The sequence below is a fragment of the Triticum aestivum genome, chromosome 3A (assembly GCF_018294505.1).
Source record: "Triticum aestivum cultivar Chinese Spring chromosome 3A, IWGSC CS RefSeq v2.1, whole genome shotgun sequence".
In the NCBI taxonomy this organism is placed as follows: domain Eukaryota; kingdom Viridiplantae; phylum Streptophyta; class Magnoliopsida; order Poales; family Poaceae; genus Triticum; species Triticum aestivum.
The window spans coordinates 374,876,023-374,948,111 of record NC_057800.1 but is presented as its reverse complement, the minus strand read 5'-3'; positions in this window follow the sequence as shown (position 1 = coordinate 374,948,111).

Below are 72,089 nucleotides of genomic sequence, written 5' to 3'. Positions count from 1 at the left end.
TTTATTTTGGGAAATTTATTTTATTCCCTCTCTCATATTTTTGTAATAGAAATAATTGATGATAAAATAATAAAAATCAAATGATCCTATTCTCAAAATTTTGAGAAAACTCAAATATGAGAATAAAGAATTTCCAACTCTCTCTGTGGGTCCTTGAGTTGCGTAGAAATTTCTAGGATCAAACCAAGAGCAAAACAAAATATGATATGCAATGATGATCTAATGTATAACATTCCAAATTGAAAATTTGGGATGTTACAAACCTACCCCCTTAAGATGAATCTCGCCCTCGAGATTCGGGTTGGCTAGAAAATAGGTGAGGGTGGTCCTTGAGCAAATCTTCCTCTCGTTCCCAGGTGGCTTCATCCTCTGTGTGGTGGCTCCACTGAACTTTGCAAAACTTAATAACCTTGCTGCGAGTGACTCGGCTGGCAAACTCGAGAATCTTAATTGGTTTCTCCTCGTAGGTCAAATCGTTATCCAACTGAATTGTTTCCAATGGCACTGTGTCTCTCAAGGGTATGTCAGCCATCTCCGCGTGACACTTCTTCAACTGAGAAACGTGGAACACATCATGAACTCCTGACAATCCTTCGGGCAATTCCAACTTGTAGGCCACTTCTCCCATACGCTCCAAAACTCGATATGGTCCTACAAATCGTGGCGCTAACTTTCCTTTAACCCCAAAACGCTTTGTTCCTAGAAGTGGGGATACTCGAAGATAAGCTCTATCTCCAACTTCGTAAACAGTCTCCTTGCGTTTAGAATCTTCATAACTCTTTTGTCTGGACTGAGCTACCTTGAGCCTATCGTGAATTAATTTCACCTTCTGTTCAGACTCTTTAATCAAATCAGGTCCAAACAACTGGCGGTCTCCAACTTCGTCCCACGACAACGGTGTCCTGCACCTCCTTCCGTACAAAGCTTCGAAAGGGGCCATCTTCAAATTGGATTGATAGCTGTTGTTGTAAGAGAACTCTGCATATGGCAAATTGTCGTCCCAACTACATCTGTAATCTAGCGCACAAGCTCTCAGCATATCCTCCAAAATCTAATTGACTCTCTCAGTCTATCCATCTGTCTGTGGATGAAAAGCTGTACTGAATTCTAGCCTGGTACCCAAAGTTACATGCAATTGCTTCCAGAACTTTGAGGTAAACTGGGTTCCTCTATCCGATACGATACTCCTCGGAACTCCATGCAAACATACGGTCCTGGTCATGTAACTGCTTTGGGGGATTTTTCTTCGGTATGTGACTCCTCCAATGGTCCAATTAGTTTTTGTTCTAGTGCTTTGTTTGTTGCAAATTTATGTGGTCAAAAGTTGTTTTTAATGCATGATATAGCCTCCAGGCACTTGTAGGAGTAGTTGCTATCAATTTTGTTGAGTTTGGTTCACTTTTATTTTGAGTTACTAAAAATTTCAGAAATTTTTAGAAAAAAGATGAAGAGATTTTTTAGGGGCTCTTCGAGTCGAAGTTCGAAGGATAAGCAAAGTGAAGAGAATAAGAAGCCCAAATATAATCTCCCTCGTGCTGCGGAAGTTCGGCCGTGCGAATGGCCTTGTGATGAGTTCTTGAGAGAAGTCGGGATTTATGAAGATTTTTACTATTTGGCTGAGAATGCAGGCCTCACAAACTTCCTCCATGACCAGCTCGAACAGTATCTCCTACTCACTAATATTTTTGTGCAAAATTTTCATTTCCATGCTAGGAGATCACCACCTTCAGTGGAATTTTATTTATATGATGAGGTTAAGGAGATGTCACTATATGACTTTTGCTGGGTCTGTAAGATACCCTTTGAGGGCAGCATAGAGGAACCACATCATAATGATGTGGAAGGATTTATTGATATGATTGCTATAGGGGAAACGAGGAAAGTTTCCGATGCAAGAATTACTAGCATACATTTTCCTGTTCTACGTTACTTCGCAATATTTGCTAGTAGATGCTTAATTGGTCGCGGGAACTGTGGAAACCTTAGTGCCCCTAATATTGTTATTCTGTGCCATGCTTTGTTTTATGATACCACTTTTAGTTTAGGTGCTATTGTTGCTAAACGGTTAAATCTGAACCATACCTATTAGGAGGCATATCTGCCTCGCGCCTTGCTGCACACTTTAACATACCTATTAGGCATTATGAGAAAGAGGAGAAGTTGTTGCCTCCTATTTTTCTATTATTATAAGCGTATGGTAGCATATGATTTCATTGTTAAGAATAAGAAGAAGATGCTTAACTATAGACTAATATTTGATAAAAGTTACTTTGAGACTATTACCATGCCTGCTCCCTCTCTATTCAACATATTTTCAGGCACGTATCTTATTTCGCCGAGGGCCGTTCATGCATACCTGAGCCTGACATCAGCTCCAGAGCCTGAGCAGGAGCCATCACTTCATCCTCACCATCAGTCTGTTTATCAGTGGGATTTGGAGGAGATCGCTAACTAGTGGCACCCTGAGGATCCTCCTCAGTACACTAGAGAGGGCAGCTTTGATCCATGGGCAGAGACCAACTTAGGCCAAAATCCTAAGCTTGGGGGAGTACGTATTTCTCACCGACATTACATTCATGTTCACACACTCATGCCAGTTGTCGGTGCTCACACTTTTTCATTGTATCATCCATGCTAGTTTAATTTCTTTTTAAGCTTTCTTCTTGTGTGTTTCAAAAACCTTAAGAAAAAAAAGAAAAAAAATTAGTTGTAGCTTTTAGCTAGTTTACTCTCCATGCCTGTTGTAGTAATAATAATAAAACCCAAAAAGATTTCTCGTTCTTCTTTTGCTTGTTGGGAGCTTTCCCGTGTAAATAGTTTTGTTTCTTTTCTTTTCTTTGGGGTCGAGAGGAGAAGACCTTGATGAAATTGTTGAGTGGCTCTTATATGCATTATTGTTGATCTAATAAAGATCCCATATTACCTTGTCTTCTCCCTTGAATTGAATGATTGCAGATTCCAGCTTAGTCCAATGCACGTGCACTATTATTATTGTCCACACTATTCGGTTGTGCAAGTGAAAGGCAATAATGACGATATATGATGGACTGATTGAGATGAGAGAAGCTGGTATGAACTCGACCCCTCTTGTTTTTGTAAATATGATTAGTTCATCGTTCCTGATTCAGCCTATTATGAATGAAACATGTTTGCAATGACAATTAGAGATTATAGTTGCTCATGCCATGCTTAATTTTCTAGGAGTTTATAATGGTCTACCTTGCGTGCCATGCCATGCTTAATTTGCTAGGAGTTTATAGTGGTCGTGATGTGGTATGATAGGGTGGTATCCTCCTTTGAACGATTCGAGTGGCTTGACTTGGCACATGTTCATGCATGTAGTTGAAACAAAATCAACATATCCTCCACGATATTTATGTTCATGGTGATTTATATCCTACTCATGCTTGCATTCAGTGTTGATTAATTTTAATGCATGTTCATGACAGTTGTCGCTCTCTAGCTGGTCGCTTCCCAATCTCTTTCTAGCCTTCAATTGTACTAAGCAGGAATACTACTTGTGCATCCAACTCCATAAACCCGAGAAGTTATTCCATATGAGTCCACCATACCTTCCTATATGCGGTATCTACCTGCCATTCCTAGTAAATTTGTATGTGCCAAACTCTAAACCTTCAAATGAAATTATGTTTTGTATGGTCGAATAGCTCATGTATCAACTAGGGTTGTGTGTATCTTCCATGCTAGGCGGGTTATTCTCAAGAGGAGGGGACTCCGCTCCTCACTCACGATAAAATGGCTGGTCACCGGGATGCCTAGTCCCATGCTCAAATCAAATCAAAATAATTGCAAACAAAACTCCACCAGGATTTTTGTTAGTTGGAGGCACCCGTTGTTTTGGGCAAGCCATGGATTGATGCTTGTTGGTGATGTGGGAGTATAAACTTTACCATTATGCTTGGGAACCGCCTATAATGTGTGTAGCATGGAAGATATCGAGATCTCTCGGTTGTTATGATGACAATGAAATTATACCGCTCAAAATATTATTCATCTCTATTTCAAAATCGAGCTCTGGCACCTCTACAAATCCCTGCTTCCCTCTGCGAAGGGCCTATCTATTTACTTTTATGTTGAGTCATCATCCTCTCATTAAAAAGCACCAGTTGGAGAACACCATTGTCATTTTCATGTATTATTATTAGTTTACATTGAGTATGACTGTGACTGGATCTCTTTTACCATGAATTGCAATTTCCAGTCAGACCTTGATCTTCAGAGGTGCTTTGCATTTATGTTTAGCGGTCTCAGAAAGGGCTAGCGAGATACGATCTTATTAAATCATATTATGATTGTTTTGAGAAAGTGTTGTCATCCGAGATTTATTATTATTGCTCGCTAGTTGATTATGTCATTGATATGAGTAAACATGAGACCTAAATGTTATTGTGAATATGGTTAGTTCATAATCTTTGCTGAAAACTTGAATGCTGGCTTTACATATTTACAACAACAAGAGCAAACAGAGTTTGTAAAAGTTTTTCTTTATCAATTTCAGTTTGTCAACTGAATTGCTTGAGGACAAGCAAAGGTTTAAGCTTGGGGGAGTTGATACGTCTCCATCGTATCGTATCTACTTTTCCAAACACTTTTGCCCTTGTTTTGGACTCTAACTTGCATGATTTGAATGGAACTAACATGGACTGACGCTGTTTTCAGCAGAATTGCCATGGTGTTATTTTTGTGCAGAAATAAAAGTTCTCATAATGACCTGAAAATCAACGGAGAATATTTTTCGAATATATAAAAAATACTGGAGAAAGAATCAAGGCCAGGGGGCCCACACCATGTCCATGAGGGTGGGGGTGCGCGTACCCCCTGAGCGTGCCCCCCTGCCTCGTGGTCCCTCTGGTGCTCCACCGACCTCAACTCCAACTCTATATATTCACGTTCAGGGAGAAAAAAATCAGAGAGAAGGGTTCGTTGCGTTTTACGATACGGAGCCGCTGCCAAGCCCTAATCTCTCTCGGGAGGTCTGATCTGGAGTCTGTTCGGGGCTACAGAGAGCGGAATCTGTTGCCATCGTCATCATCAACCTTCCTCCATCACCAATTTCATGATGCTCACCGCCGTGCGTGAGTAATTCCATTGTGGCTTGCTGGATGGTTATGGGTTGGATGAGATTTATCATGTAATCGAGTTAGTTTTGTTAGGGTTTGATCCCTAGTATCCATTATGTTCTGAGATTGATGTTGTTATGACTTTGCTATGCTTAATGCTTGTCACTAGAGCCCGAGTGCCATGATTTCAGATATGAACCTATTATGTTTTCATGAATATATGTGAGTTCTTGATCTACTTGCAAGTCTATAGTCACCTATTATATGTTATGATCCGTTAACCCTGAAGTGACAATAATCAGGATACTTACCGATGATGACCATAGTTTGAGGAGTTCATGTATTCGCTAAGTGTTAATGCTTTGGTCCTGTACTCTATTAAAAGGAAGCCTTAATATCCCTTAGTTTTCAATAGTACCCCACTTCCACGGGAGGGTAGGACAAAAGTTGTCATGCAAGTTATTTTCCATAAGCACGTAACTATATTCGGAATACATGCCTACATTACATTGATGAACTGGAGCTAGTTCTGTGTCACCCTATGTTATAACTATTGCATGAGGAATCGCATCCGACATAATTATCCATCACTGATCCATTGCCTACTAGCTTTTCACATATTGATCTTTGCTTAGTTACTTTTTCGTTGCCACTTTTACAATCACTAGAAAACCAATACTATTAATTTTGCCACCGTTACCGTTACTTCCATATTACTTTGCTACTAAATACTTTACTGCAGATATTAAGTCTTTCAGGTGTGGTTGAATTGACAACTCAACTGTTAATACTTGAGAATATTCTTTGGCTCCCCTTGTGTCGAATCAATAATTGGGTTGAATACTCTACCCTCGAAAACTGTTGCGATCCCCTATGCTTGTGGGTTATCATAGTGGTGCTCTCTAACTGGTGCTTTTTATAAGAGGATGAGGACTCAACAATAAAAGTAAATAGATAGGCCCTTCGCAGAGGGAAGCAGGGATTTGTAGAGGTGCCAGAGCTCGAGTTTTTGAAATAGAGAGGAATAATATTCTAAGTAGCATGCTTTCATTGTCAACATAACAACCAAGAGATCTTGGTATCTTCCATGCTACATACATTATAGGCGGTTTCTGAACAGAATGGTAAGGTTTATACTCCCCCACCACCAACAAGCACATTCCACGGCTGGTCTAAAGCAATGGGTGCCGTCCAACCAACAACAGTCCCGGGGGAGTTTTGTTTGCAATTATTTTGATTTGATTTGAGCATGGGACTGGGCATCCCGGTTACCATCCATTTTCTCATGAATGATGAGAGAGTCCACTCATCATGAGAATAACCCACCTAGCATGGAAGATATTGACAGCCCTAGTTGGTACATGAGTAATTCGAGCATACAAAATAGATTATTATTTGAAGGTTTAGAGTTTGGCACATGCAAATTAACTTGGAACAGCGGGTAAATACCGCATATAGGTAGGTATGGTGGACTCATATGGAACAACTTTGGGTTTATGGAAGTGGGTGCACAAGCAGTATTCCTGCTTAGTACAAGTGAAGGCTAGAAAAAGACTAGGAAGCGACCAACTAGAGAGTGACAACAGTCATAAACATGCATTGAGATTAACCAACATTGAATGCAACCATGAGTAGGATATAAATTACCATGAACTTAAATATCATAGAGGCTATGTTGATTTTGTTTCACCTACATGTGTGAACATGTGCCAAGTCAAGCCACTCGAATCATTCAAAGGAGGAAACCATCCTATCATACTACATCACAATCATTTTAATTCTCATGTTGGCACGCAAGGTAAACCATTTTAAACTCCTAGCTAATTAAGCACGATATGAGTAACTATAATCTCTAAATGTCATTGCAAACATGTTTCATTCATAATAGGCTGGATTAGGAACGATGAACTAATCATATTAACAAAAACAAGATAGGTCGAGTTCATACCAGCTTTTCCTCATCTCAATCATTTCATCATATATCGTCATTATTGCCTTTCACTTGCATGACCAAATGGTGTGGATAATAATAATAGTGCACGTGCATTGGACTAAGCTGGAATCTGCAAACATCTATTCAAAGGAGAAGACAAGGTAATATGGGCTCTTTGTTAGATCAACAATAATGCATATGAGAGCCACTCAACATTTTCATCGTCGTCTTCTCCTCTCGACCCCCAAAGAAAAGAAAATAATTTCAAAGAAACACACTGAAATATTTATTTTGGAGTTTTTGTTTTTCTGAAGGAAGTCAAACAAGAATGAGAAAAACTATTTACATGGGAAAGCTCCCAACAAGAAAAAGAAGAACGAGAAATCTTTTTGGGTTTTCTTTCAATACTACAACTAAGCATGCATAGAAAGTAAACTAACTACAACTATTTTTTTGTTTTTGTTAAAGTTTAACAAACACACAAGAAGAAAACAGGGGGAAAAGAAATAAACTAACATGGGTAATACAATGAAAAAGTATGAACACCAACAACTGAAATGAGCGTGTGAACATGAATGTAATGTCGGTGAGGAATACGTACTCACCCAAGCTTAGGCTTTTGGCCTAAGTTGGTCTATGGCCATGGGTCAAGGTAGCCCTCTCCGGTGTACTAAGGAGGATCCTGGAGTTTCCACTGGTTAGCGAGTTCCTGTGGATCCCACTGATAAATAGAATCCTGCCACTACAAAAAAAGACACATCCGTGACATTCTGGGACGAACGAATTTTTTTTCTGTCATACTTATGACACTTCTATGACAATAATTGAAACAAAACACGATATCATCATAGATGTGGTGGGGTCCTACTTCTATGACAAAAAATCATGACAAAAAATGGGCTTTTCGTCCTGGGCGGGCCGGAGACGCAGCTGCATGACATTCTTTGGGCCGTCCATGACGGAAAAAACCATGGTAGAACCGAGGGCGAGGAAAATATCGGGGTGTTCCCAGTTACGGTGGGTGGTCGAGGCTGAGCGATGAGCGTTTCTCTCGTAAACGCACGCGCGTGGGTGCGAGGCGTTGGGCTCTAACTGAATTCGAGCGATTGCACTGCAGGCTATGCGTTACTGAACCCGAGCGATCGATCGATGGCTGTTAAGTGAACCCGATCGAGCGATTCCTTCGCTACTGCTGCTAACTGAAGCCGATCGATGCTGCCTCTGGATGAACAGTGAGTGTTGCTGGGGGGTTTGGATGAACAGTTCCCGGTGGGGTGGATGAACAGGACCCCGTGGTGTTGCCTCTGGATGAATAGGACCCCGATCGATCGAGCTGGTTGGGGCTGGATGAACAGGACCCCGTGGAGGGCTGGATGAACAGGATTACCCCGTGGAGGGCAGGATGAACAGTAGACGGTGGAGGGCTGGATGAACAGTAGCCCATGGAGGGGTGGTTGAGCAGGAGCCCATGGAGAGGGCTGGTTGAACAGTAGCCGGTGAAGTAGAGCGCGGTGGAGGTTGGATGAACAGGAGCTCATGGATGAACAGTCGCAGGTGAAGGCTGGAGGAGGTCGACGGTGGATGAACAGTAGCCCGTGGAGGCTCGAGGGGGTCGACGGTGGAGATGAACAGTATCCCGTGGAGTCCCGTTTTGCAGTACGCCACACCCCTCCCGATGAACAGGACCCCGTTTCGACCGTAGCGCTCCAGCACAAGTCCGTTTCCTCCATTTTGCGGTATGCCACACCCTTCCTAATCAACAGGACCCCAGTTTCGATCGTAGGAGGTCTGTTTCCTCTGTTTTGCGGTACGCCAGACCCCTCCCAATGAACAGGATTTGTTTCGACCATGGTCGGTCGGACACAAGGTCGTTTCCTCCATTCTACGGTACGCCAGGCCTCGTTTCCATCGGCTGTTCCATCCAAGCCCTCCCGATGAACACGATGACGCATTCGCTCCGACCCAGCCGGTTGGCTCCCCATGAACACGAAGACGATGTTGTTTCTCTGTTCTGACCCAGCCATGTACACGAGCCCTGGCCGTATGTACACGCGAGTAGGCATTCGAGACCCCGCCTATATGTACATACATGGTCGTATTTACTTTCTTGCACCCTGGCTGCTGTATGTACGTGTACATGCTACGTGCGCACCTCTGCTACGACACGTGCGTGCCTCTACATCGACCAGTATGTACGTACATGTTGACGACCAGAATGACAACGCTACGTACGCTTCGACCAGGTAGGTCCTGACTGTTAGGCACTTCCTTGCGTGCAAAGATGTAGCTGGTGGGTCCCAGCAGTCTGGGGGCGAATCGTTTTTTTGCCCGGACGCACTTCCTTGCGCGCGAAGATGTAGCTGGTGGATCCCAGCAGTCAGGGGAAACATTTTTTTTGCGAAATATGGTGGCCCATCCTGTGGGTCCCCGCTGTCAGGTGGAGGAATAATTATTTTGCGCGTAATAAGGAGGCACTTCCTTGATGCAGCCGTGGACCTAGCTATCAGCCTCTCCACGTACAGTCCAGGTCCGATGGAAGCTGTTCCTTGACCACATTGACCACGCCGCATCGAGAGCACCAGGGCGGTGGACGGCGGTGAGGCCTAGGAAGGGGACGACACGCCGGGGAAGACGCGGTAGTGGAAGCCCGCGCGGAGAGGAGTACGAAGGTTCGCTGGTTTGGCTGCGGTGTGAGGCTATCGTCGCTCCAGGGCCTGGCCAGCGGTGGGAATTGTAGGGGGTGGTGAGGCCTCCGCGGCAGCAGAGCCGGCCACGGGAGGCAGGAGCATGCGGCACGACTGGCGCTGCTTCGGGTGGCTAGAGCAAGAAGACTAGAGGTTGAAGAAGCACTACGGCCGTTGGATGGACATCGTACGATCACTGGAGCTAGAATCGTTCATATTGACTAAGTTGACAAAGCACTCCGTCCCCGTCAACTTAGTAGGCCCACAAGTCAGCCACCCACCAAGGTGGGTCCCAACTAGCAGGGGGAGTATTCATTTGTTTGTGCGTAGTAAGGAGGCACTTCTGGTGGGTCCGAGCTGACAACGGGGGAATGTTTTTTTCGCAAAATATGGTGGCCTGTCCGGTGGGTCCCAGCAGTCAGGGGGGAAACGTTTTTTTCACCAAATACGGTGGCCCGTCCGGTGGATCCCTGGTGTCAGGTGGAGGAATAATTATTTTCCGCGTAATAAGGAGGCACTTCCTTGCGGCTGCCGTGGACCCAGCTGTCAGCCTCTCCACGTACAGTACTCTTTCGATGGAAGTCGTTCCTTGACCACGTTGACCACACCGCGCCGAGAGCACCAGGGCGATGGACGACAGCGAGGCCTAGGAAGGGGATGACGTGGAGCCGGGGAAGACGCGGCAGTGAATGCCCATGCATAGAGGAGTATGAGGGTTCGCTGGTTCACTGTGGTGTGAGGCTGCCATCACCGCAGAATAACAGGGGGTGTGGGTGAGTAGAGGGATGGCCTGGCCAGCGGTGGGAGTAGTAGGGGCGGTGAGGCCTCTGCGGCATCGCAACCGGCCACGGGAGGCAGGAGCACGAGGCACGACCGGTGCTGCTTTGGGCAGCTAGAGCAAGAAGACCAGAGGTTGAAGAAGCACTACGGCCATTGGACAGACATCATACGGTTACTAGAGCTAGAATCGTCATATTGACTAAGTTGACAAAGCCCTCTGTCCCCGTCAACTTAGTTGGCCCACAAGTCAGCCTCCCACTACTGTGGGTCCCAGCTAGCAAGGGGGTATTCATTTTTGTGCGTAATAAGGAGGCACTTCCTTGCGTGCGAAGATATATATGGTGGGTCCGACCTGTAAGCAGTGGGAACGTTTTTCGCGAAATACAAAGGCCCTTCCGGTGGGTCCCAGCTATCAGGTGGAGGAATCATTATTTTGCACGTAATAAGGAGGCATTTCCTTGCGTGCAGTCATGGACCTAGCTGTCAGCCTCTCCACGCACAGTCTACTTCCGATGGTGTCGTTCATTGACCACGTTGACCACTCGGCGTCGAGCGCATCCAAGGTGGTGGACGATGGCGAGGCCCCGGACAGCAGCAAGCCGGACATGGGAAGACGCGGGAGTAGAGTCGCGGACGGAGAGGTGTACGAGGGTTAACTGGTTCTGGTGCGGTGTGGTTTGGCAGTAGGTGGAGAAGAACAGGAGGTGTGGAGGGGTGGAGGCGGGAGCAGGTGGTCCCGGCGACGCTAGAGGAAGAAGACGAGAGATTGAAGATGGATGCTGGTCGTTGGATGTAAATCCAACGGCTAACGTTGATGGAATCATTTATTGACTAAGTTGACAACGACTTGCATTGGCTTTGATCTATTGGCCCACATTTCACCCTCCAAAAATGTGGCACGTATTCAACCTATTTTTCAGAATTTATAGTCTTTTTTGTGGGGTAGAATTTACAGTCCATTTGATCTTTTTTTTTTGAATTACAGTCCGTTAGCTGGGCTGGGTGAACAAATAATGTAGCGTCCATGTGGCCCATTTATGTTTTCCTAAAAAATTACAGGCCATTTGCACTTTCTCGAAATACACGATTTTACTGGGCTTATTATAATTATAATGTTGGGGTGGGCGCAGCAATGTTATCAAAAAATAAACAGGGGCTGAGCATTTTGTTATATATATACATATATATATTTATATATATTTAAATAATAAGTGATTTGTTATTACATTGGTCATTAAATCTTACCAAGCTTTTGTACACAATCATCAGGATCTTTGTTGCCAAAAAAAATCCAGGATTTTATTGTTAAGAAATTATTTTTATAAGTTAATAAGATGTGGGATATTGTTTTCTTACATATGTAAGTATCTGTTAAATATATGATGACAATAACAATAAAGTATAATAACATATAAAATAATTTAAATATATATAATATAGTTAGAAGGGAAACATAAGTTGGACCAGGCGTTCCTATTCTTATATAGAAAAATAGAATAGACCTCTGCGTTTTTTTCAAAAAAATACATAAATTGGGTTGCCGATGTTTCAGGAAAAATAAAACCTCAGATGGGAGGTCCATAGGCCGGTTGATATATGACGACCCTCAAGAAAATACAAACAGGCCAATGGACCTCCCATCCATGGTCGTGGGCTGCGCATGTTAAAAAAGAAAGCCTAGACGGGGCAGCCCAAAACCCAGCTGATACTTGCTGCCCTGGTGATAATAAATGATACCTGGCAGCTCCCCGGCTTCGTTGTGAATTTACCTCCTATAGTAACTACGTTGAAGCACCTAAAAATATAACTATGTTGACAAACCCGTGGGCCCAAATGTTAGTATAGCATTAGGAGGAAGTATTTTTTCGATGAGGCACTTGCTTGCGTACGGCCATAGACCTAGTGGGTCCCGACTATCCGCCTCTCCACGTACAGTCCTCTCCAGATTCCTCTCGTTTATTCAGCATGTTCACAACGGCAGACATCGGCATCATGGGAAGTGCACAAAGGCGCAGGAAAAGATCCGACCACCTGAGGAAGTGCCTTATTAGTAGCAAAACAACTAAACTAGCCTAGTGGCCGAGTGACACTACCCGACATTTGTTCCGCCCGGGTTCGATTCCACCTGTGCAGAGAAAATATCTTCAAAATTGTTGCCTCTGCCTTTATTGACATGTGGGTCCCAATTGTCATCTACGCACACCACGTCCAACACTTGCCAAAACTTCGTCCCTCGTTTTCTCTGTTTTTCGCACACTCGACATTGTGTGGGCATCTTGAAAATAGCATATCTTTTTGACTATGCATCATATGAAGATGTGCTATGCATGAATGTTGATCAGCATGATGTTAACTGGCTGGTAGTTCCAGTTTCGACCATGAATAAAACTTCCAGCATGATGTTAACACTGTTTGAAAAGGTTGTGTTAATATAAATGCTCCGCCTCTGAAAGTTGCAGTTTCTTATCTGAAACTGAACTTGGAGTTTCTTATCTGAAACTAAAACTTGCAGTTTCTTCTCTGAGAATCACCTATCAGTGACCGAAAGGCAGGGGAACCTCTCCTCTCCATCATCTCCATTCCAAAACCACCGTCTCGCCTCTCCCTCTTCTCCATTTCAAAACCATCCCCTCTCCTCTCCATCATATCCATTCCAAAACCACTATCTCGCCTCTCCCTCTTCTCTATTGCAAAACCACCGTCTCTCCTCCCATCTTCCAAAGCTAGCACCGGACCACTCAGAACGACATCTATGGAGGGGATGCAGCAGCGAATCAGGCAGATCGCGAGCGGTGACTAGGTAAAGTTAGCTAGGTTGAAGGAGATCCTTACTTGGTTTGACAATGAGTGGTAGATTTAGAGGACAGTGAGGGCCATGTGGCAATGTATGCGAAAGAGCGAGACAACATCGATGAGGGCGGCGATGTACTCCTCGGCGGCAATCACGCCGTAGTCCTTCGAGTTCATCGAGTATCTCCTCTGGGCGATGGAGCAGATAGATTTGCCCGAGGCGAAATTCAGGCGGAGGTGGTGGGCGTACAGGTCGAAGGCCGAGCACCCATAGGATAACGAATCGATCGAGTACGGTGTGTCGTTCGTGAGTGTGCAGAGCCAGCCGGAGCCATAGGAGTATTTGTTCTTCCACCACAAGAGGAGGCTGGATGGCGCGACGTCGCTTCCCCGCCGTTCTCCACGGTTCCCTCGACGCTCGCCTCATTTCAACGGCGTCGGTAGGGTTTAAGGTAAGCTTCACACTAACCTAATCTTCCATCTTCTCATGCTTATAATCAGTGTGGCAACTAATAAAAATCATGCTTACAATCAGTCTCCGGGTACTACGCCAATCACACTAAAATAGCTCTGGGCCTTTGGGTCAAAGTTGTGACACTGTGTACAAATAAAGAAAAATAGATTGGTGCTTCTTTCAGAAAAGAGTACACCCCTAGAAAACTGCCAATATAAGCTACTAGTTTTTTTTAAGTCTAAGCTACTAGTATTTGGTTAGAGGATTTGCTGCCGAGAAAGATCCGTCCACAGTGAGCGCCACACATCCCACTAATGGTGGTGGATGCCAATGCTTAGATGGAGCAAGGTTGGCGAGGGAGTCCTGGATTAGGGGGTGTCCGGATAGCCGGACTATACCTTCGGCCTGACTGCTCGACTATGAAGATACAAGATTGAAGACTTTGTCCCGTGTCCGGAAGGGACTTTCCTTGGCGTGGAAGGCAAGCTTGGCGATACGGATATGTAGATCTCCTAGCATTGTAACCGGCTCTGTGTAACCCTAGCCCTCTCCGGTGTCTATATAAACCGGAGGGTTTTAGTCCGTAGGACAAACAACAATCATACCATAGGCTAGCTTCTAGGGTTTAGCCTCCTCGATCTCGTGGTAGATCTATTCTTGTACTACCCATATCATCAATATTAATCAAGCAGGACGTAGGGTTTTACCTCCATCGAGAGGGCCCGAACCTGGGTAAAAACATCGTGTCCCTTGTCTCCTGTTACCATCCGCCTAGACGCACAGTTCGGGACCCCCTACCCGAGATCCGCCGGTTTTGACACCGACATTGGTGCTTTCATTGAGAGTTCCTCTGTGTCGTCACTTTTAGGCCCGATGGCTTCTCCGATCATCAACAGCGATGCGATCCAGGGTGAGACCTTTCTCCCCGGACAGATCTTCGTATTCGGCGGCTTTGCACTGCGGGCCAATTCGCTTGGCCATCTGGAGCAGATCGAAAGCTACGCCCCTGGCCATCAGGTCAGATTTGGAAGTTTGAGCTACACGGCCGACCTCCGCGGAGACTTGATCTTCGACGGATTCGAGCCGCAGCCGAGCGCGCCGCACTGTCACGATGGGCATGATCTAGCTCTGCCGCCGAACAGTGCCCTGGAGGCCGCACCCGCATCAGCTCCGACCCTTAATTCGGAGCCAACTGCGCCAATCGAGGATGGGTGGTTGGACACCGCCTCGGGGGCTGCAATCTCTACGGCGATCGAGCCGAACACCAGCCCTATTCTCTGCGAAGCCCGTGACTCCAAGGAGCCGGACTCCTCTCCAGACTCCGAGCCCTCCGCGCCCCTACCGATCGAACCCGATTGGGCGCCGATCATGGAGTTCACCGCCGCGGACATCTTTCAGCACTCGCCCTTCGGCGATATTCTGAATTCACTAAAGTCTCTCTCTTTATCAGGAGAGCCCTGGCCGGACTATGGTCAGCAAGGTTGGGATGCGGATGATGAAGAAATTCAAAGCCCACCCACCACCCACTTCGTAGCCACTGTCGATGATTTAACCGACATGCTCGACTTCGACTCCGAAGACATCGACGGTATGGACGCCGATGCAGGAGACGATCAAGAACCAGCGCCTATAGGGCACTGGAAAGCCACCTCGTCGTATGATATATACATGGTGGACACCCCAAAAGAAGGCAATGGCGATGGAACAGCGGAGGATGACCCCTCCAAGAAGCAGCCTAAGCGCCGGCGTCAGCGGCGCCGCTCTAAATCCCGCCAAAGCAAAAACGGTGATTCCGGCACAGGAGATAATAACACCCCGGACAGTGCCGAAGACAACCACCTCCAGCAAGATTCAGCACAGGAGGATGGAGAAGCCAGCCCTCATGAGAGAGCGGCAGACAGAGAGGTCGAGGACGATAATTATATGCCTCCCTCCGAAGACGAGGCAAGCCTCGACGACGACGAATTTGTCGTGCCGGAGGATCCCGTCGAACAAGAGCGTTTCAAACGCAGGCTTATGGCCACGGCGAGCAGCCTCAAGAAAAACAGCAACAACTTAGAGCTGATCAAGATTTGCTAGCCGACAGATGGACTGAAGTCCTTGCGGCCGAAGAGTATGAACTCGAACGCCCCTCCAAGAGCTACCCAAAGCGCAGGTTGCTACCCCGATTAGAGGAGGAAGCACCTAAACCTACATCACCAGCGCATGATGCGGCCGACCGGCCACCCCGTGGCCGCGACAGAGAGGCCTCTCGGCCCTCCACTCCAGCCGCACCCCGGCGCCGCTCAAAAAATACCAAGGCACGGGAAAACGCGCCAGACCTGCGAGATATATTGGAGGACAAGGCAAGGCAAACAAGATCGATCTACGGATCGCGTGGGCGCCCCACGGCACGAGACGGTAATCGTCACTCCGGATACAGTAAATCCGGCCGGGCCGAACACAGTAGACAAAGCTCGTTTGAGCTGCGTCGTGATATAGCCCAATACAGAGGCGCCGCACACCCACTATGCTTCACAGATGAAGTAATGGATCATCAAATCCCCGAGGGTTTCAAACCCGTGAACATCGAATCATACGATGGCACAACAGATCCTGCGGTATGGATCGAGGACTATCTCCTTCATATCCACATGGCCCGCGGTGATGACCTACACGCCATCAAATACCTCCCACTCAAGCTTAAAGGACCAGCTCGGCATTGGCTTAACAGCTTGCCAGCAGAATCAATTGGTTGTTGGGAGGACCTGGAAACCGCATTCCTCGACAATTTCCAGGGCACTTATGTGCGACCACCAGACGCCGATGACCTTAGCCACATAATTCAGCAGCCAGAGGAATCGGCCAGACAATTCTGGACACGGTTCCTAACCAAGAAAAATCAAATCGTCGACTGTCCGGACGCAGAGGCCCTAGCAGCCTTCAAGCATAACATCCGCGACGAGTGGCTTGCACGGCACCTAGGACAGGAAAAGCCGAAATCTATGGCAGCCCTCACGACACTTATGACCCGCTTTTGCGCGGGAGAAGACAGCTGGCTAGCTCGCAGCAATAACATGACCAAGAGCCCTGGTAATTCGGATACCAAGGACAGCAGTGGCAGGTCGCGTCGCAACAAGCAAAAGCGCCGCATTAACGGCGACAATGCTGAGGATACGGCAGTTAATGCCGGATTCAGAGGCTCTAAACCCGGTCAGCGGAAAAAGCCATTCAAAAGAAATACTCCGGGCCCGTCCAGTTTGGACCGAATACTCGACCGCTCATGCCAGATACATGGCACCCCCGAAAAACCAGCCAATCACACCAACAGGGATTGTTGGGTGTTCAAGCAGGCAGGCAAGTTAAATGCCGAAAGCAGAGACAAGGGGCTGCATAGCGATGACGAGGAGGAGCCCCGGCCGCCGAACAACAGTGGACAGAAAGGTTTTCCCCCACAAGTGCGGACGGTGAACATGATATACGCAACCCACGTCCCCAAGAGGGAGCGGAAGCGTGCGCTAAGGGACGTATACGCGATGGAGCCAGTCGCCCCAAAGTTCAACCCATGGTCTTCCTGCCCGATCACTTTTGATCGAAGGGACCACCCCACTAGCATCCGTCATGGCGGATTCGCCGCATTGGTTCTAGACCCAATTATTGACGGATTTCACCTCACTAGAGTCCTTATGGACGGCGGCAGCAGCCTGAACCTGCTTTACCAGGATACAGTGCGGAAAATGGGCATCGATCCCTCGAGGATTAAACCCACTAAAACGACCTTTAAAGGCGTCATACCAGGTGTAGAGGCCAACTGTACAGGCTCAGTTACACTTGAAGTGGTCTTCGGATCTCCGGATAATTTCCGAAGCGAGGAGTTAATCTTCGACATAGTCCCGTTCCGCAGTGGCTATCACGCACTGCTCGGGCGAACCGCATTTGCCAAGTTCAATGCGGTGCCGCACTACGCATACCTCAAGCTCAAGATGCCAGGCCCTCGAGGAGTCATCACGGTCAATGGAAACACCGAACGCTCTCTCCGAACGGAGGAGCATACGGCGGCTATCGCAGCGGAAGTACAAAGCAGCCTCTCAAGGCAATTCTCCAGTCCGGCCATTAAACGTCTGGACACCGTCAAGCGCGCCCGGAGTAACCTACAACAAGACCGCCTGGCACGTTCCGAGCAAGCGTAGCAATGCGGCCCCAACCCCAGCCCTCGCGAACTTGCGAAACCAGTGTTGCGCGTACATAACTACGCTCTGGAAATACCATGGGCACAGGGGGAGGGGCACCATCACGGCACGCCCGAAACGCGGCTTAAACCGCACTAGGGGCTGCCGATTTCTTAATTTTCTCTTATTTTCAGGACTCCATTCTTCGGAAGGCTTGTCCGGCAGTACAATTGCCGCACAAACGATACAACCAGGGAAGCAGAAAGCTACGCCGCACTATGGAACTCTAAGGTGGTCTCTATAACGAGCAGTATACCTGTTTCACATACCATTCCGCAGCTCGCCCCTGGAAAGGACATGTTAAATAGTCCCATCTTTTGCTTATTGCACTATTTGTATCGTTCTGCTTTGATCGCAGCTTTTTTAAATAAACAATGCATAGCTTCCGTCTATTATTGCATTACTCTTTTTTACGAATATATGTTCATTAATGACATGTTGCACCCGTACACTTTGGTACGGCCAATACGCCAGGGGCTTAAGTACCCCACAATACGGTGTGAGAAGTCCGAACACTTTCACAAGTGCGGCACCCCGAACTTATAGCATTATATGCATCGGCTCCGAATCATGTCTTGGGTCAATAGTTGGGTTTGCCCGGCTCCTATGTTTTGGTACCTTACGTTCCGTTATATCGGCTAAGGTAGCACTAGGAGAACTACTGCGATTGTGCCCCAGTTGAGCTGGGCTAAGCACCTCAGTAGAGAAAGCTAAAACTGACCGTCATGATGAGGCGAGAGCTGGTCGCTGTTCGAGAGGTTTTCGAGTCCCTAAAGACTTATGCCGCTTAGAGCGAGGAGTCGGCTTTGTCCGGCCTAGGCGTGGATAGCGCCCCGAACTCGGTCTTCCGAACACTAGGGGCTTCGCCGAAATTTAAAATTATAGAATTCTATGGCTAAGTGAGAGTGTTCAAGCATTATAGTCCGATTGCCTTGTTCGTTGTGTTGAGCGCCTCCCTCGAAGGACCCAAGAATGGGAAAAAGAGCGCTCATGTTTATCCCGAACACCCCAGCACTCGTGGCATGGGGGCAGAAGCCGACGACTCGCCATCTCTCAAATTTGATAAACGGCCGCACAGAAGGTAATATTTTAAATTCAAAAGCGTTGCTTAGCGCATATGAACAAGTTTTCAGCGTACAGGATCACAAATGCGAGTTTACTCAAAAATTACATCTTTGGAGCATTCATCCGCTATAAGGCGGGCACCCTTCAGGACGCCCTCATAATACGCTTCCGGGACGCGATGCTCCTTGCCCGGCGGCGGCCCGTCCTTCACCAGCTTCTCCGCATCCATCTTGCCCCAGTGCACTTTAGCACGGGCAAGCGCCCTACGGGCACCTTCGATGCAGACGGAGCGCTTGATTACTTCAAGCCGTGGACAGGCATCCACCAGCCGCCTCACCAGCCCGAAGTAGCTCCCAGGCAGAGCCTCTCCAGGCCAAAGCCGAACTATGAGGCCCTTTATGGCCTGTTCGGCCACCTTGTGGAGCTCGACCATTTGCTTCAGCTGGTCGCTCAAAGGCACCAGGTGTCCGGCCTCAGCATACTGAGACCAGAACACCTTCTCCGTCGAGCTCCCCTCCTCGGCTCGGTAGTAGGCGGCGGCATCAGACGCACTGCGGGGCAAATCTGCGAATGCTCCTGGAGAGCTCCGGACTCGGGTAAGTAACAAGTAATTCACTTTCACGTGCTTGCTTTGCATAATGAATGCCTTACCCGCCGCTATCTTCTTCATCGCTTCAATTTCTTGGAGGGCTTTCTGGGCTTCGGCCTTGGCAGACTTCGCGCTTTCGAGGGCTGCCGCAAGCTCGGACGCTTGCGTCTTTGAGTCAAGCTCCAAACTCTCGTGTTTTTTCACGAGAGCCTGGAGCTCTTTCTGCACCTCCTCCACCCGCGTGTTTTCGGCCTCGGACAACGCTTTCTTAAGGGTTGCCACCTCGATCGTGGCCCCTACAATAGCACGTTGATCCTGTAATTTTTTGCAACCACATCTTCTCTATATACTTGCGCAAGGTATTACTTACCTTCCTTCTCCTCGAATTGCCTCTTGGCATGGCCGAGCTCGTTCTCGGACCGCGCGAGGTTTTGCTTCAGCGTATCCACCTCTGTAGTCAGTGCGGCGGAGGCCAGCAGCGAAGCCTGCATATGCATATTGACTTGATTATGTTGGACTCCTGCGAATGTTATTAGATCCTCTATTCGGCTTTTCTTTCTGAACGCCGAACAGAGCATCAGGGGCTACTGTCTATGCGGTAATATTTTTACATATTCTTTACTTACCTCAAAGCCTGTTAGAAGGCTAGCACAGGCTTCAGTCAGTCCGCTCTTGGCGGACTGAACCTTCTGGATCACCGCACTCATAATAGTGCGGTGCTCCTCGTTGATGGAGGCGCCGTTAAGCACCTCCAGCAAAATGTCCGGTGCCTCCGGTTGGACGGAGGTCACCGGCTCGGTAGGCTTGCTCCTCTTGGAAGGAGGCTGCCTACCGGAGTCCGGAACCGTTGAAGGTTCAGGCGCGGTGTCCGGCTCAAGGCCGGACTTGGAGCCCTTGGGGGTTCTATCCCCTTTACGCCTGGAGTCCGGGAGGTCGCCTTGCGGCGCCTCCAGGACCACCTCCTGCTGGCTTGGAACCTGTTGGGACGCCACCTCGGCGTCGTCCGTAGGGTGGGGGGAGGTAGCCGTCGGAAGCGAATTCACATCCGACAAATCCAGTGAGCCGCTCGACGACTCGTCGAGCCCGGCCTTGGGCGGACTGCATAGTCATATTCGGCGTAAGGAGGAGCTGTGCAAGAAAGGAACACTATGAATTGCTCTGGTGTCCGAATACTTACGATCTCGCCAGGGGCTTGGCCCTGTGCGGCCACTCCTGGTCGCCATCGTCGATGTTGGTGGAGTAGTCCGGAGGAAGGGTCTTCCCCTTCTTGGACCCTTCGGCCTCCCCAGTTGGGGCGGCCTTCCTTTTCTTCCCTTCCCCCGCTGGAGGGGGAGAGGTCTCTTCTTCCTCCTCCTTGTCTTCACGGGAGGAGTGCGTCTTGGAGTCGTCGGATGATGAATCCGACACCTCCAGGCGTCGGGCACTCTTTCGAGTCCCCGTGGCCTTCTTCTTGGCCTTCTTCTCCGGCACCACATAGGGTGTCGGAACCAACAGCTTCGCCAAGCAAGCATCCGCTGGGCCTTCGGGCAAAGGAGCCGGATAGTTGATCTGTCCAGACATCTCCTGGCAATCCTATCAAAGTTAAGGGAGCTTAGACCCCGCATGGAGTCAAACTATGAAAAACTAATACCCTGTAAAAGGTAAAAATGGCTTACCGCACTAGCTTGACGCTGCGCGCTGAATCCACAATCCTCGGTAGCGGATGCGGGGGCCTCGGCGCCCTTGAAAAGCACCTTCCAGGCATCTTCGTACATCGTGTCGAAGAGCTTGCTCAGAGTTCGGTGCTACGCCAGGTCGAACTCCCATAGGTTGAAAGCCCGTTGTTGACACGGGAGGATCCGGCGGATGAGCATAACCTGGACTACATTGACAAGTTTGAGATTCTTGTCCACCAGGGTTTGGACGCATGTTTGGAGTCCGGTCAGCTCTCCTTTTTTACCCCACGACAGGCCCGTCTTTTTCCAGGAGGTGAGCCGCGTAGGGGATCCGGATCGGAACTCGGGGGCTGCGACCCATTCAGGGTCGCGCGGCTCGGTGATGTAAAACCACCCTGATTGCCATCCCTTTAGGGTCTCCACGAAGAAGCCCTCGAGCCATAGGACATTGGGCATCTTGCCCACCATGGCACCTCCGCACTCCGCCTGGGTGCCGCGCACCACCTTTGGCTTGACATTGAAAGTCTTGAGCCATAGGCCAAAATGGGGGCGGATGCAGAGGAAGGCCTCGCACACGACGATAAACGCCGAGATGTTGAGGACAAAGTTCGGGGCCAGATCGTGGAAATCCAGGCCATAGTAGAACATGAGCCCCCAGACAAATGGGTGGAGAGGGAAGCCCAGTCCTGGAGGAAATGGGGAGGAACACCACCCTCTCATGGGGCCTAGGGGTGGGGATGAGCTGCCCCTCTTCGGGAAGCCGGTGCGCAATGTTGTTAGACAAGTATCCGGCCTTCCTCAGTTTTTTGATGTGTCCCTCCATGACGGAGGAGACCATCCACTTGCCTCCCGCTCCGGACATGGCTGGAGAAGGTTGAGGTGGGGTGTGCGGACTTGGGCGCTGGAGCTCGAGTGCGCGGAAATGGATAGGCAAAGGAGGAAGAAGGCGTGGATGAAAAGGTGGATCCTTATCCCCTTATATGGGCGGACGCGACTATGCGTCCCCACCAGCCTGGTAAAACTCGCTTATCTCCCAAGCACCATAATCAATGGCGCAGTTGGGTTACCCACGCCTGTATTGATGAGAATCCCGGAATAAGGGGACACAATCTCTGCTTTGACAAGACGTGCCAAGGAAACCGCCTCGCTAAACGCGCTGAGGTGGGACAGTAAAACGATTCGAATAAAGACTAGGCCATGGTCTGATGTCACGCTACGGAATACGTCAGCAGATTAGATTTGTGTAAATATTATTCTCTCTATGGCAATATGTGGAAACTTATTTTGCAGAGCCGGACACTACCTTTGTGTTCAAAATCTTCTATGAAGTACTTGGAGGAGGAACCCGCCTTGCAATGTCGAAGACAATCTGCGTGCCGTACTCGTCGTCATTGAAGCCTGGTTCAGGGGCTACTGAGGGAGTCCTGGATTAGGGGGTGTCCGGAAAGCCGGACTATACCTTCGGCCGGACACCTGGACTATGAAGATACAAGATTGAAGACTTCATCCCGTGTCCGGAAGGGACTTTCCTTGGCGTGGAAGGCAAGCTTGGCGATACGGATATGTAGATCTCCTAGCATTGTAACCGACTCTGTGTAACCCTAGCCCTCTCCGGTGTCTATATAAACCGGAGGGTTTTAGTCCGTACGACAAACAACAATCATACCATAGGCTAGCTTCTAGGGTTTAGCCTCCTCGATCTCGTGGTAGATCTACTCTTGTACTACCCATATCATCAATATTAATCAAGTAGGAGTAGGGTTTTACCTCCATCGAGAGGGCCCGAACCTGGGTAAAAACATCGTGTCCCTTGTCTCCTATTACCATCCGCCTAGACGCACAGTTTGGGACCCCCTACCCGAGATCCGCCGGTTTTGACACCGACGGTTGGTGTTGGTAATTTTTACTTGGCACCTCGCACTCTGCATATATGCCGGTTCCATCCGTACATTTGTGCAGTTCCACCAAAATGCAGCTGAATAACCCTGTTTGCACAGATAATGAAAAGGTGTGATTACATTATAATGGCACTAGTTGATGAAACATACACTAATAAACAGAAGAAAATTTTACATCATTCTGGAAATCAACCCAAGTCTCCCCGATACACCTTCTGCCAGTGATGAACATCAATGTACAGCGGTAGTACAAGGAGGGGCCTTGAGACATTCAAATCTCTATTTTTTTGCAGATCAACTAAAATTAAGCACCCCAGTTTGCAGAAACGCTTAAACACTAACAATGGGACTAGTTGATGAAACATACATTAACAAAGAGAAGCACTTTCTTTATCTACATTGGAAATGAAATGATAGAGAGGACACTCGCTCTATTTTAACTGTATTATTACTTCATTTTATCAGTGACACTAGGGTCGAGCAAGTGGCAAACGAGGTGTACCGTGTGTCGCAAGGATGAAGGCTGGGGGTGCTTAGACTGGGATGTTGAAGCTGGCTCTTTCAGTCCCTATCTTCCCACTAATGTTTTTGTGGTAGCATTTGGGTTGTAATCCAAACTTGGTCGAGCTGGTGTTGCGTGCCCCTACCTGCCTAGCTTATGTGGCGAACTTGTCTCCTGCTAGTACTTAGTCCGTTCTAGTAGTAGTTGCATAACTGCCCGTTTACACTAAGATGTTATCGGATAATGGTTCTCTGTGGTTGGGTTTCTTTAATGAAATCGGAGGGAACCCCCTCTTTCGATATATAAAAAAGAGTGGCACTAGCAGTGCCAAAACTACATCAAATTAACAGTGCCACTAGATTAAGGTGCAAAATAATAACATTACTGCTGTATCATGGCAGTGCCAAACAGTAGCACAAGAGTAGGATCAACATGCAGGATCTTTGGCAAACGGTCAGACCAAAAAGGAACATACCTCATGATGGGAACCATATCTGTAGTCAACGCCATCGTAGAACGGATGACACTAGTCACCAACATGTATGATTCAATTCATGGGACCTTTTAGTGCAGTTCACCTAAAATGAAGCAATGTCCCATGAGCTAGCTTCTTCTTCTTCTTCTTCTTTAAAGAAAAGGGCTCCTGCCCGGTTCCATTTCCATCAGAAAACGAAGCCCACAGAGCTTCTTCTTAATTAGTTGCAATAAAATTGAGCAACATCAAGGTTGGTCGTGAAGCTCCTAGAGAGTAGGCGGACCAGGACAGTTGCATCTCTAACGAAAAGAAGCAACTTATCTTAATAGGAAATTTAGCAGGACATGAAAAAAAGTGCCATTGATTCATATTACTGGAGGCATTACATTGAAAACAACATTGGTTTAACGTGTCCTTACTTTTAACAGTGCGACTGCTACATTTTACTAGTGGCATTACATGAGAGCCGCTCGGGGCAACAAACATCAGAAGAGGATATCTGGGTTGGTCCCATTTTTGTTTGGTATATAGCCACCTTATACTGTGTGAGGCTAGCAAATCTAGTGCTGGACTTACTCTATTGACTTGTCCCCCAGTATAACGCCCTCGATGCGGCTATATCTCCCACGTGTCGAAGCACGACTTAGAGGCATAACCGCATCGAAAGCAATGTCGCAAGTGAGGTAATCTTCACACAACCCATGTAATACATAAGGGAAAGAGATACATAGTTGGATTACAATCGCCACTTCACAACAATTACATGAATAAAGCATTACATCATCCAGATACAATCAAGGTCCGACTACGGAACCAAAATAAAAGAAGACTACCCCAAAAGCTACACAGATCCCTGATCGACCCCAACTGGGCTCCACTACTGATCGACTAGAACGAAACAACACAAAGGACACGATCTTCATTGAGCTCCTCCTTGAGCTTGGTTGTGTCACCTGCTCGGTAACATCGGCACCTGCAAACTGGTTTTGGAAGTATCTGTGAGTCACGGTGACTCAGCAATCTCACACCCTCGCGATCAAGACTATTTAAGCTTATAGGAAGGGTAAAAGTATGAGGTGGAGCTGTAGCAAGCGACTAGCTATTTGGTGGCTAACATACGCAAATGAGAGCGAGAAGAGAAGGCAAAGCACGGACGAGAAACTATGATCGAGAAGTGATCCTAGAACAACCTACATCAAGCATTACTCCAACACTGTGTTCACTTCCCGGACTCCACCGAGAAGAGACCATCACGGTTACACACGCGGTTGGTGCATTTTAATTAAGATAAACTTCAGGTTTTCTACAACCGGACATTAACAAATTCCCATCTGCCCATAACCGCGGGCATGGCTTTCGAAAGTTCAAATCCCTGCAGGGGTGTCCCAACTTAGCCCATCACAAGCTCTCACGGTCAACGAAGGATATTCCATCTCCCAAGACAATCCGATCAGACTCAGCATCCTGGTTACAAGACATCCTCGACAATGGTAAAACAAGTCCAGCAAGACCACCCGTTGTGCCGACAAATCCCGATAGGAGCTGCACATATCTCGTTCTCAGGGCACACCAGATAAGCTAAGCGTACGGGAGCCAACGTAACCCAAGTTGCCAAGGGACGGCCCCGCACGGTGCTTTGGGTTTGACCAACACTTAGAGAAGCACTGGCCCGGGGGGGGGGGGTAAAATAAAGATGACCCTTGGGCTGGCCGACCCAAGGGAAAGAAAAGGCTAGGTGGCGAATGGTAAAACCAAGGTTGGGCCTTGCTGGAGGAGTTGTATTCAAGGCGAACTGTCAAGGGGTTCCCATTATAACCCAACCGCATAAGGAACGCAAAATCCGGGAACATAACACCGATATGACGGAAACTAGGGCGGCAAGAGTGGACAAAACACCAGGCATAAGGCCGAGCCTTCCATCCTTTACCAAGTATATAGATGCGTTAATTAAATAAGAGATATTGTGATATCCCCACATATAAACATGTTCCAACAAGGAACAACATCTCCATGTTCCAACAAGGAACAAACTTTATCTTCACCTGCAACTAACAACGCTATAAGAGGGGCTGAGCAAAGCGGTAACATAGCCAAACAACGGTTTGCTAGGACAAGGTGGGTTAGAGGCTTGGTTTAACAATATGGGAGGCATGATAAGCAAGTGGTAGGTATCGCAACATAGGCATAGTAAAAGAGCGAGCAACTAGCAAGCAAAGATAGAAGTGATTTCGAGGGTATGATCATCTTGCCTGAAATCCCGCAAGGAAGAAGAACGAGTCCATGAAGAAGACAAACGGACGTAGTCAAACGGGTCCTCACAAATGCGACGTTATCGGAACTAGCCCGAAGAAGCAACATCGAAAAGAAGCAAACAACATACTAAACAACCAAGCATAACATGGCATGATGCACAACCAAGTATGATGCATGCCCGGTTTAATGAAGCATGGCATGTCAAATTGCACAAGCAATCCTACAAATTAAGTGGAGCTCATTATGCAATGAGTTGCATATTGAGGAACACCACATCAATTATTTAGTTCTCTCTCGGTTATGAACCCAGCAATATTAAATGTTGATTAACATGGCAAGAGGTGAGGCATAACCAAAACTACACCATCTAAACAATTTAAATGGGGCCGGATATAACAAACAACAAATGCGGTAATCCCCATATGCGTTTATCAATTTAATGCAACAACAATTTACACATTTTTAATTGTTGTTATCATGATGCGGATGACATGAACAAGTTTATGCAATTTTAATGAAAATGTTGATAAGAGCATTATGAAGCATTTTGTCATCGTGGCGGAAACGAAAAGGGGTGCCACGGCAACGATAACGAAAACGATGCCACTGCAATGTTCCGGTCCCGGTAACTCGATTGAGATACCGATGCAAAGGAGAAGTGTGCAGATGTGTGCAAAAGATGGTGGGGCACTCCCGGATACCGGGTGTCCCAAGAGTCGACGATGGTGTCAAGGCAAAAGAGGGGCAACGTGCACAAACAATTCGAGCACGGAGCAAGCACGAGCAACTCATACATCTCACATGAATTCGTTCAGGGACGTCGTTCCGGCGGTTATACCTTTGAAGTGTGCAAACGAGACGGTTCGGGCTGGATGGGACGTAGTGGAAGTAGGTGTTCTCGCGACGGTAGAGGAAGTAGTGGTACACGTCTCGGAGAAGGACTTGACGCATTCGATGTTTCTGAGGGGAAGGTAGGGGAACTTGGCGTTAGTGCTGCACGGGTCTTCGGTGACGGTCGATGTACATGGCAAACGTAGAGGTACTATGCTTCGGTCGTCATGGTACTTGGTGATAGTAGTGGTACAAGGGTTGTAGCCGGCCTTGGCGGTTCATCGTGTAATCGTAAACGTTCCGCAGATGTTCATGTCGTCGTAGCCATTCGGATCTTGGAGCGATGGTAGTGGTACATGTCATCGGTAGTCGAACTTAGCGATCCGAAGGGGTACTTGGCGAACAACGGTCGTCAAAGTACTTGTCGGTCCACGAAGTCGATCTCAGAGGTCTTGCCGGATTCACAGCGACGGTTGTTGTTCACTCGACGGCCCTCAGCGACGGTAGTCGTACACGGTTCGTAGAGGTACTTGACGTCCACGGGGTCGAGGGTAGGCGTTCTGGGCATCGGGCGTCCAGGTACTTGCCGGGCTTGAAGAACCGAAGGGGTACTTGTCGACAGGAAGCCATAGAGGCGGTCTTGTGTCCCTGTGTTCACTGGTCTTGGTAGCGACAGGAAAGGCGGCGACAGGAAAGGCAGTGGCTCATCCACGGCGGTCCTAACCTCCAGAACACAACGGAGCGGCGAGGAGGGCAGGTCAGCACAGGTGCAAGGAGGGAGGCGGCCATGACTCATAGGGGCATCGTGGGGATGGCGCTGGTCCTCGTCATCATGCTCGATCCCGCTGGATCGAGACGACGGCTGCAGCAAGGCGATGGCGCCCGACGAAGTAGGGAAGGCAGAGAAGCGGGACTCCGGCGACGAGGTGCAGCGGCGGAGCTTGCCGGCGTTGGGGACGACAGGGGCGTGATGGTGACCTGCAGGTGGTGGAGAGGCGGGGACGAGGTGGCACGCCATGGGGGACGGGCACGCGATGGAGGAGGTCGGGCGGCAGCTCCTACCACACCGCGAAGGCGGAGAGGTGCGGGGCGACGGCAGGGTACGGCGGCTTGACGCGGCTCCGACGATTCTCCCATGAATCGGGATGAGGAGGCCACGGCCTCGGGCGCAGATGCAGGGGTGCACTGACGCAGGACTGAGCGGGGAAGGCCGGAGATGGAGGAAGGAGAGGCCCGCGACGCTTGGCGGCGGGGTTGGCACGGTCGGAGGGGTCTCCGGCGCTGGGAGCAGAGATAGGGCGCGAGGGACGAGGGGGGATCGATGGAGAGATTGACTCGGGCACGGGCGCTCCTCTCCTGGCGGCGCGGGAGGGAGTAGCGAAGGAGGAGGAGGAGGGGTTCGAGGGAGATGTCCGGCTGGCCTAGGGTTAAGGATGGGCCGGAACGACTGGGCCTTAGGAGGGCATATGGGCCTGGGAGGCCGGCGCTTCTAGGAGGCCCAAGTGGCCAGAGGCGGCTGGGCTCCCTTCTCCCTCCCTCTTCTCTTGAAAAAAAACTTATTTTCTTTAACAGAAACGAAGTTAGAGTGAGGAAAAGAAAGAGAGGGTTAGGGACGGATTTTGCGCATGGGGATAATATTTCTGGACTCACAAAAATGTGAGGAATTTAAATAAAATGGCAAGAGGATTTTTGAGAACAAATAGATTCGCACATGTTGAATTTAATTCAACATGTTTGAATTTTGAAACCCATTCGAAAGGACTCTAAATGGGCTGAGACTTTTAGAGGAGCCTCGATAAATGGGAAAAGAGTTGTTGGCAAAGTTTGGAGGTGCAACTTGAAGCATAAGAGGCATGGAATTAAATTGCAAGTGTGTTAAAAGTAATTCCAAAAAATGGAATAATTTTATTATAGCTCCCTAATAGTATTGAGAGGCTTTGATATGTTATAAAGAGAAAACACAAGTGAATTCCCTCGATTTAAATGGATCGAAGACCCATACGGTTTATTTAGTTGATTTAAGAAAACAAATGACATGATGGCATGATGACATGATGCAATGCACACGATGTAAAGATGAATGCAACAGACGAAACAAAAACACACAACGAAACCTGGAAACCCTGGAAGGCATCCGAAGCTCCGGTCTTGGGGCGTCACACCCAGTCCCCACTTTCTTTCATTTTTCAACCAATAGATCGGGTTTATATTGAGTTTGTACTGCGTTCCCTTTATTTCCCTATTAGACCTAGAGACCAGTTGGATAGCCAGTCTCTGCTACTTTTCGCCCCCATTATTTCCTCTTTCGACCAAGTCCTAGATTCTGCTAACAAATCTTCCCCCACCCCACCCCCTTTCATCCTTGTTTGGACCACGTACTACTAGATTCGAGTGCATGAACTAGTTTTACCTCTTAACAGTAAAAAATTAGGTGGTTTTTGAACAGCCGATCGATCCTATCTACACGAGGGGGGCTGAGAAATAGTAAAAGAGACAAATGCAGCGACGTCAGGAGCACGGGAAGTAGAGCAAGGCCGGTTTTGAAGGAAGTTATACCTGAGGGCCGCCGGGATGTCGCTAGGTGGGCGGCTGGAGGCCGGATCTGCCCACACTACAGCAGCGAGGAAGAAGGGGTGGGAGGCCCTCCCTCACCAGCGATGCTTGGGAGAGAACGGCAAGGCATGCTGATCAGGACGCGCTGGCAGTGGGTAAGAGTCATCGCTGAGGACGACCGCGTGAACGTTGCACCTTCTCACCTTCCCCGACGGAGAGGATTCGGCTGGATCTGTGACCAACGGTGAGTAGAGAGAGAGTGTGTGGCCACCGCTGTCGTGTTTAGATCTGGAGAGGACGAGACATTGTGAATAGAACAACACTAGCAAGCAAGCCTCCGCCTATATAGTGGAGTACTAGTTTTCTTTTGTCTACCGGCTGGAGCCGGCTTGACCTCGGCAATGATTGTCGAGAAGTCTTCATGCACGTGCCCCGGAGGCGCAGTTGTTGTCATTTTGATCTGAAGCACCGGATTATAACATATAACATGAAAAAATGCCACATGACAAGAAATCATAACCTCACTGCCCAAAGGAGACAAGATGAATCCCGACGGACAAACTAGACGAGGATCAAAGCTCAAATTAAAGATAAACTCGTAGAAAAGGGGTCCGTCGATAGATGCCCTAATTAACATAGCCGGCTTGACCTAGATGGCAGCCGAGTAGTCTTCGTGCATGTGCCCCCAATGACTAGCCCAACTCAGTTGTCGCTGTTTAACCCTCGTAGTGATCCGAAGCACATGACACCTAATTTTGCGAGATGACAAGAAACCTTTTTTGGATTTCTCACCAGAACTACAGCCATGTACAACACAGCCTGCACGATATGTAGACGATAGCCAATCCAGGCGTGTCTGGTGGAGTCTGGTCACATGCATGGACGAACTGATCTTCCTTGTCTTGCAGGGATCGTCCAGGTACCAACGTATGGTATGTACTACTTCTATTAACTCATCCGACTTGCGGGGCCGGGGAGTGTGCCTATGGTCGGTTCTCAATTGCGGTCCCACATGTGTGTGCAAATGCAATATGACGCGTGTTCCATTCGGAGAGCGGCGTGCCAAACCGACCGACCGTCTGGGGTGTGACGCGAACGCGACGGGCGTGCTGTATACTCCGTACATGTGTACCGCCGTTTTCTTGAGGCTTTGATCCATGGCACAATCCATGGATACAAAATTAGTATATTATACTATTTAAAAGTCGAGGGCGGGGCTTTTCCCGCGCGGTAGGTGGGGCAGTTCCGCCTAGTCGGTTCGACAGAGAGGCGAGAAGATGAAGGAGTAGGCTGTTGCAAACGTAGGGCTGTGTGATTTGACAGTGAGTTACTGCTGGACAGGTGGGGCCTAGTGATTTGACTTGCCATTATCATTTTAACTGCGATGCTAATACCGGCTTGAGTCTCCCTATTCCTGACCACCTCCATACAGGTGCCTCTCCCGATGCTCCACCATGTAGAGGCTGGCTCTTGCTTGAGAGCCCACTCCTCCACTTTTTCCTTGCCTCTTTCCCCCAGATATGCAAAAATGCCATGTAAAGCGGGCTTATAGCCCACTATTGTACTTGATCCTACATGTGCTAAGCCTGCCACATAGGCATAAAGTCTGATGTGGCAAGTTAATTAAGAAGAGACAGACTAGTTTGGTGACCCCGGGAAGAAACGGTGATAAGCGCGTGTACCTAGATGAAGCAAACTTAGCAACAAAAAAATAAGCACCTATGCATTGGGGACTTGAGGTTCTAAGACATTTAATGCCCATAGCACCTCATCTAAGCACCATTTCATTGGAAGAGCTCACTCCTTGGCAAATGCAATAAATACTACGAAGAAAGAGATAGAGAGAAGTAAACAAAATATACTCTTATACCCAACCTTATAGCTAACCTTGTTGTATGAGTGACTAAGTGATGACTATGTATGACATGCCAACATCAAATAGCCTAACACACCGTGTTAAATCTCCAAGGGCGTGGCCGCGCGAGCGAGGCGAAGGTCGTGGTAGGCGCGACCATGATACAGGTTGCTGGCAGCCCTTGGATCTGAGATCGAACGGTCGCATGCTTAGTTGCTGAAAATTTGCAGAATAACCCTCCAGGATAGGATATTCACCCATAGGTCTAGAATCACACCATGCTACCGTTCGATCTCAGATCCAAGGGCTCTCGGAATCCCGTATCATGGGAGAATGGAAAGCTTCGTATCACCTGTAATTTTCCCGACGCTTGACATGACATCGAAAGCCATTTAATTGGGCGTTGAGTAGACATGACATCTAATTGGGCCCCCATAGTACTGTGCATGAATCCATTTATCCACCAGGCAAGCCACTACCCTACCATTCGCACGCGCCCCCCACTCGACATTTTTACAATCGATAAACCGCTCCTAGTCGTCCCGTCCTTTCACATTACGATAGTTCCACTAATCCTAACCCTCCTCCCAAATCCATGGAGTCCCAAATCTCCATGATCAGCAGTGAGTACAAGGTTAGAACCATCACCGGCGATGAGTTCGACATCATCTACACCCGTTCTTCCGCAACAGTGAAAGAATGCCTTGCTCGCTTCAAACGGATGTTCGAAAACTCAAATGATGAGTGGGTCGCTAGGCTAGATGTTGAGTACACCATAGTCCTGGGAAGCGACAAGAATCTAAAGGAGGTAGAGAAGAAGCCCGCCGTGATCCAGGTTTGCGTGCATGACTTATGCTTGGTCTACCACATATGCCATGCCGACATTGAGTGCCAGGATTTTAAGAATTTCCTCAAGGATGGCCGAGTCAAATTCGTTACTGTAGACTTTAGGAACGACAAGGAAATCCTTGGTCAGATAGGCCTCATTGTAGGTGACCCCTTCGACCTCCAAAAGAAAGGGCTGGTGTCCTCCCATGATTAGCCTTCAATGCTGACCTTTCGGCATTCTGGGAACGGGGGTCCCCAGACTTGCCTGCCTGCAGCCCATGGCGTGGCTGTGCTGGCAGGTCTGTATGGCCCATCATCATCAACAAGGCATTCAAGACCCTCGCGAGGGGCCAAGCCTCACGAGGCGGATGATGCAAGACCTCCTCAGGAGCGTCCTCACCAGGCTTCCTCGCGAGGAGCGGAGATATCAAGGTGAGGCGAACCTCGCGAGGCTCTCGTGACGTGAGCCATGACGATCGTCACCAGGCGGGCGCCAGGCGGGAGCCAGTGCGCGCAACATCCTTGTTTCCTCTTTGGTGCCAAGGGGGCAAGCACAGTCGCGGAGTACCGAGGCATTAGGCAAAGTTTCCATATCAGTGCAACGAGACCAAGACCAGAAGGACGGCAGGACGGAGGTCACCATGGAGCCCAGGACGGCTTCACCACCAGAATCTTTGGCAGGCGAAGACCACCTTTTGCCAGGATAGCTTGTACTAGCTGTCCCCTTTCAATTGGCCGCCGTTGTTGGCTCCCTTCCCGCTCAATATTTGGGGAGAGGACCAGGGCCTATATAAGTAGGACTAGCCACCACCAAAGGGGGGGGGATCTGATCTCATCTGATCAGTGGCCAACCCTTAGCCACACCAAGCACAAGAACACCTCAACCTCAGGAGGCTGTTCTTCCCCTTGTACTGTTCTTCATCAGCCCAAGAGGCAATCCACCACCACCACACTGGAGTAGGGTATTACACCACAACGGTGGCCCGAACCAGTATAAACCTTCTGTCTTTGTGTTGCGAGTGCGTCGAGTTCGTCCGCGAGACCTTTGCGAGCTAGGGCATAGATCGGTAGGAGGGAAAGAACTTCGCGCGCACCCCAGAGTTTGAACCTTAAGGGTTTGCCGGAACCCGTGATCCGACATTTGGCGCGTTAGGTAGGGGTGCACCGTAGCTCCTGTCCACCGGCCTGTGCTCCGCGCCACCACACTTCGCCCTCATGATAGGTTCCCCACCACTGGCTCCAATGGCCGATGCTGACGATGGGGCCAGGGGGCTCCGAGCCCTGGCCCCCGCCCTGCGGCAGGTGCGATGGCCACCCAAGTTCAGGCCGGAGATGACGCCGCGCTATGACAGCACGGCAGACCCGTCTGCCTTCCTGTTGGCATACATGAGGCCATCCTCGAGGCCAGGGGCGACGACAAGGTCATGGCCAACTGGCTCCCGATGGCCCTCGCCGGCGAGCCGCGCGCCTGGCTGCTCAACCTCCCCGGATCCACGGTGGCATCCTAGGGGGAACTCCGCGACATCTTCACTGCTCGCTACACGGTGCCGGCGCACCACGCAATCGCGGCCCTGCTAGGCGGCTCTCAAGCACCGCCTTCAGATCGCCACGTCAAGCCGTTCTTCCACCAGATTGGTGCCGCTTCCAAGCGCCCGGGGGCTCCACCAGGCTGGGCTGCGCTAGAGGCCAGCCTCACCTTTGGCACAGAGGACCACCCCGACTCCACCGCCGGCTTGGGCATGCTCCCAATGCTCTGCACACACACCATCTGCAACGTGGCTGTTACCAAGAACCTCATCGACGGTGGTGCCGGCCTCAACTTGCTCTCCGTGGAAGCCTTCAGCCTTCTTCACGTGCCACTCAAGCGGCTTAGCCTCAGCAAGCCTTTCTCAGGAGTTGGTGGTGGCACTGCCTGCTCTCTGGGACAGATCCACCTTCCCGTCACCATCGGCACGCACGACAACTACTGCACCGAGCTGGTTGACTTCGATATCGCCCGCATCGGCCTCCCGTACAACGCCATTCTTGGGTACCCGACTCTAGCCCAGTTCATGGCAGCGACTCATCCGGCCTACAACCTCATGAAGATGCCTGGGAGCAAGGGCGTCCTCACTGTCAAAGGGGACACCAAGGAGGCTCTTGCAGCACTCAGGCTTGCCCTCAAGACCGCTGCGGCAGCGCAGCCTGCCGGCGCGGGCACCTCCGAGCCCAAGGGAGCCATACCGACCAAGAAGAAGCAGTTGTTCACACAAGACAGGGCGAAAACCAAGCAGGTGCCAGTCAATGAGGATGGGCCCTCAGGAGCCACCTTTACCATAGGTGATAGCCTCAATCGAGGTCAAGAGGAAGCATTGGTGAAGTTCTTGCGTGCAAACAAGGATATATTTGCATGGGAGCCCAATCAGCTGGTAGGAGTCCCGAGGGAAGTGATTCAGCATCACTTAAGGGTATGCCCCAATGTACGCCCCGTGAAGCATCAGGTGAGACGGCAGTCCACTCAGAAGCAGGCCTTCATCATCCAAGAGACCTGCAAGCTGGAGGCGGCGGGCGCCATTCGCGAGGTTTGGTATCTCGAATGGCTGGCGAACCCCGTCGTAGTACCGAAGAAAGGCGGGAAGGAACGAATGTGTGTTGACTTCACCAACCTTAACAAGGCCTGCCCCCAAGATCCGTTCCCGCTCCCGTGCATCGATCAGATCGTCGACTCCACCGCCGAGTGCGACCTGTTGTGCTTCCTAGATGTGTTCTCAGGATATCACCGGATCAAGATGGCGGTAGAAGATGTGGAGAAGACAGCCTTCCTGACCCGTGTGGGGTGTACTGCTACACCTCCATGCCTTCTGGATTGCACAACGCGAGCGCAACCTTTCAGCGACTGATGCACATCGCCTTAGGGCGGTAGCTCGGGAGAAACACAGAGGCCTACGTCGACGACATTGTGGTGAAGTCTCGGGAGGTGAGGACCTTGGTTCAAGACCTGGAAGAGACCTTCGCGAGCCTGCGCCAAGTGAACTTGCGGCTTAACCCATAGAAGTGCGTGTTCGGCGTCCCTTCTGGCAAGCTGCTGGGATTCCTCGTGTCCCACAGAGGGATCGAGGCGAATCCAGAGAAGATCAGGGCCATCGAGGACATGAGCCCGCCGCAGAACCTTAGGGAGATGCAGAAGCTGGCCGGCCAGGTAACTACACTAGGACGCTTCATCCCCAAGCTAGGGGAATGCTCCCTACCTTTCTTCAAGCTGATGACGAAGAAGGGCCCATTCGACTGGACCCAAGAGGCCGACCGAGCTTTTCAAGACCTCAAGAGATACTTGACCAGCCCTCCGGTGATGGTGCGCCACGGCCCCTCGAGCCCCTAGTACTCTACCTCGCTGCTACCCCGTACTCCGCCAGCGCAGCACTGGTGGCGGTTCGGGAGGAGCACCAAACCAAGGGCGCGCCGCGTCGGGCTACAACTGAGGCAATGCAAGATCAGGATGGCACCGCAAGAGCCGTGGCAGCATCGACAAAAGACCGAGCTCAACGGGACGCCGCCTCCAAATTCCCGCAAACAATCAGGCGTCAGGAGCCCCGTCACCTCATGAGGCATCTCAACTTCCGCAAGACGCGAGCCCAGAGACCACACCAGCCCTCGTCGAACACCCGGTGTATTTTGTCAGCACCGTGTTGCAAGATGCGAGGGCCCGATATCCCATGCCTCAGAAGCTTCTGCTCGCACTCTTGGTGGCGGCACTACTTCCAGGGGCACCCCATCATGGTTGTCTCAGCCTACCCATTAGAGAGGGTGCTCCGGAGCCCCAATTCTGCTGGAAGGGTCGCCGAGTGGAACATCGAGCTACAAGCATTCCAGTTATAGTTCAGCACTACCAGGGTCATCAAGGGAGCCGCGCTCGCTGATTTTATGGCGGAATGGACGGACGTCCCGACACTTGAAGTGGACGAAGACCGGTCCACCTCACCAGGAAGTGAGGCACCAGATGGTTGGGTCCTGTACTTCGATGGCGCCTTCCCGCACCAATGCGCGGGGGCTGGAGAAGTACTCATCTCGCCCACTTAGGATAAGCTCTGCTACGCCGTGCAGCTCTGCTTTCAGCAGGGCGAGAAGGTCTCCAACAACATCACGGAATACAAAGGCCTCATAGCTGGCCTGAAGGCCGCGACAGCTCTGGGGGTGAAGCGCCTTACCGTTAGAGGCGACTCGCAGCTCCTTGTCAACTTCTCCAAAAAATTATACGAGCCGAAGGACGAGCATATGGAGGCATACCTCACGGAGGTGCGCAAGATGGAGAAGCAGTTCTTGGGCCTGGAGCTGCAGCACGTGCCCCAGAGCACCAACAAGGAAGCCGACGACATCACCAAGAGAGCATCCAAGCGGCAGCCACAAGAGCCCGGTGTCTTTGAGGAACTGCTCTTCAAGCCATTGGCGACACCACCACCTTCAAGCACAGCCCAGCCTCGGGAGGAGCTCCCACAGCCTCCTGCCACAGGAACCCCGGCCTGTGGCCCCACCTCGGGAGATCGCTTGCTCTTGGCACTCGAACCTCAGGAGGGATGCTGGACCAAGGAATTCAAGGAATATCTGATGCAAGGGGCGCTGCTAGAGAAGTAGGAAGATGCAGAGCGTGTGGTTCGGCAAGCCACAGCGTACTGCATCCAGGATGGTGAGTAGTACAGGAAGCGGCCAAACGACGTTTCCTTGCGCTGCATTTCCAGGGACCAGGGGAAAGAGCTGCTAACTGACATACACGATGGGGACTGCGGGCACCACTCGTCGTCACAGACCCTCGTTGGCAAGGTATTCTGCAGTGGGTTCTACTGGCCCACTGCGCTCAATGACGTAGCTGAGCTGGTGAAGTCTTGCGAAGCCTGCCAGTTCCATGCCAAGCAAATTCATCAGCCGGCTCAGGGCATCCAGACCATTCCGCTCACGTGGTCGTTCGCGGTCTAGGGGCTGGACATCTTGGGCATGTTCCCTCGACCGCCTGGGGGCTACCGTTACCTCTACGTCGCCATCGACAAGTTCACCAAGTGGGCGGAAGTGGAAGATGTCCATACCATCCCAGCTGGCTCCGCTGTCAAGTTCATCAAGGGTCTCATGAGCCACTTCGGGGTCCACAGCCGCATCATCACAGATAACGGCTCACAGTTCACTAGTAACCTTTTCAAAACCTACTGTGTTAACCTTGGAACGCAGATCTGCTGCGCTTCGGTGGCGCACCCCAGGAGCAATGGTCAGGCCGAACGCGCCAACACGGAGGTCCTGAGAGGCCTCAAGACCAGGACCTTCAAGATGAAGCTCGAGGCCTATGGCAGGGGCTGGCACGACGAGCTCCAGTCCGTGCTATGGTCTATCTGCACCACCGCCACCAAACCAACGGGCGAGATCCCGTTCTTCCTTGTCTATGGAGCAGAAGCAGTCCTTCCTCATGAGGTTAGGCATCACTCCGCACGGGTCCTGGCGTTCTATGAAACGCAGCAGGACGCCACGCAGGGGATGGACCTCGTGCTGGGGGAGGAATGTCGTCGTGAAGCTGCACTAAGGGCAACAAGGTACTAGCAGGCGCTGCGGCGATACCACTGCCGCAACATCCGCTCCAGGACGCTCGAGGTGGGCGACCTCGTACTGAGGTGGTTCCTCTCCAGGGAAGGGATGCACAAGCTTTCACCCATGTGGGAGGGCCCGTTCAGGGTCGTCCAAGTCTCCAGGCCTGGCGCCGCGCACTTGGAGACGCAGGACATGATACCTATCCAGAACGCCTGGAACATCCAGCACCTCCGAAGGTTCTACCCATGAAGCAAGGCCTAGAGCCCGTGAAGAAAGGCCCAGAGCCTGTGAAGAAGCCCCGGTGCTTGTGAAGAATTGCCGCCCGTGACACTCTCACGTAATAATGAGTGGGGCTGTACACGCCCCGGAGTATCAGGAGTGCCGGCCTCAGGCCCTGGGGCTCCCTCCCACGCCTAGTGGCAGCACTTAGCTCTGCGCTGGTGAGAAGACTTGAAGACTAGATTAGGTGCCGGACGCAGCTTTTCGTTTGCTTTCCATAGTTGGCTCGCTTTTCCATAATCGAAGTTTGCCTTTGGTGTTCCTTGCTGATTTGATTCGCTCGCCTCTTACCGCATATTTCGGCTCTGGTTCGCTTGTGTTCTCTCTCTCACACATACCTCGCGAGGGGGGCTAAGCAGGTGCCCTCGCGAGCGTTTTTCTTCTCTCTGCCTCCTCGCGAGCCACCCTCGTTCAAGCCCGAAAGCTGGCACATCTCTCCTAATCCGTGCCCCACGGGTACCGCGATACAAGGCGCCGGGTCAAGGCTTGGGTGAGCGGCAAATTTCTTAATGATTTTTTTCGTAGTTCCTGAGCAATCGCAGACCACAAGGTCAAGATGAACACGAGTAAGTAAACGTCTCGTGAGGAGGAGGGCGCCCCGAATGCACCATGCTAAGTTATCTTTGTGCAAAATACCCGCACAACACTAAAACAACAAGTGTAGCATAATGGATAATAAGTTATGGTTTGATACATGCCCCTCCGGGCCCATGCTGACTTCATTCTGATACAGGAAGGGAAAGGGGAACATTACAAAAGCGGCACTTGCCCCTGCAGCAGCCGACGGGGGCAAGGCCTTGGCGGCGTCCCGGGTCTAGTCGGACCCCTCCTCGCGCTTCACCGGTGCATGACGACAAGACGACCCGCTACCACCTTCGAAGCGGGCACGGCGGCGTGGCGGCTGATCAAGGCCGCCGCTGCTGGAACTATCGCCAAGGGAGGAGCCACCATAGCCAGACGAGGTGCGGCCGGCGGGTTCGTCCTCCTCCTCGTCCCGACCATCGCCAAGGCCAAGCACCTCCTCGCCGTCGTTCACCTCGGGGCAGCATCCCGCGCGGCGGCCGCCTTCCCCAAACACCCTCACGAAGAGGGTCGAGTCGCCATCGAACTTGAAGTGGAGGGTGCACCGCCTGCCCAGGCCGTGCGCGCGAGCGAACGTCTGCCAACCGCGAGGTAGAGCAATGTTGCCTGCGACGGAGACCTCGACCGTGACCCAAGAAGCTCGGCTGCAGCAACCGTCTGCCTGCAGCCAGAGCCCTCCTGGACCGGAGGCCGGCAGCTCGTCGGCAAGGAAGCGGGGGACCTGGAGCTAGCTGCCGGCCGGATCCTCCGATCAGACAACGAACTCCGGCAGCACCTCTGACACATGGAACCACGGTCGGGGAGGTCGCTCAACCACGGCGCGTTTCCTCTCGTCGGCAGGGTTGCCACGACCAGAGCGACTCCTACCGCGCACTGCGGCGCCACCCCATGAGCTGGGGTCCACGGCGGGGGTCGCGGCATGCTTGCGGGGACGGCCACGTCCTCGCTTGGGCGCCAGGGAGCCGGGTCCCTCCCGAGGGGCCTTGCCCTTCTCCGCGGCGGAGAACCTCTTCGGCGGCGCCATTGCTGTTAGCGGTAAAGCAAGGAGGAAGAAGCAAATGAACCAAGAAGAGATGGGTGACGGGGGCTCTGCCGCCCTCCCCATTTATAGCAGAAGAAGGCCAACCAGCGCCTCCCACGATCACAGGTAATGATGATTTTCCTTGCATGTCGTAGGGACTTGTCAGGTCGAGCAGTTGCCGTGGCAGCGTGGGGAAGCAGAAACGCCCACGTCCAATCAACCGCCACGCGCCAACCAAGGCCGCAGGCTTTTGGGGCCCGCGGCGCCCCGCACTTGATCCTTTGGCTTCGCCTTGAAGCCAAGCCCGAGTGCACCTTGGGCTCGGGGGCTACTGTCGGCGTTCTGGGAACAGGGGTCCCTAGACTTGCCTGCCTGCGGCCCATGGCGTGGCCGTGCTGGCAGGTATGTACGGCCCATCATCATCAAGAAGGCATTCAAGACCCTTGCGATGGGCCAAGCCTCGCGAGGCGGACAACGCAAGACCTCCTCAGGAGCGGCCTCACCAGGCTGCCTCACGAGGAGCGGAGATATCAAGGCGAGGCGAACCTCGCGAGGCTCTCGTGACGTGAGCCATGACAATCATCACCAGGAGGGCGCCAGCGCGTGCAACGTCCTTGTTTCCTCTTTGGTGCCAAGGGGGCAAGCACAGGTGCGGAGAACTGAGGCATCAGGCAAAGGTTTCCATATCAGTGCAATGAGACCAAGACCAGAAGGACGGCAGGACGGAGGTCACCATGGAGCCCAGGATGGCGTCACCACCAGAACCTTTGGCAGGCGAAGACCACCTTTTGTCAGGTAGCTTGTACTAGTTGTCCCCTTTCAAATTTGCCGCCGTTGTTGGCTCCCTTCCCGCTCAATATTTGGGGAGAGGACCAGGGCCTATATAAGTAGGACTAGCCACCACCAAAGGGGGGGGGTCTGATCTCATCTGATCAGGGCCTATATAAGTACGATACACAGAAGAAACCTCCGTTCAGGTTTTATCATGCATGGGAGTGGAATGTACTAGATATAGACCACATCCACTACGCTGCAATGCATGGCTACCTTTGTTTCAATATCTACAAGGGTTGGATGAAGAGCAAGAGCCAAGTGTGCGATTCAAGCAAAGAAGTATCAGCCAAGAGGAAGAGGGACAAGGAGGAAGTCTAGGACGTGGATGAGGAGTCCGAGTAAGGTGGCAGTGTCGTTGCTCATGGTGGTTCTAATGCAGTGTCTACCGGATTAGTTGCTTAGTCTAATTTCAGGTGTGCTTAGTTTTATTTGAGGGGTGTGTTGTGCTGAGCCCCCAGCAGAACTATGTTATGTTTCTTGTCATTATATTTCGTACATTTCATCTTTTAGTTGGTATAGTACTACCACTCGTTTCTTCACATTATATACGTACAATATATATGGCCAACATCATATAGCCAACAGTTTAGTTGTCAAAGAATTTCAGGGTGCTTAGTTTTGTCAAAGAATTCCAGGGTGCTTAGTTTTATTTGAGGGGTGTGTTGTGCTGGAGACCATTAACTTATCATTGTGAGAATCGGCTTATTTTTGTCATGTAACATGGTCAACGGGTTTGACGTGAAAATAACAACGTCTAATGGCATTTCTAATATACGCTGCCTCCCCCCAGAATTTCTTTACAGAGGCAACATATAACTATATGAGTGCCCTGTTAAATTTTTGGAGTTATTCCGGGTTTGTTTGGGCTTTTTTATACTTTAATTGAGTTTCTGGTCATTTAATGTGCATAATTCAAATTTTAACTACAAGCTGCTACCTCTTGAGCACTGCGTTGGTTTTCCCCGAAGAGGAAGGGATGATGCAACAAAGTAGCATCAGTATTTCCCTCAGTTTTCGAGAACCAAGGTATCAATCCAGTAGGAGGCTACGCGCCAGTCCCTCGTACCTGCACAAAACAAATAAATCCTCGCAACCAACGCGATAAGGGGTTGTCAATCCCTACACGGCCACTTACGAGAGTGAGATCTGATAGATATGATAAGATAATATTTTTGGTATTTTTATGATAAACATGCAAAGTAAAATAAAAGCAAAGTAAAAGCAAAGGAAATAACTAAGTATTGGGAGATTAATATGATGAAGATATACCCGGGGGCCATAGGTTTCACTAGTGGCTTCTCTCGAGAGCATAAGTATTCTACGGTGGGTGAACAAATTACTATTGAGCAATTGACAGAATTGAGCATAGTTATGAGAATATCTAGGTATGATCATGTATATAGGCATCACGTCCGAGACAAGTAGACCGACTCCTGCCTGCATCTACTACTATTACTCCACTCATCGACCGCTATCCAACATGCATCTAGAGTATTAAGTTAATGAAAACAGAGTAACGCCATAAGCAAGATGACATGATGTAGAGGGATAAACTCATGCAATATGATGAAAACCCCATCTTGTTATCCTCGATGGCAACAATACAATACGTGCCTTGCTGCCCCTACTGTCACTGGGAAAGGACACCGCAAGATTGAACCCAAAGCTAAGCACTTCTCCCATTGCAAGAAAGATCAACCTAGTAGGCCAAACCAAGCTGATAATTCGAAGAGACTTGCAAAGATAACCAATCATACATAAAAGAATTCAGAGAAGATTCGAATATTGTTCATAGCTAGACTTGATCATAAACCCACAATTCATTGGTCTCAACAAACACACCACAAAAAGAAGATTACATCGAATAGTTCTCCACAAGAGAGCGGCAGAAAATTGTATTGAGATCCAGAAAGAGAGAAGAAGCCATCTAGCTACTAACTATGGACCCGTAGGTCTGAGGTGAACTACTCACACTTCATCGGAGGGGCTATGGTGTTGATGTAGAAGCCCTCCCTGATCGATGCCCCCTCCGGTGGAGCTTCGGAACAGGCCCCAAGATGGGATCTCATGGATAAATAAACTTATGGCGGTGGAATTAGGGTTTTGGCTCCGTATCTGATCGTTTGGGGGCACGTAGGTATATATAGGAGGAAGGTGTACGTCAGTGGAGCAACAGGGGGCCCACGAGGGTGGAGGGCGCGCTTGGGGGGGGTAGGCGCGCCCCCTGCCTCGTGGCCTCCTCTTTTGTGTCTTGACATAGGGTCCAAGTCTCCTGGGTCTTGTTCATTGAGAAAATCATGTTCCCGAAGGTTTCATTCCATTTGGACTCCATTTGATATTTCTTTTCTTCGAAACCCTAAAACAGGCAAAAAACAGCAATTCTGGGCTGGGCCTCCGGTTAATAGGTTAGTCCCAAAAAAATTATAAAAGTGGATAATAAAGCCCAATAATGTCCAAAACAGTAGATAATATAGCATGGAGCAATCAAAAATTATAGATACGTTGAGACGTATCAAGCATCCCCAAGCTTAATTCCTGCTCGTCCTCGAGTAGGTAAATGATAAAAACAGAATTTTTGATGCAGAGTGCTACTTGGCATAATTTTAATGTAATTCTTCTTAATTGTGGTATGGATAAAAGATTCAAGACAAAAGTTCATATTGACATAAAAATTATAATACTTCAAGCATACTAACTAAGCAATTATGTCTTCTCAAAATAACATGGCCAAAGAAAGTTCATCCCTACAAAATCATATAGTTTAGTCATGCTCCATTTTTGTCACACAAGAATGCTCTCATCATGCACAACCCCGATGACAAGCCAAGCAATTGTTTCATACTTTAGTAATCTCAAACCTATAAACTTTCACGCAATATATGAGCGCGAGCCATGGACATAGCACTATGGGTGGAATAGAATATAATGAGGGGGGTTATGTGGAGAAGACAAAAAAGGAGAAAGTCTCACATCAACGAGGCTAATCAATGGGCTATGGAGATGCCCACCGATTGATGTTAATGCAAGGAGTAGGGATTGCCATGCAACGGATCACTAGAGCTATAAATGTATGAAAGCTCAACAAAAGAAACTAAGTTGGTGTGCATCCAACTTGCTTGCTCACGAAGACCTAGGGCACTTGAGGCCCATTGTTGGAATATACAAGCCAAGTTCTATAATGAAAATTCCCACAAGTATATGAAAGTGACAAAACAAGAGACTCTCTATCATGAAGATTACGGTGCTACTTTGAAGCACAAGTGTGGCAAAGGATAGTAACATTGTCCCTTCTCTCTTTTTCTCTCATTTTTTGGGCCTTCTCTTTTTCTTTTTTATGGCCTTTCTCTTCCTTTTTTTAATTCCTCACTTGGGACAATGCTCTAGAAAATGATGATCATCACACTTCTATTTATTTACAACTCAATGATTACAACTGGTTACTAGGACAAAAGATGACTCTATATGAATGCCTCCGTCGGTGTACCGGGATATGCAATGGACCAAGAGTGACATGTATGAAAGAATTATGAACGGTGTCTTTGACACAAATACTATGTCAACTACATGATCATTCTAAGCAATATGACAATAATGAATGTGTCATGATAAACGGAATGGTGGAAAGTTGCATGGCAATATATCTCGGAATGGCTATGGAAATGCCATAATAGGTAGGTATGGTGGCTGTTTTGAGGAAGATATAAGGAGGTTTATGTGTGAAAGAGCGTATCATATCACGGGGTTTGGATGTACCGGCGAAGTTTGCGCCAACTCTCAATGTGAGAAAGGACAATGCATGCTACCAAAGAGGCTAGCAAGGATGGAAGGGTGAGAGTGGGTATAATCTATGGACTCAACATTAGTCATAAAGAACTCACATTCTTATTGAAAAAATCTGCAAGTCATCAAAAACCTTGGAACTACGCGCATGCTCCTAGGGGGATAGATTGGTAGGAAAAGACCATCGCTCGTCCCCGACCGCCACTCATAAGGAGGACAATCAAATAACACCTCATGTTTCAAATTTGTTACATAACGTTTACCATACGTGCATGCTACGGGACTTGCACACTTCAACACAAGCATTTCTTAATTTCACAACTACTCAACTAGCACAACTTTGATATTATTACCCCCATATCTCAAAACAATCATCAAGCATCAAACTTCTCTTAGGATTCAAAACACCCATAAGAATTTTTTTACTAATCCTGAATACCTAGCATATTAGGATTTTAAGCAAATTACCATGATATTTAAGACTCTAAAAATAATCTAAGTGAAGCATGAGAGATCAATAGTTTCTATAAAACAAATCCACCACCGTGCTCTAAAAGATATAAGTGAAGTACTAGAGCAAAATTATATAACTCAAAAGACATAAGCGAAGCACATAGAGTATTCTAACAAATTCCAAATCATGTATGGCTCTCACAATAGGTGTATACAGCAAGGATGATTGTGGTAAACTAAAAAGTAAAGACTCAAATCATACAAGATGCTTCAAGCAAAACACATATCATGTGGCGAATAAAAATATAGCTCCAAGTAAAGTTACCGATAGAAGTAGACGAAAGAGGGGATGCCTTCCGGGGCATCCCCAAGCTTTGGCTTTTAGGTGTCCTTAGATTATCTTGGGGGTGCCATGGGCATCCCCAAGCTTAGGATCTTGCCACTCCTTGTTCCATAATCCATCAAATCTTTACCCAAAACTTGAAAACTTCACAACACAAAACTCAAAGTAGAAAATCTCGTGAGCTCCGTTAGCGAAAGTAAACAAAATACCACTTCAAGGTACTGTAATGAACTCATTCTTTATTTATATTGGTGTTAAAACTACTGCATTCCAACTTCTCTATGGTTTATAAACTATTTTACTAGCCATAGGTTCATCAAAATAAGCAATCAACACACGAAAAACAGAATCTGTCAAAAACAGAACAGTCTGTAGTAATCTGTAGCTAGCGCAAGATCTGGGACCCCAAAAATTCTAAAATAAATTTCTGGACGTGAGTAATTTATCTATTAATCATCTCCAAAAAGAATTAACTAAATAGCACTTTCCAAATAAAAATGTCAGCAGTTCTCGTGAGCGCTAAAGTTTGGTTTTTTACAGCAAGTGTAACAAGACTTTCCCCAAGTCTTCCCAATGGTTCTACTTGGCACAAACACTAATTAAACTAAAAACACAACCAAAACAGAGGCTAGATAATTTATTTATTACTAAACAGGAGCAAAAAGCAAAGAATAAAAATAAAATTGGGTTGCCTCCCAACAAGGGCTATCGTTTAACGCCCTAGCTAGGCATAACAAGCAAGGATAGATCTAGGTGTTGCCATCTTTGGTAGGCAATTCTTCAATGAGGAATCTACCATCTTTAGGAATTTCTTTATTTTTATTGATTATCAAACTTTTAGGCACAAGATCAAAAAATCATTTGTAACAAATGGTGCCTTAATGATAGCAAAAAGAATGGGATGAATACTTATAGATTTGAGATCTGCAGTTTCCTTACTAGAGGATTCACCCTTATTTTTAGGAACATACATAAAATTGGCAATTTTAGTGGGAGGACTTGGAGTATTTTTTACGGAAGAAAAAGCGGTTCCCGAGTTGGTAATAATATCCTCAAGTTTATCGATTCTAGTGGAATCGTGATTTATTTTCTCATTAACTATGGGTTCCTTCTCTTTAATATTTTTCAAAGTGACTCCTACTTTAGATCCATATTGAGAGATTCGGTTGTGGATCTTTTTATCCAAATTTTCAATTACCTCTACGGTAGCAACCTTATTTTCAATAATTTCAAGTCTTTGCATTACATGCTCCAAAGTTAATGCAGTTCCATTAACCAAAAGAGGTGGTGAGCCAAACAAATCTATCATAGCATTATAAGAATAAAAAGTATGGCTACCCAAGAAGTTCCCTCCAGTAATAGTATCAAGGACATATCTGTGCCAAGGAGTAACGCCTACATAAAAAATTGCGAAGAAGAACAGAAGTAGATTGCTTCCTGGTAGATCTATTTTGAGCATTGCAAATTCTGTACCAAGCGTCTTTTAGATTTTCCCCCTCCCTTTGCTTAAAATTTAGAATTTCATTATCGGGAGACAACGGAGAAGATAAGGGACTAGCCATAACAACAAGCAAACGAACTAACACACAAGCAAACCAAAAGCAACCGGGAAAAAAGAGGCAAATAGAGAAAGAGAGGGAGGATAGAGAGAGAGGGCGAATAAAACGGCATGGGTGAAGTGGGGGAGAGGAAAACAAGAGGCAAATGGCAAATAATGTAATGCGGGAGATAAGGGTATGTGATGGGTACTTGGTATATTGACTTTTGCATAGACCTCCCCGGCAACAGCGCCAGAAATCCTTCTTGCTACCTCTTGAGCACTGCGTTGGTTTTCCCCGAAGAGGAAGGGATGGTGCAGCAAAGTAGCGTAAGTATTTCCCTCAGTTTTTGAGAACCAAGGTATCAATCCAGTAGGAGGCTACACACCAGTTCCTCGTACCTGCACAAAACAAATAAATCCTCGCAACCAACGCGATAAGGGGTTGTCAATCCCTACACAGCCACTTACGAGAGTGAGATCTGATAGATATGATAAGATAATATTTTTGGTATTTTTATGATAAAGATGCAAAGTAAAATAAAAGCAAAGTAAAAGCAAAGCAAATAACTAAGTATTGGGAGATTAATATGATGAAGATAGACCCCAGGGCCATAGGTTTCACTAGTGGCTTCTCTCGAGAGCATAAGTATTCTACGGTGGGTGAACAAATTACTGTTGAGCAATTGACAGAATTGAGCATAGTTATGAGAATATCTAGGTATGATCATGTATATAGGCATCACGTCCGAGACAAGTAGACCGACTCCTGCCTGCATCTACTACTATTACTCCACTCATCGACCGCTATCCAGCATGCATCTAGAGTATTAAGTTAATGAAAACAGAGTAACGCCATAAGCAAGATGACATGATGTAGAGGGATAAACTCATGCAATATGATGAAAACCCCATCTTGTTATCCTCGATGGCAACAATACAATACGTGCCTTGCTGCCCCTACTGTCACTGGGAAAGGACACCGCAAGATTGAACCCAAAGCTAAGCACTTCTTCCATTGCCAGAAAGATCAATCTATTAGGCCAAACCAAACTGATAATTCGAAGAGACTTGCAAAGATAACCAATCATACATAAAAGAATTCAGAGAAGATTCAAATATTGTTCATAGATAGACTTGATCATAAACCAACAATTCATCGATCTCAACAAACACACCGCAAAAGGAAGATTACATCAAATAGTTCTCCACAAGAGAGGGGGAGAACATTGTATTGAGATCCAAAAAGAGAGAAGAAGCCATCTAGCGACTAACTATGGACCCGTAGGTCTGAGGTGAACCACTCACACTTCATCGGAGGGGCTATGGTGTTGATGTAGAAGCCCTTCGTGATCGATGCCCCCTTTGGCGGAGCTCCAGAACATGCCCCAAGATGGGATCTCGTGGATACAGAAAGTTACGGCGGTGGAACTAGGGTTTTGGCTCCGTATCTGATCGTTTGGGGGCACGTAGGTATATATAGGAGGAAGGAGTACGTCGGTGGAGCAACAGAGGGCCCACAAGGGTGGAGGGCGCGCCTGGGGGGGTAGGCGCGCCACCTACCTCGTGGCCTCCTCTTTTGTGTCTAGACATACGGTCCAAGTCTCCTGGGTCTTGTTCGTTGAGAAAATCACGTTCCCGAAGGTTTCATTCCGTTTGGACTCCGTTTGATATTCCTTTTCTTCAAAACCCTAAAACAGGCAAAAAACGACAATTCTGGGTTGGGCCTCCGGTTAATAGGTTAGTCCCAAAAATAATATAAAAGTGGATAATAAAGCCCAATAATGTCCAAAATAGTAGATAATATAGCATGGAGTAATCAAAAACTATAGATACATTGGAGACGTATCACAAGCACATGCTCCCGTGCACCAAAGTTAATTGAAAAGTCACATGTGTGTCCTCGGGTGAATTTCTAGGTCACATGCAAGAAATGGGAATGAAATTCAAACATCCGGGCATCGTGGTTCGGCCAAGAACATTGAGAAGCTTGGTTTTAAAATTCTTGTAAATCCAAAACGCGCCTGAAAATCATGAAACTTGGCATGGTGTCATGTCATGGTACTACCATGCTGTGATAAAAGAATTGCAGAATAGGAACAAGTTTTGGTATAAGTTTCTTGCAAACCGGAGCTTCTCTCAAGAAGACTCGTGGTTTTGAGAGGGAACGTGTCACCTTTGTGTGCATAATTCAAATTTTAAATACAAGCACATGCTCCAGTGCACCAAAGCTGGTTGAAAAATCACATGTGTGTCCTCGGGTAAATTTTTAGGTCCCATGCCAAAAATGGGAATGAAATTCAAACATCTGGGCGTCATGGCTCTGCTGGAAACATTGAGAAACTTGGTTTTTTAATTCCTGTAAATCCGAAACACGCATGAAAATCATGAAACTTGGCTTGGTGTCATGACATGACACCAACATCCTGTGGTAATTTTGCTATCCGATTTGTGAAGGCGCACACATTAACAATCAACAAAGTCATTTTGGAACAAGTGTTGTCACGATACAATTGGAAAGACAAGTATTATTGAAACCGTGGGTGTTCTATTTACCATTTACATGCCGCCACGCGTCCCCTTTTTTATTAGCTAGGAGGCACCGTGCAGGGTAGCTATTTGAGTACGGGAGGCGTGCGAGCCCTTTGACCTCCATCTGCCGTCCACCTCTCTCCCAAGGTCTCCATTAATGGTGCCCGAGCCTCTGTTTAATGGCGTGGCAATGTCTCACTCAACTGAGATTTAAGAGAGAAAAAATAAAATCTGAAAAGAAAATTTTGCACGGATCTTGATGTAAGATACGACGGACCTATATAGCATCTACTACGACTTATAGCAAGACTGATGAATGTGCGGGCCGCACACGGCACCAACACGACACGAGCTTCGTCTGCCTGGTGCGCATGCAGTTGGGTGAGTTGTCCAAGTATAGACACAGCCAGGCCCTCATTGGTATTCGCACCTCGACTTTGGATGGTCATAGTGGAGACTAGCATAGACTAGTTACTAGTCTATGTTACTAGTACCTTCATAGTGGGTAGTGTCATATAGTATATGCATAATTTGGCGACGAGCGCTCTCTATATGTACCACCTTTCTTCTTTAATTACATCTTGTTAGTTTTGCTCCATGGCGCAATCCATCGATACTACTACTGTACAAATGTATAAATTTTTTAAAAGGCTAGAGGACGGGGCAGTCTAGCTTGGTCCTTTTCACGAGAGGCGAGGGCCTTTGTGATTTGATGGCTCATTACTGCTGGAAGGCGGGCCTTGTGATTTGACTGCTCATATAAATGTGCCGACGACCTGAGGAGGAGCAAAGAACCGTGCGGTATACTCAAGTTTTCCACTGGAGTACGACGGAGGAGCACGAAACATGGCAGCCCAATGCCATATCCTCTACTCTCTACTCTTATTATATATTACTAGCAAGAGGCATTGTTCTATTGGCGATAAAGAATGATCTAATTTGCTAGTCATCTCATTTTTAGCATTGTTCTATTCATGCCTCGCAGAGAAGGTGACACGTGCGGTCAAACACCCGAAGCAAAATAAGAAGCACAGGGGCAAAAGAAGAAGGAGGATTATCACCCCAAAAAAGAAGGAAGACGCACACACAAGTCTGGGCGCTGCTCTCACTATATGAAGGGTTGCTGGCTGCGGAGTCGTAACTGCTTCTTAACCGCCTTCACGACCTCCATCTCCTTGCATGTCTCCTCCGCCATCTTCATCATTGTGTCCATGACGTAGGATTTCTCGACGTGATCCTTCATCATCTGTTCCACGACTGCATTACGTACCTTGACAGCAGCCGGGTGCTCGATGCGGAGCTTTGCCAAATCATCCTTCTGTTCCATGATGAGGCCCTGCAACATCTTCACCGAGGAACTACTATTCTCATGCAGCTTCTTCTAGCCGGCGTTCTCCTCCTTCGGCAGGTCGATCTCATGGCAGAGCTTCGCCTTGTCCTCCTGAAGTTGCAGGATTTTGCCGGTCGCCTTCTTCTCTAAGGCAATGCTCTTCTTCAGCAGCATCACCAAGCCGGCGGTCAACTCCCCTTGCTCATTGAGCTCAGCGGGCATGTCGTTGAGGCTCTCCTTCAGCACCTCCACCAAGTCGTGCATGAACTCCTTCTGCTTATTGAGGTGCTTATTGAGCTGATCGGGCATGCCGTCGAGGGATAACGACTCCAACGCCGCATGTTCGCCTCCGCGTCTAGGGCGCTCCTGGGAGCCATCACCTGCCCATGAGAGATCTTTCGAGGTCTCTGCGTGGCGTCAAACCCTCTTTTTTTCCGCGGCCTTGGTTGTCGCTCCCTTGTTACGAGTAGTTCTCGACCTAGAGCTCTGCACACCGGCCATGGCAAGGACGGACGAAGAAGGAGGACTTATGATGAGGAAGGTAGAGTAATTTTCGGTGAGGTAGTTCCCTTTTTTATAACCTAAGTACTAGCACTAGTACTAAAACCTGCATAGTGGGAACACGTTCAGGTTTGGTACGTACTGGTAGGTGTGAGCAGGCTTGCACTTAATTGTAGCACTAGTACTTTCGAATGTGATGGTTTTTGGTTCGAGGCCCGAAACGGCTCCCGATGAGTTTAGTGGAACATAAATTTCAAGTAGACTACACTGCTCAGATGCGTAAATATTATGTTACTGTCAAAAATTGGCACAAAATACGAAGGAGACCAATGGAAGTACTACTAGCAACCCATGATTTACCTACTCGCATGCGTGCAGTACTACGTGCATGTCTTTCTTCCGCCCTCATGTCCACTCAATTTGCATGCGCTGTATTAATTGACCATCAATGAAGTGAAGGACTTTACACACGTCAAATTATCACATGGGGTGGATCTTGGTACAACATTGCGTCCGCCCGTGTACCCACGTGTGCGTGCGAGGGAATGAGTGTGTGCGTGGCGTGGGTGCACATCTTCGCTTTGTGCATGTACCGCCAGTGCGGCTCAGGGAGGCCGAGTACATTCTTCTGGAACCAGCAGCACGTCACTGTGATCAATCCACACAAGGATGTCGTGACAATGCCTCCACATGTGCCACCTGGCTTCATGAACTGTAAGAGAGACACTGTGTAGCGTTCCATTGTGTTTTGCACATACTCGAAGTACTAGTAAGGTACATGTGCATTGCACGCGTTAGATTTTGCAACCAAATTATGAATAAATACCTCACTGTAGCATGTAAGCTTTGAGTCATATACGCCTGATGTAGACCTTCGTTTAATTCTTATAGTTCATCTCATTCAAAATCAATTAGTTTTTATAAAAAACCTAGGGCCTCTTTGATTCGTAGGATTTCCAAAACGCGGTAATAGGAAGAACATGGGATTAGAGTGGAATGTCGTCTTGAATCCTACAGGATGGTACGAGTGTTTGATTGTGCATAGAAAAAATGCAAAATTCTTTCAAAGAGGTTTGAGTGGATGGGATGTTTCCTATGAAATCTAGTGCAAATGAATCATATGGAAAAATTCCTATGGTTTACAATCCTACGAATCAAACAACCAAGATAGGAAAAATTCCTAAGGATTAGAATCCTCCAAAATTCCTTCGAGAATCCTTTGAATCAAAGAAGCCCTTAATCTATTTTATGATTCATGGAATTGTGTGTTGTAAAGCATAAAGTAAAAACAAATAATGGCAATTCAACTAGAAAAATGGTTTGGGCAGTTATGATATGGAAGATTCTAGAATAAAGGAGAACCACTGTTGTTTTGAGATTTGTGCATTATGCTTAAGTTCAACCATGGAGTCTGCTAGATTGTACATGTGGCAAAATCCGGTGGGGGGCTAGAAGATGGTGCGAGGGGTCGAGTGGAGGGAGACTATGAAGGAGTGCACAACTGCGAGATTGATATTTAGAGAGAGGGGGCGAGAACGTGCGCTGTTGCACGCAGTGGCGGAGCCATGAAAAATGTCCCATGAGCTAGGGGGCCAAGCATTGCTAATCCTTTACGAGTAGGGCTAATTCATCAACTTAAACATATTTACCAGCAATTGTCTAATGATCACATTCATATTAGCCTCGATATATAGTGATGTTAGGGAGGGGGCACGGCCCTTGCTGCCCCTTGTCTTTGCCATTGTGCGCGCGTCTAAGAGATGAAGCAGAAGGCATGGATGATGAGAGGGGGGCATTGGATATATAATTAACGAGGGTGTATTAGCTATATATGTAATCCTATATAGAGAGGTATAGATTGATCGATGTGGACGTGGGAAAGAGGGTGAGACCTCACTAGATATATAGATTGATCGGTTTATGTGGAAAACTATGAAATACCTAGCTATATACACACACACACACATAGAGGAACATCGATCATTGCGCATGCACGTGAGAGATAAAGAATGCCCGGTATGATGGAGAGGGGGATGTGTGTGTGTGCCTTCATGGGAGACCGACCTGAAGAAAAAGATTGCATGTGTGCGATGGATAATGCCGACTGGTAGTGTGTGTGCATGCATGCACAAGAGGAAGTTAGTGGTACAATTATAAAGAGAAGACCAATGTGTGGGTGTAAAAGACTAGGTGAGGTCATAATCAATGCAAATTTGAATTCAAATATTTGAATAAGAGATCATGTTGTTTGAAACCCATGCATGCATGAATATAACAGAGATCTACGCGGTGTGGTTTGGAAACGAGCATGTTGTAATGTATACACATTGAACAAGGTCAGACTGGTTTGAATTTGAGATACCGATGGCAGACATTGTTTGGCCACATTGCATTCGTGCATGGACACACTATTCTAGTTGGAGATGATGGGTGGCTTTCGCATCACATATCTATATCTATACCCCTATATATATATATATTATATATTATATTTTTATATAGTGTGCGGATAACTTTAACTTTGAAATATGGTCGTTGGATGAGGCCAATCCGATGGTGTAGAGCTGACAAATTTGAGCACTACTGGCCGTTGGATATCATCTAGATCCCACCAGATTTTGCCACATGTACAATGTAGAAGACTCTATGGTTGAACTTAAGCATAATGCACAAACCTCAAAACACAAGCACTTCTTCTTTGTTCTAGAATCTTCCATATCAAAATTGCCCAAATTTTTTTCTACATGATTTTTTTACTTTATGCCTTACAACGCACAATTCCATGAATCTTAAAATAGATTAGCTTTCTTATAAAAACTAGACGATTTTGAATGAAATGAACTGTAAGAATTAAACGAACATCTACATCATGCATATATGACTCAAAGCTTACATGCTATAATGTGGTATTTATTCATAATTTTGTTGCCAAATTTCATGCGTGCAATGCACATGTACCTTACTAGTCTAAATGGTGTATGTGTGTGTTGTGCGTGTTACACACATTGTACGTAGTATATCATACTAGTCTAAATTGTCTTTTTTTCTTTTGGGTACACGTTAAGCTTGTTCTCCCGAAATTTCAAGCCGCGCCTTGTTATGCCGAAATTTCAAGCTAGCGTCTCTGTCTATCGTGCTGCGAAACTCCCGCCTCTTCAACCCGTGCCTTGTTACCCCGAAATATTTAAGATAAATCTTTGTCTCGTCGTGCTCCGACAACTCCCTCCATCTCAACCCGCGCCTTGTTATTCCAAAATTACAACGCGCGCGAAAACTCCCACCTCCTGTGAAATCCCGACATGCGAAATGCTTGTGATACCCCTGAACTGAAAGAACTGCCTCAAATTGGTGGGGGTACTTTCGTAACTTACCCCACATTTCGGACAAGCACGTCCCTAAGCCATGGTTCCCTCACTCCCATCCCATCCGCCCACCCATTCGTACACCGAGGTCGGCAAAACCCGCGAATCCCCACACCCTCCTCCTTCCGCCACCCAGCCGGGCATCTTCCCCAACGACGTCGTCCACAGCAACACCTCGATGTCCCTCATCCACCGTACCCGATGAGGATCCGTCGTCGATTTGGTCGTCCCGCCGGCTCAGCCACTCCGTCCTGCACCTCCAAGGAGCTGCCCCGATGTTCCCCTCGTGTTTTGCGCCAACTCCATTCCCACACCACCGTCTTCACTTGCACCACCGGAAGAGCATCATCATAACCATTTCCTCGAATGAAGTTGCAGCCTAATCGGCGCCACCGATGAGGTTGTACACTAATCGCCGCATTTTATTCTTGATTCGATCTCACGGTGCTGTCGGTGCTCGGTCCCGAGCCGACACGGCGCGGATCCATCCACGGCAGCGTCGCTGGCCACTTCTTCCACGGCGTCGCTCCCTCGGCAGCGACGTACACATCAGTAGGAGCTGCTGCTGCTTTAGCTCTCGCTCGCGCTGCAGCTCTGCTTTTGCTCTCGGTCCCCTGCCTGGTCTGCTCTTGCTTGCGCTGCTGCTCTTGCTCTTGCTTGCGATGCTGCTCCGATTTAGCTACACTTCAGTCAACTGAATCGACTTTTGGGTCAGTCGATTTTCATGGGGGGATCGCCGGAGTTAAGGAAGAACCAGCCACAGCGGGGAGGGGGGCTCGTCGGAGAGGTACCCCACTATTTATCTTAGGGTTCAGGGTGGGGGCGGTGGTCGCCGGTGGTGGTGGGCGGTGGCGTGGGGATCGCGGGAGAAAAAGCTCGGCACGGGGGGCCTACAGGGATGGCCGGGGCGGCGGCGGACCGGCGGTGGGGAGTGTTTTCGGGGCGGGCGGGGCGGTGCACCGCCGGCCGCGGGCAGCGGGGGGTGGCTGTTTGGACGGTGCTCGCTGGCGGCTCAAGGGGTGGAGGTTGAAGATGAACCACAGGCCCTTGATTTCGTATCCAACGGCTACAAAATCGACTGATCAGAGATGAAAAAGTCAGTCGGCTGACATGTGGCCTCACCTCTAGTGCGTTCAGTTTCGACAGTAAAATTCAGTTTCAACAGCAAAAATCAGTTTCGACAGTTAAGTTCAGTTTCGATAGTTAAATTAAGTTTCGACAATTAAGTTCAGAGATGAGCGGCTCATGTATAAATCTAGCACTTTGTGGTTATGTATTTTACGTCATCTATTGGAGATGCTATTAGAATTCCACTCAGGTTAACATTGTCTCTCTTGTCCTGCTTTAGCCTCGGTGTCGTACAACTCACCAGAGCTGCTCCAACGACGAAACTCTCCATCACAGCGGAGCAGTACCTCGAGCTCCACCTCCAAACGCCTAAGATCTTCTTCCCCTCCTCCGATAGCCAAGTCAGCCGGAGCATCCTCACCGGCCAACCTAATCACGCTGAGATCGACATGGCTTCGCCAAATAGGTTGTACTTCTTGTGCTTTGACTTAATCTCACCATGCTTCTTTGCATCCTGTGATCTTCCAATTCTTGTGAACCAAACACCCAGATTGACTGAAATCATGTGTTTTTAAATTCTTTGTTTTGCACGTGCATTCCTATCCTATTCCTGTCTATTTCCTATCCCTGCATTGTTAGAATCCTCAAATTCAAACAAGCCCTTACACAATTACTTCTGTTACAGATATGTGTCAAATAAAACCTTGTGTGGTTTGTCCTGCTCCTGCGGTGCTGTGTTCCACCCCAGCTCAACTGCTACAATGACGGAAGGGTTCACCATAGCAGGGATCCACTCTCCAGACTGTCTTTCGCCGCCTCAGATCTTCTTCCCCGCCGCCAGTAGCCACGATAGCTGCATTACCATCATCAACTGAGCAGATGACCTTGAGGACTACACGGGTCTGCAAGAGAGGTTGCACTCTTCCGTGTCTGCTTACGTTATGCATTGCTTAATATGATGACATGCTACTTTATCGTTGTGTTAACCTATTAGACTCCGACTCAGGTCCAAACTTATGCTGAAACTTGAGTTTTTAAATGGTTGTGGGGTACATATTGGGGCAGCAATCAGTACTATCTGTCTACTATCTGGTTAATCTCCGGTGTCTACTATGAGTTTCATGTTGGGTGCAAACAAACATTAAAGGAGCCATTATCTGTATTTTTTAACTAAAGCTATTATCTGCCTACTATCATTTGTTTTGGGTCTATCCACAGTTTGCTACCATCACTCTGGATTTGTGCATGCACTCCTTACGTCACTATGTTTTTTTCATATGCATGTCAGTTATTTTACACAATGGAACTGAACGTGTAGAGCAAAATAGATGAACCTTGCGTGGCAATAAAATTTCATGCAAACGTCGCTCCATGGTGGGTGCAAAGGCAGCCCCCCTCCACCCATTTCGGATCGTAATCAAGAGGAAGATAACTGTTCTGAGGGGGATTCAGAAGCAGAAGACCACTCCTATTTACCCCATGAGGTCTTCGCTCTAACTTGGCATGCTGATGTTGGTAAAATCATGCATATGGTGCCTTGCATTGCTTACCGTATACATCAAAGATGTCATCTGCTTACTTTAGACATGCTTTGTGTCAATGCCATCTATTTATTTTCTTTATCGTATATGTGAATCATGCAATGCCATCTTGTTTAGCCAGGCATCATATATGTCAATTTTGCAATGCCACCCTGGTTAGCCAGTCATCTTATATGTGAATTATATCATGACATCATTTTTTATTACGTGTTAAATTTGTCAACAATTTTAGTACATTCAATTACTCTTCCTATGCATCAGCCATTCGGCACGGTGATGAAAAAATCTGGAGTGGAAACAAGGTCTTCAGAGCAGACAATGCTATCTGACGAAGTGCATGTCTTGCTGGTTACAGATAGCTCCCTAGAGGAGGATTCAGAGATAGATGACCAGTCCTATCCCCCCCGAGGTGCATGCTCTAACTTGGCAGGGTTATGTTGCTCATATCGTGCGTATGGTATCTTGCATTGCTATGTCATTTGCTTACTTTAGACATGCTTTGTGTGAATCCCACCTGTTTAGTGTCTAATTACCATATATGTGAATTATGCAATGTCATCTTGTTGCAAGACATTATATATGTGAATTATGTAATGCTATCTTATTGCAAGGCATTATACATGTGAATTATGCAATGCCATGCTGTTTAGCCAAGCGTCCTATATGTGAATTATATCATGTCGTCCTTTTTTTGTATTTCTCATTGCTTTTGTCGACAACGTTTGTATATTCAACTGATCTTCCTGTGCATCAGCCATTTGAATTGGTGATGGAGAAATCTGGAGTGAAAACAAGGTCTTCAGAGCAGACAATGCTACCTGGTGAAGCAGATATCTTGCTGGTTACAGATAACTCTTCAGAGGAGGATTCAGAGGTAGATGACCAGTCCTATTATCCCCCTAAGGTGTATGCTCAAACTTGGCAGGGTTATATTACTCATATCATGCATATGTTGTATTGCAATGCTTAGTTTTTACATCATATACACGATATTGAATGCCATCTCCTTAGTTGACACATCATATATGCGATTGCCCTCTGCTCACTTCCTTAGTATATAAATCATATATTTGAATTATATCATGCCATGATGTTTACATAGACATCATGTATCTGAATTATGGCATGCCAACCCATTTTCTAAAGACATAATATAGTTATATCATCCCATCCTGTTCACACTTCAAATAGTCATCATATTTTGAATTATGTCATTCTATCCGTGAATTATATCATCCCGTCATGTTTCCATCAACGACATGTTTATGATTTATGGCATGCCAACCACTTTAATAGACACATCGTATAGTTATATCATGTCATCCTGTTTACATAGTCATCATATTTTGAAGTATGTCATTCTATCCTATTTAGTTAGCCATCATACATGTGAAATTGTGTCATGCTATCCTGTTTAATTAGCCATCATATATGTGAAATTATGTCATGCTATTCTCTTTGGTTAGACAACATAAATGTGAATTATTTCATGCCCTGTTTTCTTCCCTACTATCCATTGCACCTGTCTATCTTACAATGTCTGTACATTCAATTACTTTTCTTGTTTATCAGCCATTTCAATTGGAGGGGGTGATGGCAGTATCTGTGGGAGTAAAAACACGGTCTTCAGAAAAGATCGTGCTACCTGTCGATGGAGATAGAACCACGGTTGTACTTGCCCAAGAACCAGCCCCACCACACATAACTCAGACTCACGCAGATTGTACCCCTACCCAGTTGGACAGAGAACCAGCTACACCCCTTCTAACCCTAACCCCAGCAGATAGTAACCCAGTTCCCATTGACACAGCACCGTCTCCACCACAGAGCACCCAAACACGAGCAGTTAGTAAGGCAACTGCAGTGCCCAAAACACGAGGACCACCACTCCGAACCCCAAGTCAATGCTTAAAGCAGAAGAAGAATTGTTCTTAGTTTAGGTTCTGTAGCTATGGTTCATACTACTTTGCTCTTGCATCACTGTATTTACTCATACCAACTAATTTCAAATTTGAAGGATGTAATTGAAACTCCAATGGAGCAACGGGTATGTTTTAAACCTGTTTTCTTTAACGTGTTTGTTGTTGTAACTTGCTCTATGTTGATTTCAGTTTCAATTGAATAAACAGTTATATTCTCATGCCATGCACCTTACAAGTGTTGTTATTGTTGTGTAGTTTCCCACACTTATATTCTGTCTAAGCTTCTTTGTCTTAAATAGATATGATTCGAACGGTATCTATCTTGATTTGGCAACATAAACTAGAATTATATAGACCATACAGTGACCATACTACATAGATATATGTTTGTTTCATGTTGTTATCTTGTCCACCTTACTACTGAACTGGTTTACCAAAATGAGTTTCATATGCTACATTGTAAACCTGTGATGTGTTTATTTGTTTCTATTTTAGAATCCGGATAAAATATTCGAGAAGAGTACCCCGTTATGCAATGGTACAGGAAGTAATGCAGATAAGGTTCAAGATAGTGAGACATCCCTGTTGGTCTCCAAGAAAGCTGATAAAAACTATATTGAAGACATTGAGACAACCCCAAAGTCCTATCTGGATGTAGTGTTCGAGTTACTGGCTACTACTGCTGGCACCAGCTCTTCAAACTCGCTGCCTGAATCAGTTCGGCTTCTTGAGTCTCAACTTCAAGTTGAAAGACATCGATCAGATGTTATGCGACGGGAATCCGAAGGACTGAGGAAGTCCCTGCAGAATTCAGATGCACACTTTCTGGTGCAACAACAAGTGCTGGAGGATTTAAGCGCCAAACAAGAGAAAGTTAATACGCTTGCTAAGCATCTTGCCAGCATTATGGGTACCCAGGATATTGTTTCTTGAGCTCTTCTGAAGTGGTTTCAGTTCTGGACTTGTTTTGCTGCGGCGTTTATATGCTGCTTTGTTCCCTATATTTGCACTGGTGGCGAACTTTGATGCCCAGTGGATGTAATATGTGTAATAGCCGTGATAGCCTAGCGTAAGTTGCTTGCATGTTTATTTCCTTATTGTCTTGTTTATTTGTTTTCTTGTAGTTAGTGTAGTTCTTTTTCTGTGGTTTGCTAGTGGCCGCAATAACCTATTTTTTAAAACTAGGCCACATTAACAAAGGGCTACATATTTATTGTAGTTAACATGGGCCTCGTACGGGCCGTAGAAACAATGGGCCTTCTAAGGGCCGTAGAAACAGCGGGCCTTCTACGGGGCGTAGAAACCATGGGCCTTATACGGGCCGTCGACACAATGGGCCTTATACGGGTCGTATCATCAATGGGCCTTCTATGGGCCGTATGATCGATTGGCCAAAAATGGGCCAATAAAGACCACATTATGGCCATAAATGGGCTAGAGTTGAAATTGTCCGTTCATGGGCCGACCATAACGGGCCGTCGTTAATCGGTCGTATTTGATGACGCTATGAAAACGGCCCAACGTATTAATGGACCACAAACGGGCCGACTGTAACCACGGCTGAATTTGGCCCACAAGCAGAAAATGACAGTAACGGGCCGAAAGTAAACGAATGCTGGAAATGATCCCAAGAATAAATGGGCCCTAAGAAGGCCGAAAGATAACATGGGCTGGAAACGGCCCAACAGAATTGCTGCCATATTTTACTGGAGAGTTATATTTAGTTAATTCTTTTTTCAGATGATTAATAGATAAATTCCTCATGTCCAGAAATTTATTTTAAAATTTTTGGGGTTCCATAAGTATTCTAAACCTACAGATTACTACAGACTGTTCTGTTTTTGACAGATTCTGTTTTCTATGTGTTGTTTGCTTATTTTGATGAATCTATGAGTAGTATCGGAGGGTATGAACCATAGACAAGTTGGAATACATTAGATATTACACCAATAAGAATTTATAATGAGTTCACAACAGTACCTAAGTGGTGATTTATTTTCTTATACTAACGGAGCTTACGAGTTATCTATTAAGTTTTGTGTTGTGAAGTTTTCAAGTTTTGGGTAAAGATTCGATGGACTATGGAATAAGGAGTGGCAAGAGCCTAAGCTTGGGGATTCCCAAGGAACCCCAAGGTAATATTCAAGGACAACCAAGAGCCTAAGCTTGGGGATGCCCCGTATGGCATCCCCTGTTTCGTCTTCGTTCATCGGGAACTTTACTTGGAGCTATATTTTTATTCGCCACATGATATGTGTTTTGCTTGGAGCGTCATTTTATTTTATTTTGTCTTGCTTGCTGTTTAAATAAAATAGAAAGATCCGAAATTCTTAAATGTTAGAGAGTCTTCACATAGTTGCATAATTATTTGACTACTCATTGATCTTCACTTATATCTTTTGGAGTAGTTTGTCATTTGCTCTAGTGCTTCACTTATATCTTTTTAGAGCACGGCGGTGGTTTTATTTTGAAGAAATTGTTGAACTCTCATGCTTCACTTATATTATTTTGAGAGTCTTTAGAACAACATGGCAATTTTCTTTTAGGCATAATAAAAACTTTCATATAAGTGCATTAAATACTAAGAGAAGTTTGATACTTGATGATTGTTTTGAGATATGGAGATAGTGATATCAAAGTTGTGCTAGTTGAGTAGTTGTGAATTTTAGGAATACTTGTGTTGAAGTTTGCAAGTCCCGTAGCATGCACGTATGGTAAACCTTGTGTAACAAATTTGAAACATGAGGTGTTATTTGATTGTCTTCCTTATGAGTGGCGGTCGGGGACGAGCGATGGTCTTCTCCTACAAATCTATCCCCCTAGGAGCATGCGCGTAGTGCTTGGTTTTTGATAACTTGTAGATTTTTTCAATAAGTATGTGAGTTCTTTATGACTAATGTTGAGTCCATGGATTATACGCACTCTCACCCTTCCATCATTGCTAGCCTCTTCGGTATCGTGCATTGCCCTTTCTCACCTCGAGAGTTGGTGCAAACTTCGCCGGTGCATCCAAACCCCGTGAGATGATAAGCTCTATCACACATAAACCTCCTTATATCTTCCTCAAAACAGCCACCATACCTACCTATTATGGCATTTCCATAGCCATTCCGAGATATATTGCCATGCAACTTTCCACCGTTCCGTTCATCATGTCAGGCATCATCATTGTCATATTGCTTTGCATGATCATGTAGTTGACATCGTATTTGTGGCAAAGCCACCATGCATAATTTATCATACATGTCACTCTTGATTCATTGCCCTTCCCGGTACACCGTCGGAGGCATTCATATAGAGTCATATTTTGTTCTATTATCGAGTTGTAATCATTGAGTTGTAAATAAATAGAAGTGTGATGATCATCAGTAATAGGGCATTGTCCCATAAAAAAGGCCAAATAAAAAAAAGAAGCCCCCCCCCAAAAAGGGGGCAATGTTACTATCATTTTTTCCACACTTGTGCTTCAAAGTAGCACCATGATCTTTATGATAGAGAGTCTCTTGTTTTGTCATTTTCATATACTAGTGGGAATTTTTCATTATAGAACTTGGCTTGTATATTCCAACAATGGGCCTCCTCAAGTGCCCTAGGTCTTCGTGAGCAAGCAAGTTGGATGCACACCCACTTAGTTTCTTTTGTTGAGCTTTCATACATTTATATCTCTATTGCATCCGTTGCATGGAAATCCCTACTCCTTGCATTGACATCAATTGATGGGCATCTCCCTAGCCCATTGATTAGCCACGTCGATGTGAGACTTTCTCCTTTTTTGTCTTTTCCGCATAACCCCCTTCATTATATTTTATTCCACCCACAGTGCTATATCCATGGCTCACGCTCATGTATTGCGTGAAAGTTGAAAAAAGTTTGAGGTTACTAAAGTATGAAACAATTGCTTGGCTTGTCATCGGGGTTGTGCATGATGAGAACATTCTTGTGTGACGAAAATGGAGCATGACCAAACTAAGTGATTTTGTAGGGATGAACTGTCTTTGGCCATGTTATTTTGAGAAGACATGATTGCTTAGTTAGTATGCTTGAAGTATTATTATTTTTATGTGAATATTAAACTTTTATCTAGAATCTTTCACATCTGAACATTCATGCCACAATAAACAAAATTACATTGAAGAATATTCTAGAAAGCATTCCACATCAAAAATTCTATTTTTATCATTTACCTACTCGAGGACGAGCAGGAATTAAGCTTGGGGATGCTGATACGTCTCCAATGTATCTATAATTTTTGATTGTTCCATGCTATTATATTATCTGTTTTGGATGTTTATCGGCTTTATTATACACTTTTATATTATTTTTGGGACTAACCTATTAACCGGAGGCCCAGCCCAAATTGTTGTTTTCTTGCCTATTTCAGTGTTTCGAAGAAAAAGGAATATCAAACGGAGTCCAAACAGAATGAAACCTTTAGAAGAATTATTTTTGGAACGGAAGCAATCCAGGAGACTTGGAGTAGACGTCAGGGAAGCTTCGAGGAAGCCACGAGGCAGGGAGGTGCGCCTACCCCCTGGGCGCGCCCCCACCCTCGTGGGCCCCTCGTGGCTTCCCTGACCGACTTCTTTCGCCTATATATGTCCATATACCCTAAAAACATCAGAGAACAGAATAGATCGGGTGTTCCACTGCTAGAAGCCTCTGTAGCCACCGAAAACCAATCTAGACCCGTTCCGGCACCCTGCCGGAGGGGGGAATCCCTCTCCTGTGGCCATCTTCATCATCCCGGCGCTCTCCATGACAAGGAGGGAGTAGTTCACACTCGGGGCTGAGGGTATGTACCAGTATCTATGTGTTTGATCTCTCTCTCTCTCTCTCTCTCTCGTGTTCTTGAGTCGGCACGATCTTGTTGTATCGCGAGCTTTGCTATTATATTTGGATCTTATGATGTTTCAGCCCCTCTACTCTCTTGTGATGAATTGAGTTTTCCCTTTGAAGTTTTCTTATCGGATTGAGTCTTTAAGGATTTGAGAACACTTGATGTATGTCTTGCATGTGCTTATCTATGGTGACAATGGGATATCACGTGATCCACTTGATGTATGTTTTGGTCATCAACTTGCGAGTTCCGTGACCTCATGAACTTATGGATAGGGGTTGGCACACGTTTTCGTCTTGACTCTTCGGTAGAAACTTTGGGGCACTCTTTGAAGTTCTTTGTGTTAGTTGAATAGATGAATCTGAGATTGTGTGATGCATATCATATAATCATACCCACGGATACTTGAGGTGACATTGGAGTATTTAGGTGACATTAGGGTTTTGGTTGATTTGTGTCTGAAGGTGTTATTCTAGGACGAACTCTTGAATAGATCGATCAGAAAGAATAACTTTGAGGTGGTTTCGTACCCTACCATAATCTCTTCGTTTGTTCTAGCTATTAGTGACTTTGGAATGAATCTTTGTTGCATGTTGAGGGATAATTATATGATCCAATTATGTTAGTATTGTTGAGAGAACTTGCACTAGTGAAAGTATGAACCCTAGGCCTTGTTTCCTAGCATTGCAATACAGTTTGTGCTCACTTTTATCATTAGTTACCTTACTGTTTTTATATTTTCAGATTACAAAAACCTATATCTACCATCCATATTGCACTTGTATCACCATCTCTTCGCTGAACTAGTGCACCTATACAATTTACCATTGTATTGGGTGTGTTGGGGACACAAGAGACTCTTTGTTATTTGGTTGCAGGTTTGCTTGAGAGAGACCATCTTCATCCTATGCCTCCCACGGATTGATAAACCTTAGGTCATCCACTTGAGGGAAACTTGCTACTGTCCTACAAACCTCTGCACTTGGAGGCCCAACAACGTCTACAAGAAGAAGGTTGTGTAGTAGACATCAAGCAGCAACTTGTTTGCCGTTCTTCTTGAAGTTCCCTCTCTTTTTCCCTTTACCCTTTTTCGTGAAACTGGTGACCATCAACACTTGATGCTCCTTATTAATTTCTAGCTCCCCAGCCTTTCGCATTGCGAAGAGCTTGGGAATCGTCTTATCCATCCCTTGCATATTATAGTTCATCACGAAGCTCTTGTAGCTTGGCGGTAGTGATTTAAGAACTCTATCAATGACACTATCAACCGGAAAATTAACTCCCAGCTGGGTCAAATGATTATGGTACCCAGACATTCTGAGTATATGTTCACTGACAGAAATATTCTCCTCCACCTTGCAGCTATAGAACTTATTGGAGACTTCATATCTCTCAATCCGGGCATTTTCTTGAAATATTAACTTCAACTCCTGGAACATCTCATATGATCCATGACGTTCAAAATGTCGTTGAAGTCTCGGTTCTAAGCCGTAAAGCATGGCACACTGAACTATTGAGTAGTCATTAGCTTTGCTCTTCCAGACGTTCATAACATCTGGCGTTGCACCTGCAGCGGGTTTGGCACCTAGTGGTGCTTCAAGGACATAATTCTTCTATGCAGCAATGAGGATAATCCTCAAGTTACGGACCCAGTCCATGTAATTGCTACCATCATATTTCAACTTTGCTTTCTTAAGGAACGCATTAAAATTCAATGGAACAACAGCACGGGCCATCTATCTATAATAACATTGACAGGTAAAATACTATCAGGTACTAAGTTCATGATAAATTTAAGTTCAATTAATCATATTACTTAAGAACTCCCACTTAGATAGACATCCCTCTAATCATCTAAGTGATCATGTGATCCATATCAACTAAACCATAACCGATCATCACGTGAAATGGAGTAGTTTTCAATGGTGAACATCACTATGTTTATCATATCTACTACATGATTCACGCTCGACCTTTCGGTCTTAGTGTTCTGAGGCCATATCTGCATATGCTAGGCTCGTCAAGTTTAACACGAGTATTCTGCGTGTGTAAAACTGTCTTACACCCGTTGTAGATGAACGTTGAGCTTATCACACCCGATCATCACATGGTGTCTCGGCACGACGAACTTTGGCAACAGTGCATACTCAGGGAGAACACTTTTACCTTGAAATTTAGTGAGAGATCATCTTATAATGCTACCGTCAAACAAAGCAGAATAAGATGCATAAAGGATAAACATCACATGCAATCAATACAAGTGATATGATATGGCCATCATCATCTTGTGCCTTTGATCTTCATCTCCAAAGCACCGTCATCATCACCATCATCACCGGCGCGACACCTTGATCTCCATCGTAGCATCATTGTCGTCTCGCCATCTATTGTTTCTACGACTATCGCTACCGCTTAGTGATAAAGTAAAGCAATTACTAGGCGATTGCATTGCATACAATAAAGCGACAACCATATGGCTCCTGCCAGTTGTCGATAACTCTGTTACAAAACATGATCATCTCATACAATAAATATAGCATCATGTTTTGACCATATCACATCACAACATGCCCTGCAAAAACAAGTTAGACGTCCTCTACTTTGTTGTTGCAAGTTTTACGTGGCTGCTACGGGCTGAGCAAGAACAATTATTACCTACGCATCAAAACCACAACGATAGTCCGTCAAGTTAGTGATGTTTTAACCTTCTCAAGGACCGGGCGTAGCCACACTTGGTTCAACTAAAGTTGAAGAAACTGACACCCGCCAGCCACCTGTGTGCAAAGCACGTCGGTAGAACCAGTCTCGTGTAAGCGTACGCGTAATGTCAGTTCGGGCCGCTTCATCCAACAATACCGCCGAACCAAAGTATGACATGTTGGTAAGCAGTATGAATTGTATCGCCCACAACTCACGTGTGTTCTACTCATGAATATAACATCTACGCATAAACCTGGCTCTGATACCACTGTTGGGGAACACAGTAATTTCAAAAAAATCCTACGCACACGCAAGATCATGGTGATGCATAGCAACGAGATGGGAGAGTGTCGTCCAAGTATCCTCGTAGACCGTTAAGAGGAAGCATTATAACAACGCGGTTGATGTAGTCATACATCTTCACGATCGAGCGATCCTCAGCACCAAACGTACGCCACCTCCGCGTTCAGCACACGTTCAGCTCGGTGACGTCCCGTGAACTCATGATCCAGTAGAGCTCTGGGAAGATTTTCGTTAGCACGACGGCGTGGTGACGATGTTGATGAAGCTACCGACGCAAGGCTTCGCCTAAGCACCGCTACGATATAACCGAGGTGGATTATGGTGGAGGGGGGCACCGCACACGGCTAAGAGATCAACAGATCAATTGTTGTGTCTATGGGGTGCCCCCTACCCCCGTATATAAAGGAGCTAGGGGGAGGCGGCCGGCTAAGGAGGAGGGCGCGCCAAGGGGGTGGGAGTAGGACTCCCTCTTTTCCTAGTTAGAGTAGGAGAGGAGAAGGAAGGGAGAGAGTAAGAGAAGGAAAGGGGGCGCCACCCCCCCTCCTTGTCCAATTTGGACTAGAGGGGGAGGGGGCCCGTGGCTACCCTTGTCCGCCCCTCCTCTTCTCCCACTAAGGCCCATTAGGCCCAATATACTCCCCGGGGGGTTCCGGTAAACCCCCGGTACTCCGGTAAATGTCCGAAACCTCCCGAAACACTTCCGGTGTCTGAACATAGTCATCCAATATATCGATCTTTACGTCTCGACCATTTCGAGACTCCTCGCCATGTCTGTGATCATATCCGAGACTCCGAACTACCTTCGGTACATCAAAACACAAAAACTCATAGTACCGATCGTCACAGAACTTTAAGCGCGCGGACCCTACGGGTTCGATAACTATGTAGACATGACCGAGACATGTCTCCGGTCAATAACCAATAGCGGAACTTGGATGCTCATATTGGTTCCTACATATTCTACGAAGATCTTTATCGGTCAAACCGCATAACAACATACGTTGTTCCCTTTGTCATCGATATGTTACTTGCCCGAGATTCGATCGTCGGTATCTCAATAACTAGTTCAATCTCGTTACCGGAAAGTCTCTTTACTCGTTCTGTAATGCATCATCCCTCAACTAACTCATCAGTCACATTGCTTGCAAGGCTTATAGTGATGTGCATTACGGAGAGGGCCCAAAGATACCTCTCCGACAATCGGAGTGACAAATCCTATTCTTGATATATGCCAACTCCACGAACACCATCGGAGACACCTGTAGAGCACCTTTATAATCACCCAATTACGTTGTGACGTTTGGTAGTACACAAAGTGTTCCTCCGGTATTCGGGAGTTGCATAATCTCATAGTCATAGGAACATGTATAAGTCATGAAGAAAACAATATCAGTAAACGTAAATGATCAAGTGCTAAGCTAACAAAATGGGTCAAGTCAATCAAATAATTCTCCTAATGATGTTATCCCATTGATCAAATTACAACTCATGTCTATGGCTAGGAAACTCAACCATCTTTGATCAATGAGCTAGTCAAGTAGAGGCATACTAATGACATTATGTTTGTCTATGTATTCACACATGTATTATGTTTCCGGTTAATACAATTCTAGCATGAATAATAAACATTTATCATGATATGAGGAAATAAATAATAACTTTATTATTGCCTCTAGGGCATATTTCCTTCACGAAGCAACCACCGGAGGGGGGCCACCCACCATTCACGAGGGTGGGGGCGCGCCCTACCCCCTAGGCATGCCCCCAGTCTCGTGGGCCCCCTGACAGGCCTCCGGTGCCCATCTTTGGCTATATGATGTCTTTTGCATTGGAAAAAATCATAAGAAAGATTTTGGGACGAAACTCCGCCGCCACGAGGCGGAACCTATCTAGGGCTCCAGCGGAGCTGTTCTGCCGGGGAAGCATCCCTCCGAGAGGGGGAAATCATCTGCATCGTCATCACCATTGATCCTCTCAATGGGAGGGGGTGAATATCCTTCAACATGTTCACCAGGACCATCTCATCTCAAACCCTAGTTCATCTCTTGTATCCAATCTTTGTCCCAAAACCTCAGATTGGTACCTGTGGGTTGCTAGTAGTGTTGATTACTCTTTGTAGTTGATGCTAGTTGGTTTATTTAGTGGAAGATCATATGTTCAGATCCTTTGTGCATATTAATACTCCTATAATTATGAATATGAATATGATTTGTGAGTAGTTACGTTTGTTCCTGAGGACATGGGAGAAGTCCTACTATAAGTAGTCATGTGAATTTGGTACTCGTTCGATATTTTGATGAGATGTATGTTGTCTCTCCTCTAGTGGTGTCATGTGAACGTCGACTACATGACACTTCACCATTGTTTGGGCCTAGTGGAAGGCATTGGGAAGTAAAGGTAGATGATGGTTTGCTAGAGTGACAGAAGCTTAAACCCTAGTTTATGTGTTGCTTAGTAACGGGCTGATTTGGATCCATATGTTTCATGCTATGGTTAGGTTTACCTTAATACTTCTTTTGTAGTTGCGGATGCTTGCAAGAGGGGTTAATAATAAGTGGGATGCTTATACAAGTAAGGGCAGTACCCAAGCACCGGTCCACCCACATATCAAATTATCAAAGTACCGAACGTGAATCATATGAGCGTGATGAAAACTAGCTTGACGATAATTCCCATGTGTCCTCGGGAGCACTTTCCTTCATATAAGAGTTTGTCCAGGCTTGTCCTTTGCTACAAAAAGGATTGGGCCATCTTTCTGCACCTTATTTACTTTTATTACTTGTTACCCGTTACAAATTACCTTATCACAAAACTATCTGTTACCGATAATTTCAGTGCTTGCAGAGAATACCTTACTGAAAACTGCTTATCATTTCATTATGCTCCTCGTTGGGTTCGACACTCTTACTTATCAAAAGGACTATGATAGATCCCCTATGCTTGTGGGTCATCAAGACTCTTTTCTAGCGTCTTTGTTGGGGAGTGAAGCGCCTTTGGTAAGGAAAGATTTATATATTGTGCTGAAATTTACTATCAGTTGTTACTATGGAAAGTAATCCTTTGAGGGGCTTGTTCGGGGTTTCTTAACCCCGACCAATAGAGCAAAGAGTTGAGCCTCAACCTACTGAAAATGTTTACTTTGAAATTCCTTCGTGTTTGATAGAGAAACTGCTAGCTAATCCTTTTACAGGAGATGGAACATTGCATCCCGATTTGTACCTAATCTATGTGGATGAAGTTTGTGGATTATTTAAGCTTGCAGGTATGCCAGAGGATGTTATCAAGAAGCAGGTATTCCCTTTATATTTAAAGGGAAAGGCATTGACATGGTTTAGGCTATGTGATGATATTGGATCATGGAACTACAATCGAATGAAATTGGAATTTCATCAGAAGTTTTATCCTATGCATCTGGTTCATCGTGATTGTAATTATATATATAATTTTTGGCCTCACGAAGGAGAAAGAATCGCTCAAGCTTTGGGGAGGCTTAAGTGAATGTTATATTCATGCCCCAATCATGAGCTCTCAAGAGAAATTATTATTCAAAAAATTTATGCTCGGCTTTCTCTCAATAATCGCTCCATGATTGATACTTCTTGTACTGGATCTTTTATGATGAAGACTATTGGATTCAAATGGGATTTATTGGAAAGAATTAAACGCAACTCTGAAGATTGGGAACTCGACGAAGCTAAGGAGTCAGGTATAACACCTAAATTTGATTGTGTTAAATCTTTTATGGATGCTGATGCTTTTTGTGAATTTAGCACTAAATATGGACTTGACTCTGAGATAGTAGCTTCCTTTTGTGAATCATTTACTACTCATGTTGATCTCCCTAAGGAGAAGTGGCTTAAATATCATCCTCCCATTAAAGTAAAATTAGTTGAACCTATTAAAGTTGAAGAAAAGACTATCACTTATAATGTTGATCCTATTGTTCCTACCGCTTATACTAAGAAACCACCTTTCCCTGCTAGAATAAAGGATCATGCTAAAGCTTCAACTATGGTTCGTAAGAGTAATACTAGAACACCAACACCCTCTGAGCAAATTAAATTTGAACCTAGTATTGCTATGGTTAAAGATCTCTTGTCCAATAATATTGATGGGCATGTTATTTACTTTTATGATGAAGTTGCCAGAATTGCTAGACCCGATACTAAAAATAAACATAGACCTGTTGTAGGCATGCCTCTTATTTTTGTTAAAATAGGAGAACATTGCTATCATGGCTTATGTGATATGGGTGCTAGTGCGAGTGCAATATCTCATTCTTTATATGAAGAAATTATGCATGATATTGCACCTGCTGAGATAGAAGGTATTGATGTTACAATTAAGCTTGCCAATAGAGATACTATTTCACCGATTGGGATTGTTAGAGATGTTGAAGTTTTGTGTGGGAAAGTTAAATATCTTGCTGATTTTCCTGTTCTTAGTTCCCCACAAGATGACTTTTGTCCCATTATATTTGGTAGACCCTTCTTGAATACTGTTAATGCGAAGATAGACTGCAAAAAGGATATTGTTTTTGTTGGTTTAGGGGATATGTCTCATGATTTTAATTTTGCTAAATTTCATAGACAACCCCATGATAAATAATTTCCTAGCAAAGATGAAATTATTGGTCGTGCTTCTATTGTCGTGCCTCCTAATGATCCTTTAGAACAATATTTTCTAGACCATGAAAATGATATGTTTATGAATGAAAGAAGGGAAATAGATGAAGTATTCTTTAAACAGGGACCTATTTTGAAACACAACTTGCCTGTTGAAATTCTAGGGGATCCTCCTCCACCCAAGGGTGATCCCGTGTTTGAGCTTAAACCATTACCTGATACTCTTAAATATGCTTATCTTGATGAAAAGAAGATATATCATGTTATTATTAGTGCTAACATTTCAGAGCAGGAAGAGAAATTATTGAAAACTCTGAAGAAGCACCGTGCTGCTATTGGATATACTCTCGATGATCTTAAGGGCATTAGTCCCACTCTATGCCAGCACAAAATAAAATTGGAAAACGATGCTAAACCGTTGTTGATAACCAACAACGGTTATATCCTAAGATGAAAGAAGTGGTAAGAAAAGAAATACTAAAACTTCTTGAGGCAGGTATAATTTATCCCATTGTTGATAGTCAGTGGGTAAGTCATGTTCATTGTGTCCCTAAGAAGGGA